At 33.2% G+C, this 67281-nt stretch overlaps 1 protein-coding gene and 1 long non-coding RNA gene across 3 annotated transcripts; one reads left to right on the forward strand and one right to left on the reverse strand.

The window, feature by feature from the left end:
- Nucleotides 1-13713: 13713 nt before the first annotated feature.
- Nucleotides 13714-16390, reverse strand: LOC123669541. Of its 2 annotated transcripts, none has more exons than XM_045603144.1 (2): nucleotides 16261-16390; nucleotides 13714-14282 (listed from the first exon to the last, which is right to left on the reverse strand). In XM_045603144.1, exon 2 carries the CDS (start codon nucleotides 14274-14276, stop codon nucleotides 13782-13784), a length of 495 nt encoding a protein of 164 aa, XP_045459100.1. In that variant the 5' UTR covers nucleotides 14277-14282; nucleotides 16261-16390; the 3' UTR covers nucleotides 13714-13781. The 2 variants fall into 2 exon arrangements, with proteins under 2 accessions (XP_045459100.1, XP_045459099.1); XM_045603143.1 differs by lacking the exon at nucleotides 16261-16390 and adding an exon at nucleotides 15395-15536.
- On the forward strand, nucleotides 14776-21307 carry LOC123669543. Its single transcript, XR_006745769.1, has 2 exons — nucleotides 14776-14808; nucleotides 20885-21307. It is a non-coding gene; the product is annotated as an uncharacterized LOC123669543 (long non-coding RNA).
- The last annotated feature ends 45974 nt before the right edge of the window (nucleotides 21308-67281 follow it).

A 67281-nucleotide genomic window follows, 5' to 3' on the forward strand; every position in this document is an offset into this window, starting at 1 on the left:
CAAAGTCTACCTTATTGATCAATCACAATAAGATAGTTATGATTCTTTGAAAAAAGAAGATAAATAAAAATTAAAAAACCTAATAAAGTTTTGTAATAGTGTCTAACTTTGTTCAGTTTTTTACTAATTAACTATTAAACTCCAGTTTAAATTAATTTTAACTAACTTTCTAAATCAGTCATTATCATTATCATCATCACTTCAGCCTATCGCAGTCCACAGCGGGACATAGGCCTCCACAGGATTGTGCCAAACATTATGGCGCGAACTCATGTGTTTTACCCATAGTCACGATGCTGGGCAGGCGGGTTGGTGACCGCAGGGCTGGCTTTGTCGCACCGAAGACGCTGCTGTCCATCTTCGGCTTGTGTATTTGCAAGCTAGTTGTTGGATGGTTATACCGCCTTCGGTCGGCTTTTTAAATTCAAAGGAGGTAGTCGTGCTGTGTTATCCCTTAGTCGCATCTTACGATACCCACTTGAAACTTTCACAATTTATTATTATATAAAATTCTCAAAAATTTAATTTCATAGTTGGACTATTTTGTATTTAATCAAAAAAAATCCGATTTCTTAGAGTTCGATTTCCGACAAAGTTTCGTCATCATTTTATCTCTCTCACATTGAAATAAAACCTTCCCACAGTTGGAAAAAGCCTTCATCCCCTAAGATTGATAAAAACTGAAGCTTATTCCGCCATGTTGCTTCACTACATGTTGCTGACAATCTCAGATTTTCTTACAAAACATGCAAATTTCCTCATAACGTTTCCCTCAGTGCCGAACATGAGATGAATTTTAAAGACAAAAGGCCCTTGAGAACTTATCGTTTCTAGAGATTTGAACTTACGACCCGCTCTTATCGATCGACGAGCTGAGATGGTGCATTTATATCCATTGTTCTATTTTGCTTTATATAAAGTAAAAAGTACATTCAAAAGTAAATGACTTCCATAGTAACATATAACACGTGTTATATGTTATGTATGAGGTATGAGTCTCCAATTATTGTTAAAATTCTTTCCTTCCTTTTTATTGGGTGCAATGTTTTTGTACGGATAGTCCTTACGGTACGGTGTTCCTAGTAGGTAGGTTTAGATCACGTTCAGCGATGTAATAAAATCAGTCAGTTAGGAAGCATTATTTCATGAGTAACACTATAATTTAGCGCAATTTAAATATTGTTTTTATAGGTACGACCGACTATTGTCTGTAAAAGTTCGGTCAATCTGTTCTATATTTCGCACATAACTAATACTGTCATTGAAACACAAAAATATCAATCAGAGTAAAATAAAACTCATTACTTTTCTTTCGAAGCAGGAAAGCGGGAACTATGGACTTGATAATGAGTATAACTACCACTCTCTTTGAGTCCACTAGGACGCAAATTGCACTCACGGCACAGCTCTGATGTCGCTAACAGCCACTCGAGGACGCTTTAAAGGCAGCATAGCCTTCACAAATATGTACATAGATACGTTTCCTAGCTATGGCTTTGAAATTTCTTCTTGTTTTATTACAATACTTGATGAATGTTATTTAGGACGGTATTTATAACCGGCTTCCAAAATGGAGAAGGTTTTGAATTTGACTGTATGTTTATGTGTGAACATCCCAACAAACATTTTTGTCATATAATCAAACAATTATATGACTTTGAGTCTTATTAAAGTTATATTACAGTATTTTTTTAACTCTACGTCATGTTATGGTGCATTATGTGTCCAAATAGACGTATAGATTTTTTGTCGTATAACATTGTCGTATAGACGTTATTTCGACATTTCTTTACAATCGTCATATAATAGCGTCTATGAAGACATCTATAAAACTTACATATACAACTTTTCGTCGTGTAAACGTTTTCGTAGTGTAAACGTCATAATACTATTAATTTTGTCATATTATCATAGTCATATTACCTTTTAAACATCTGCTAAACGAATAGTAATTGTTTACACGTAGTACTTGTAACCATTATATATAAGTCGAATAAGTGTACTAGTGTAACTTGTATACATCCTAAAGTATTACAAAAATGATAATGACCACGGCCATTTCAAATGTGCGCATATCATTTCGATGAAGTCCATCTTCGATAAAAACTTATCAACATCCACATAAATATGGATCATAATTGTGGGGTATATCTAAAAAAAAAGTATTATTCAGACTTAACTAAGTTATATGTCTCGTAAATTCTTCTGTTCTGAAAATATAAATTATTTGAAATAAGTTAGCTAGGCGTTTATTATTTTATTATTGATCCCTAAATCAACTGTCATGGCGTACACATTTACAATATGTACGCAGTATATACGTCGGGAAGTTATATAGTTGTCGTATAACGCAGTCACTTAATAAATTATTAATAAAAATATACGAAAACATTAAAATTTTAAAAGCGCATGAAAAATTTGTTACAAAGTTACCTCACATTAATCAGTAAATTTGATTGCACAATGGTTTGTAACTGATGAAATGGTTTTATCACCTCAACAAAGTAAAAAATACAATATTTTAACTCAGCTGTCAAAAAAACTGCCATATTCAATTAGTGTGTGTTATGTTTATAATCTGTTACAATTTTTCATTCGTTCAATATAAAAGTATCATCTTTAAATGACAATAATACAACGAATACGTTAGATAAACGTCATATTGTGTGCCATTACTCGACACGAAGTCGAATACACGCCGCGACAGCTATCATTACATGACATGTAGTCAAATCGCCAACGTGTATATGACTCCTATGCGACTATATAGGTATTTATATGACTGTTACACGAAACTCTTAGCGCCTTAAGTTGAATAAAATGGGCCCTAATGCCGTCGAGTAAACGTTCTAATGTCGTTTATACGATTATACTAAATAACATTAAGTTGTCACCAAAACGTCTACTCAACGTCGTAAATGTTTGTTGGGCATACATGTAGAGCTATTCTTTTTTTAATCAAAAGGTGCTGCTTGTCATGTTGTTTAAGTTTTTGTCGAGGTCTGACCAGTACTTTTTGAGTTATATCTAATAATGCATATTTACTGAGGTAACTATTTTACGTTGTATTATACCTCATAACTTTTTACTGGGTGTACCGATTTTGATGATTCATGTTTAATATTTTAATCGAAAATAGATGCTTGTCTTGTGGTTTTATTTAAATTTGACCGAGATCCCTCTTTATACAACTAGTCGACGTAATTGAAGTCAGTTGTTGCGAGCAAACAATTATTTTGAAGTCGATCAATAAAGTTCATTACCAAATAATAAATTTGTCTTTCATATTATTTAAAATTGTGACAGATAGAAAATTCAAGGAAAAAGTTTGTTATAGTTTTGAGAGTTAGAACATACATACATATAATCACGCCTCTTTCCCGGAGGGTAGGCAGAGACAACTTCTTTCCACTTGCTACGATCCTTACATACCTATTTCTTTCACTTCGTCCACTTTCATTATTCCCTTCATACATGCTCTTCGGTTTAGGGTACTCTTGACCTGGAAAGACGTCCCTTATTTGGTCTCGGCACGTCCGTCTAGGTCTACCCCTTCCAACTCTTCCATTCACACTCGCCTTATACACTTTTTTCGTCAATCGTTCTTCACTCATTCTCTCGACATGGCCAAACCATCTGAGCATACCTTTCTCAATTTTTGTTACTACATTTTCTTTCAGACCAAAAAGTTTTCTTATCTCACTATTTCTTATTCTGTCACTCAGTTTAACTCCTATCAGAGTAGTAAAAAGTTAGAAACACTAAAATATAACTAATGTTTTGTTCATGATTTTTTTATTGATTCAGTCTGCAACGTACCACTGCTGGACATAGGCCTCTTTGTAGTGTAGGGTCGGAGCCTAGTCCACTACGCTGCAATACTATGGGTGGGAGTGTATATTTCTCTACTATTAGTAACGATTGCTATCTGGTTTCTACGATAACAACCGAGACCGACAGCTTAACGTGCTCTGTGAGGAACCGTGGGAGACTCACAAGGACAGACCACAAGACCGGACCCATTACTAAAGTTTAGATGAATTTATGCATGAAAGTGGTATTGTTAGTAATTTGGTCAGTAACGGTTCGTTTTAGTGTCTTACGGGTTTGCGAAATATGAGTGAAAAAGCTATGGAATAAAATAGTAAGTCACGTTTTTGGTATTTCCATCAGTTTGACACTTCCGTATTAAATAGCCAAAACATGCATTTAATAATATTGAAATATTTAATATTTATAGTTATTACATAGTTATTAGAAATAAGGTACTTAATGGGGTAAATTAGTTACATTTATTTTTATAAAGTGATTAAAATCTCATTATCATGAAACAACTTTTTCGGATTTTATCGTGGTTTATTAAGTTTTTTTAGATGTTAACGTTTCGGATACTGTTATCGGATACGGATGTTTCCGTAAGACTGCTTTGATGCTAATGACTATAGAATATGATTTACAATTGAAATATCAAATAATGTTAGTTCTAATTAACGGAAAGAACTCGCTACGTGACAAATGTACAATTTCTTAAAGCGTAATAAATGTAAACATTCTTAGTTTTAGACAAACATAAAAAAAAAACACAAACGTAATAAATGTATTAATTTTTAATCGGATTAGTAGTTTATTACGTTATCATTATCAACTCATTTTCATTGAATGCTGAGCATAGTTCTCTCCAATAGACGGCTGTTGCGTTTGATGTAGATTTTCAACTGCTTTTAGTCAATACATATTACCGCCGTTACCGCCACTAAAAAGTACGCCTACGATCACCAACCCATCTGTTTAGTCAAACCCATAATGGGCCAAAATTATATGCAACGGCCCTTGATCTTTGATTTCCTCGATGGTCCTTGTCAAGACGTTAGTCATACAGAAGGCTGGACTAGGGGTTCTAGAATTTATTCTATTAATAGCTGACCGTGCCTATGCTACCGCCGCTGAGCGTCCAACGATTTTATTTATTTATTTTTATTTAATTACTCTTTATTGTATTTATTTTATTTATTAACCAATTTTTATACGTACAAAATTATATACATAATATTTTTGTCATGGAGACACGTATAATGGGTGTGTTTATCCCTATAAGAGTTTTCTTCCAGCACACCCAAAAAGGAACGGTTACAGACAGAAATTAAAGTAGGTAGACGTACAAAAGAAAATATTAAACCATTGAAATATATATACATATATACGCATACACACACATATACAAATATATATATATATATATATATATATATATATATATATATATATATATATATATATACACGCAAACATATACATATATATAATATATACGTATATAAACATATAGCAAAAAAAATAACGCTGACACACAAAATAATCTATAATATAAAAATGAGTCGCTGAATGTGTTGCTAAGCGCAAAACTCGAGAACGGTTGGGCCGATTTCGCTAATTCTTTTTTTAAAATATTCCTTGAAGTACGAGGATGGTTCTTACGGAGAGAAAAATTCTAAAAAAATTTTTAAATTTTCTGAAAAAGTCTAAAAACAACACTTTTCTATACTCCCATACAAAAGATTTGTGATAATACTTAAAAGTCACTTTTAGGCGATACGAAGTTCGCCGGGTCAGCTAGTAATATATAAATACATTATACCCACATAGTTAAAATTATGATAAGGAAAGATAATAATCTTTTTAAGATAATATTTTTTTTTTAAAGTAGTCGTACAAGAGCGAATTGATTACGGCAATGAATTCCAATTGAAGGAATACGCATCAGTAGTTGTACGTTGGATCGGCACGAGGAACCAGGAGGATATAAAAATATAAAACGCTCGCGTAGGTAAAAGGGAAGTAGGTGACAAGGGAATAAATGAAATAATGATTAACTTAGAAACTTAGACAATTATTATTTAGGGAAGCTTATTACTACGTAATTAAAGTATAGCCTACGATCCTCATTAATAATGTAGACTTCTACTGGTAAACGAATTTTAAAAATCAGTTTAAAATATGTAGCTATACCAGTCGGCTGTTACCTATAACACAAGCATTAAGTTGCTTACTTTAGGAATAGACGACCGTGTGTGTATTGTGTAGATATTTATTTACTTTTTTTTATTTATTATTTATTCAAATGAAGACATCATTTATGAAATTCTCGAAATTCTGTTGATTGGTAATTTTATTATCTTCTATATGCAGCTCTATATTCTTTAGCTCTTACAACAAATTGTTTATTAGCAATATTTGTATGTCTATTTTTTTTAAATCTTTATCTTAATCTAGGTTAAAGGTAAATAAAATGATTATAGCAGATAGTATTTTTTATCTATAGGTACGTCATATTTTTTATCTGTATCTAAACAAAGAAATGGTTTCGACAAATAATCTTTGTTGAATTCGCTGTAGTCGTATTTGAGTGTCTCCGAATACATTAAAAATTTAAAAGGTGAAGAGCGATTCGGAGTTATTCATTGTTTATTCAAACTGTTTTCTTCTAATTTCATCGATTAAGGCATTACGATGGTTAAATATACTTTCACATTGAATCAAAATGGCGGAGTCGAGCCCCGTGTTGTTTGGGTTATTTTTCTTAGAAATCTATCGATTAGTACGATACGTATAAGTTTTAATGTAATATGGAATGAAAAATGTCATTAATTTTTTTGACTCATTTTTTGTTAAATATATTTTTTACTGTACTTACAGTTCATAATGTTCTTTTTTTTTAAAAATGATTTTTCGCATTAAAAAATATGATTCGAAGCGCTTTGTACGTATGAAGGGTATATCAATCAGAAAGGGATGGAAGCCTGCGGTACGTCTGAAAGTCCGATGGAAGAAAGGACATGGGGGTATGAGCTCGTGTAGCTCCAGGGCACACTCCCCAAAGTACAAACTGTAAAAGACCGTTAGACTGGCAATTTTTCTTCGGTGAGCCAGAGTGTGAAGAGATCCACCAAACTGGCATTACTGATTAGCCGCTTGGCTCTGCGTTCCACTGAGTCCAGTGTGGCGAGTTGATATTTAGCTGAGCCATCCCACAAGTGACTACAAAATTCCATGCACGATCGGACTTGAGCTTTAGCGTTAGAAGCTGTCTAGGCGTGAAATATCGCTTAACCTTATTTAAGATGCCAAGCTTTCTGGCCGCATTTTGCGCTTTGGACTCAATGTAATTGCCAAAGTTGAGGTTAGAACTCAACTCTATGCCAAGGAGGTCGAGGGTATCGGACACAGGAATAGGTGTACCACGGAAAGTAGGAGTCAAGTTGAAAGGACTTCATTTGGCGGAGAACAAACAAGCCTGCGTTTTGGCGGCGTTGAACGTAACCAGGTTGCAATCACCCCATTGGGATACTTGCCCTGGTATCAAATTCGTTCGCTCTATCATGGCCTCTCTCTGAGAACGTATTACGTCCCTGCTGTCTCTTGCGCTGGACAAAATATCTCGCAACAATCGTACTGTCATCTGTGTATCCAACAATGCCTGGTTGTAGCATGTCGTTAATATGGAGCAGGGAAAGAGTTGCAGAGAGAACAGAACCTTGAGGGACGCCGGCGTTTATATCCATCAGATCAGAGGAGCAGCCATCGACGACCACTCTGTCATCACTACAAAAATCATCAGGGATGCCGTAAGCAGGAAGCTTGCTAAGGAGACTTGCGTGCTAAACCCTGTCAAAGGCCTTCGAGATATCTAGTGATATAGCGAGCGCTTCACCACGTTTCTCAATGGCTTCGCCCCAGCAGTGTGTAACATACACCAGAAGATCTCCAGTAGACCGCCCCTGACGAAAGCCTTATTGGTGGTCACTGAGGAGTTCATTGTCTTCTAGGTAGTTCAGCAACTTGCTGTTAAGCACCTTTTCTATGACTTTGCAAAGCATGGAGGTGATGGCGATTGGTCGGTAGTTGCAGGGATTCACTCGGCTACCCTTTGTGGGCACTGGCTGTACATTAGCCAGCTTCCAAGATTTCGGCACCGTTCTAGTTTGAAGAGAGAGGCGGTACAGGCATGTGAGATCAGGAGACAACTCAGGTGCACAGGCTTTTAGGACACGCGCAGGTATACCGTCAGGTCCACTAGTTTTATTCACGTCAAGATTCAGCAAAACTTTACGGACCTCTTTGTTGTGGAAGTACAAGCAATATCTTTATAAAATTTTCGATTTCACTCATTAATTTTTGCAAGTGTTGCGTCGAGCTTATGAAAAAACCGAATATTTTCTTTAGCATCATAAAAATGCGACAAGTTTCTGTATATGATTTAGCGGCTGCAGTTGCTACCAAATTCAATTAATTTAGAAAAAGACACGTAAACAGCGAAAGATATTGAATTTTGGTATGTAAGCCAATGTATTAGCCAGACATGTTCCAACATTATCATAATTGACTCTCCCGGAAAATCTCAAAAATGTATGCCTAGTATTTCTAGTTTTGAAATTATAGCAGAAAAACTTTTTCAGGTCCCAATTTCACTCTTAACTTAACGATTCAAAAGAAGTTTCTATTCAAAAATTAGTGAAAATTTACCAGCTAGCTAGTTTCGGCCCATCACAGTCTGTTGCTAGACATAGATCTCTCTGAGTTCGCGCAAACGTCTCGGTTGTATCTTCGAGAAGGGTACCGTTGATAGACTTTCGTCTTGTTCAATTCATACCGAGATCAACTAATCGAAATAACTCATTTAGGTCGCTCAGAATTTGACTTAGCTCCTCCAACGTTTCCGCAAAGATAACGATATCGTCGGCGAAATAAAGGTGAGGTGTATTCATCGTTGACGTTCATACCCCATCCCTGCCAATCCAAGGTCTTAAGGACATCCTCTATCGCTTTGTTAAACTTAAGAACATTTACACTTTATTAACAGTATTAGGTAACAATTATTTAATTAAAATTGTAACATTGAAATGCTATTATATTATTCTCAAAATTCAAAATCACATAAGTACTTTTTACTGAGCGTTCAGTAATTTTTTTGTACTCAGACAGTGTAGTGAGTGTACTGTATGGAAAAACTGAAATTTTTGTTAAATTTTCAAGATACATTTTCAGTAAGGCAAAAATTATTTAACCTAAATATCAGCCTACTGGTAAATCCACCCCTAAGTCTCTCATTATCAATCGTTTATAGGTTAAGATACAACAGCCAAGATTTGAAAAATAGATTAATAGAGATTTATTCGTTTCGCTTTACCAAGAAGGGTAATTTTGTATAGTGGACGTCCATTTTCAGATCTATACAAATAAATAAAATTGGAGTATCTGTTTTTAATATTAAAATAACCGCTTTTTACTAAATGCATATGAATGTATACATGGTACATATACCAAAATAACATTTTTTATAATTTTTGGTCGGTCTGTCTGTCTGTTTGTTTCGGCTAATCTCTGAAACGGCTGGACCGATGTTGACGGGACTTTCACTGGCAGATAGCTGATGTAGTAAGGAGTAACTTAGGCTACTTTTATTTTATAAGTTTCTTTATTTTATAACTCTGCGAACTGAATACTTAACTTTACTACTTTTTGTTATATTCCACGCGGACGAAGTCGCGGGCACAGCTAGTACCGTATATACGGACTTTATGAAGAATAACGGTATTAAACCTTTATATTTTGCAATATATCATCCCATGTCCAGCGGAGCGGCTATGCAGCACACTGTGTAAGAGGGCAATAAATTAAACCATATGTAGACATAGTTTCCACAGATTTCTAAATTTCCTTTTAATAAATAGATTATCCTGGAGATAAATTTAAGTGCGCATTACCGCATAAATGTTCCAAAGTAAAGGACCTAAATTTTTTATTTAGCAAGATTAATATGACATATGTTCTAAAAATTCCTTACGCCCTAACAATAAAAGCACTTATGAGGAAAAATAATATCTGACTTATACTGGGATAAACCTGTGTTGCAGAAGCTTTCTGCGAACTGGTTTAATAAAAAAACACTGAATTTTTGTACTATATCGACGACTCAACGATTTTATTTATATATGTCATATAAATCATACTACTAGCTCTCATAATACTAGCTGTGCCCGCGACTTCGTTCGCGTGGAATCTAATAAAAAAGTTATTGTTCAGTTCGCAGATATCGATATAGGTTTCTGTCAGATCAGTTTGCCTATGGAAGTGCGGCTAAAGCCCTTTGGCTGAGACATAGTTATTAATAAGTAGAAATTTACTAAGAATAAATGTTGTTTATATTTAGTAAAGGTCCATTACGAAGGTATTTTGTGACAGGATTAGATTAACGTGGTCTAAGAGCTCTCTTAAATTGATTACATAAGTCTTTAATTTTTTGTGGTACAAATCCTACAAGTTTATAATTTTTTGGAATCCCCTAAATACAGATTCTGAAAAATTGGACTGAAAGGACTGAAGGACTAAGGAAGTGAAATAGACGTTAAAAGTTTGTATGATAAGTTCGTCATTTTTTTTATTAGAAATATGAAACTTATTTTTGGACTACTGATTAAAAATGAATAAATACACATTTCAGCATTTGTGGACCGGACCACCTACCCTAAAGGAGTGAAATAGGGGTGAAAGTTTAAATGTAAAGTTCGTCATTTTTGAAATTGGTAGTATCAAATTTTCATTCTGAACTATACTGATTAAAAATGAGTTAACATGCATTTCAGCTTTCGTGTAAATTTTAACTTTAAATGGGTAAAATGGGGAATGAAATTTGTATGTAAGTCCCTAATTTCTGGAGTTAGAACCTTAAAACTTTTCCTTAGACTTTTGATCACAAATATATAAAAATGTATCTTAGCATTTTTGGAATTAACGGGGAAAAAATCGAATGATAAACAAAGTCATTGTCATTTTGTATCAAAGTGCGATTTGTGTAAAAGTAAAATTGTTATTTTTGCATAAACCTTTATTTTTGGATTGGGTTTGAAATTATAAATAAATTAATAAACGCTTCACAATCAATGGCCGCCAGTAGGATTTTCTCCTATGTCGGGGGTCCGGAAACACACACAATACACGAGCACAGACCACGACAAACATCTATATGACCAATACAAATGTCTGTCGTGAGCGGATATCGAAGCCGCAACCGCATGCGCAACAGCAAGTGCTGTGACCGCTGCGCTAACGTGTCGTCAATCTATACAAATATTTTATACTTTTTGCTATTATTATTATTATTATCACGCTTGTTTCTTTTTCTTTTATGTTATTTGTATTGTTTTTGGTTGTACAATAAAGTATATTTGTATTGTATTGTATTGTACAAATAAATAAAATTAGATTGTCTGTTTGTAATATTAAAATAACCGCTGTTTCCTAAATGCATATGGATGTATATACGAAACATATACCAAAATAACATTTTTTTACAATTTTTGTCTGTCTGTCTGTCTGTTTGTTCCGGCTTGTATCTGAAACGGCTCGATCGATTTTGACGGGACTTTCACTGGCAGAGAGCTGCTATAGTAATTTATTTTAGAAATTAATTTTTTTTTATGACTGCGAATTGAACAATAACTTTATGCTAAAATATTATTTTAACATTTCTTCTTAGACCCAATAACCTGTTGATTAAAATAAATAAATAATTAGTCCAGTGTAAATGTAATTTTTACGCCTCAATATCAGTATAATTCATAAATATGGTATACAAAGATATCCTTAATTGTTATAATATAATTATTATACACTAATTTTGCCCCTCTTTGTAAGTATTATCAATTTCTACTCGAGTGAACCCGCGGGCAACTACTAGTGCTTAAATATATGAATTGGTAACTGTTATAGACTTGTACTTCTACGTATGTATACACTTCACATATGATATAGGAAACACAACTAACCATTAAAATAGATACTGTTATAGATATGATGTGTGCTACTATGTATTGTTTTCTACGTACTTAATTTTATGGTTAGTTGTCGTTCCTATATAGTATATGAGTAAGTGTTTGTGTGTAGGTACGTGTGTTTGTGTATGTTTTATATTTCTATGTGCGAAACATTGTAAATTATTTTGTATTATTCATACAATGTAGAAATGCAGTATAAAACTGATAGCGTAGATAAAATGAACTAAACAAAATCAGCGACTTGGCCTCATTTAAAAGTGTTAGCAGTGCAAAACAGTTTATGAATAATATTTTTTTTTTCATTTAAATTTCGAATAGTTATGCAAACAACCTAATTGTTTTACATCTGTAGGCGTATATATGAAATATAATTGATAATTATTTCAATTACTATTAATTTTGTAGAATCTTTTTTTAATTGTTCGCAGCTGTGCTTTTTATCTATTTATTTTTTGTTTAATTGTTTTCAATGGTGCCAACAGAGTATAGATGATTTGGCGAATGGCACGCAGTAGGTACTCATGCAGTTTGTGTCATTACTTGATTAATAATTCCTTCGCGATAATTTTGAATTTGATGTCCTTTAATTTCGCTCAAAATCATGTGCGTATTAATAATAACATTGTGCATTAAATAGAATAAATAATGGTATAATTCAATGCCGTATTCGCACTTTTTCTGTTCATGATACATCCTCTAAAATCCTTTACATTACCTGGTCTCGTGCTATTATCCATATACCTTTTTATTTACTCGATATGAGTAAATAAGAAGAAAATGAAGCCTTATGGTACTTACTAGCAAACTGGAATTAAATAATACAAAAAATGTGTTTTAATTGTTTATTAAAATTTAACTTATTAAGTACTTAAATATGCAAATTAAATATAAATCTCAAATAATAACGTATTTTGGCATTCGAAAATTCTCACAAACGAATGGTTTACTTTAAAGGATGACTTAAAACAATTTTTTATAGATATTATTTATTAAAACTAGTTTCAAGAGATCAAAACATAAATCAGGTAACAACAATTTTGTAGGTCGTAACTTGAAAGAGACAACGTCTCAGTATTATTAAAATTATAAAAATATCGCTATATTTTTTAAAAATTTTCTTAACAAACGAATTTACTATAACTTTCCCGCTATTATCACCAATCACCATTATCACAATTCTTAGTTATATAACAATGTATTGTATTATTAAAGATCCGATTAACAAAAAATTGCGCAAATATTATGTGTACGCAGTGTACTCGTATATTAAGGTTATTTACTGATAAAATTGTTTTGGATTTCCGCAGATGTTTATATTAAAACGTCTGAAGGTAAACAAAATAGTATATTTTTATTTTTCGATCAACAAAAATTTTCCTTTCAGGTGTACTACAACAATATTACTTTAATTTTTATATCATATGAACATACAAAATGACGAATGCGCCGATTTTCTGAAATATTAAGTAACAGAATTTGGAAGATCTTTCATTCCAAAGACTTCATACATTGCATATATCTTTTCCTTTTGATATGTTCCCTTAGTTACACCTTCTCCATTATCACAGCCCAATAACCGATTAGTATTAAATAACAGAATATAAACTATAAACAAGTGACAACTATAGAATGTTAGATTCCATAAGTACTCAATTATCTTTTACTTTCTAATTAAGTAGTTGGAAAATGGAATATCATCAATAAAAAATCTATTCGCTATAAACATCGTTAGAGCTAGGCTCTTATAATTTAAATATTTTAATAACCTACATATCATTTGTAGAGCGTATTTTGATTAAGTCTTAAAAATTTATCTAAGTTTATTTCGTAATTCCGTTGTTAAGTTATATATTATCCTGAATCATAAGTGAATTTTCTACAATTTTGAGGTTCCATTAGGTGGGCATCACCGTGAACTTTATTAAGACTAAGCAGCCGCAGCGTTTTCAATCATGATTGACACATGAAATGGTAGAACTGATCGAAATTAACTGGTTCGAGCTCATAATCTTTTTCTGACTTATGTAACAGTTCTGGATTTCTCTTTAAGAAGTTCCTTACCCAGTCTTCGCCAGCCATTCGAGTATTGACATCAAACGGGTGGTTGAGATTGTTATCTTCAGCGTATTGGAATGCGAGTTCTCTTATGTCTCTTCTAGAGACGCCCATAAAAAACTTTTCCATACTCTTAATATACCCGACCAAGTCTTTTTCTTGGCTTTCTGTAAAGACGCGTCTGTAGTGTCCCATTAAAGGTTTTGGTTCATCGGGTTGTTGATACCTGACTTTACTAGCTCGCCTTTGGAGAGTTGATCGCGGGATGTGGTAGGTCCTAGCGGCGAGTTTATAACCCATTTTGCCAGACACTACGGCCGCCACGGCTTTAGCCATTTCTTCTTCACTCCAGGATTGGCGACCACTCATTCTTTCGTATTTTCGTACCATGACTATCTGAAAGGAAATACAATTAAGTATATTCATATTGTTTTTAATAAAAAGATAGAGCCACGTCGCCACTCGTTAAGCTTAGGGATGTCTTGCGTAAGAATGTCACAATATTAAATGAGTCCATGGCCAGTGTAAGTAAGTTTACACATGTATTTCTTGAATATGGAACGTATAATGATATATTGAATATTTACAACTACGAAAAAATGATACAATTAATTATTTTACGTTAGTATAAAATAAATTCATGTTATATATTTGTTCGTAATAGTTTAGGGGAAAAGATAAATTAGTTGTATTTAGTTATTACTATTGTAATGTTGTTGTTTATTTATTAATTGATGACTTGATATCTATGCTGTTCGGCGAAGGGTAACCGTGGCCTGGTATTGTAAGATACCTCCAATGTCGGTTCGAGGTGACGTAGTTAGAGCCGCTTTAGAGGCTATTTTCAATGAAACTTCGGAGTATTATTTGTAAATATGTAAATAAGGCTCATTTGTGTTCTGGGTACACGAGTAAATGTTACGTAAGTAATTTATTTCTTAGGAATTAGTAGAAATAAATTATATTTGTTATTATTTATATTTCTTATCATGTAAGTAGTAATTATCGTAGTTAATTGTTGAATTACTTTTGAGGAATAAGTTTCAACGACAAATTAACAATAAATATTTCAATATGTCTAAAAAATTCAATATTTATTTATTTATTTAAATGAAAAATAAATATAAATGTAAAATATATATTATATATGAAATATAAAATATGCACGTAACTTTTCATAGAATTAAATATTATTGGTCTACAAAAATATAAAAAAATAATTGTAATCTGACACAACTGTCAATAGCAAATAAAGAAAAGTTTTTTAAGATTACAATTAAAAATCTAAGAATTGTGGAGTTAATCCATCAACTACATTTAAACAATTTTAAAAAACAAGTAAATCCTAAATTATTTAGTTAAAACACTACACATAAGTAAGTATTCTTCTCATTTAAATAGAATATAACTATTGACGTCGTTTTGGTCAGTTGAAATATTTTGTTTTCGACTATGAACATTACATAGATGCAATAAAGACGTTATTCGGGTAAACAACAATGACTAACCGTGTTGGCGACCGCACACCGCATCGCTCACAACAGCTGATAGTGAACACAGTATACGATAAAATGTGGCGTGTTTTTCCAGTGCGATAACTCGGGAAACGCGGCTTGAGGCCCCTTAACACAGCGCGCATTTAACAACGATATTACTTAGCAAAGTATGTTTGACCCACAAGTTACGTGCTTTAAAGATACATTAGCGTCGGTAATGACTAGTGTCGTTTGCACGTCATTTGTGTTTCACTCTGGTGCCCGTTAAACGGGAAATACCACTCGATACTTGTTGACCGTCCTTGAGTGACCGCGTCTTATTTTTTATCTGTTAAAAACTACGTCGACGGCCGGTCAGCTGTTTGTATTCGCTATATTATACACGTCTCTCAACATATCCCTCCAATCGAGTAAAATTAAGCGTGTTAAAAGAGCGAAGAAATCGCTTACCTAAATTTACATTGCTCAATATAGTTAGACGCTGCGTACTGTTTTGTTCGATTAAAGAGCAATGCATAACGTCCAACGCGATATATTGAGATAAAGATAGTTATTGAGACGTCACTGTAGCGGCACGAGCACGGCGTGAGCCGAGGTTACTGTGACGCGTGACTTGCAAGGTCTCCGCTGCATTGCACGATGCGCCAAGGTTGCCACGCTCTTCACTACCGATACGAGAAATCTAGGTCTCGTGAACGAACAAATAACAATTTATGCGTGAAATGAAAAGGAAGAGAGAACAACGTCGGGTGCGGGCACCTATCGAACGGTTGGTGTGCCAGAAGTGAAACCTGCATCGGACGTTACCGCGGTGCATCGAGTTGAAAGTGGTTATTCGACGAGTAAATAACGTAAGGTTAAGGGGCGCTAGTACTCACAGGTGGAGTTCGGGAGCGGAGGGTGAGTGGTGGCGTTGGAGGCGGCGACAGGCGGCAGGCGTCAGGAGCAGGCGGCGGTGCGGGCGCGGGCAGCGAAACAGCGTGCGGCCAGACTGACGGCGCGCGCGACACTGGCGCGGGGCCCGTCTTGCCCCGCCGCGGCCCTGGCGCGCTGACGTCACCTGGCCCAGGGCCCGGCTGCACGACTATTTTTGTCCACAACTAATTATCGCCTTCCTTTGTCCAATCATATGTTTTGTACTGAAAAGGAAATCTGGTTTTATACATACGTGACCTATAGAGTAGTATTATGTCCTTTAGATTTTACAAGTATAATACGTAATGGCTGTGCAAATTACGTACATATGACTCATAATTACATACAACGTATTGTTTTGTAAACATAACGATTTTTGGTATCATCGTAATTGGTCAGTATTAATATTCACAGTGAACTTGAGGCCCATCAAAACATTAATGATATAGCACATAAATTATAAAGGATACATGTCGAAAACTAAATCTATTAACGTTTTTAAATATTTTTAAGAAATATCAAGTGATTAATGAATTTACTGCTAAAATTGCGTCACTTGTAATAAAGACTTGTAATTAGGCTAAAATATGCTTATTATCCTTATATTTAATTAAAATTGTTATTATTCTCAAGACATTTAATGTTTTATTTATTCATTTTAGGGATGTTTTGCGAATTATGTTTCAAATTCAATCATAATGACCAAAATCATAAAAACAATTTAAGAAGTATTTTTTTTTTCGTAAGTAGGTAGATGATATTTAGATAAAGATTTAGTAAAACTGAATTTTACAATAAATATAATTAATTATTCTACAATAGAAGCATTGAATAAGAGCCAAAAAGTATGACAATAAAGAAATTCCACGATGTGACGTTGGGATGACTCACATCTTCGGGTTTGTCCCTGCCTTTCCTGAATCGTCTAGATAAAGCTTCTTTCCTTTGGATCTTCCGCTTTTTACATAAACAGTTTAGAACGCAAACTCTTGTTTTCCAGGTTTGCATTGTAAGATAAAGTTAACTTTGTAGGGTATCTTATAATTTTAAACTAAAACTTTCTCATTCCGTCCGTATTTTGTATTAATTTAAGTCTTCAACGTATATTTACGAGTACTTACTTCCCGTACATACCCAGTTCCATAGAAGATCGTTATGTAGTTTATTAAAAAAAAGTTAATTTTCCGGCTTAATATTTGGTTTGATAATTCAAATAAATAATAATCATTATTGTTTAGGACTAAACTAAGAAAAATATAATTTTTAATCTTTTAGAGATGTTAAGCGATAAACTACGCTTTCTAACACTAGCAGTGCTTTGTTAGCATTATTGACTTTACACGGTTAATTCTGTTTTATCTTACTTTTGTTTTTAAATATTCTGCTACTTCAAAATATGTACTCAAAATTTGCGCAACCATGGAACATTGTATACTTATACATATCATATCACTTGTACTAATAATTTAATATTTTCAATATCTTTTGTAAATTAGTTTGGTTTTTCATTTAAATAAGAGACAATAATGGAGAGTTATTTTTTAATTCCTTTATTAATATTTGACCAAGCTGAACTTGATCAAAATATTTACATTTACTTTCTATTTTTATAGAGGTTGAGTTAAACGTGGAGAGAAATATGGGTGGTATACAATATAATAAACTGCAAGGTTTTTTTTATGAATGATATAATTTTTCGAAGCCACTCTTTAAAGTATAAATTAATAAAAATAAAACAAAATAGCAGTATTTTATTTTAATCAAATTACTAAACTTGGAAATATTAGTAGATTTACAATACTAGTAGACATATATTTTATCTTTATAAAAGTAGTGGAGCGGATAAAAATTAAAAAAGAAATCTTAGGAACAGTTTCTGGGAAGCCCCTAATTTACCCTGATTAAGTTAGTCCACTATTAGTCATAGTTATAAATATTTTATATTATATATATGCTATGCTCATTGGGCATATGTTATACTTTGAATTTAAAAAGTTGTTTTTACGAGTTAGTCTTTTCTAATATGTTAATATTATTTCAAAACATTTAAAATCAATTCTTACTTAGGTTTAGCATGAGGTAGGTATTATTATTCATTCATCTTCTATACCGCCAAAATTTTGAACACGTATATCACATTTTTTTAAATATAATTTAAATAAATATAATAACACTAATTAAATATTAAACACTTCACGTAGAAATTTATATTTTTTGGTCTTATTAATCCAAAAAAATATAAAAGAAACAAAAAAATCAAAAAACAAAAGTTATATCCATCAATCCGTTGAGTATTGAACATAACTCATTTTTCGTATTGCGTATTTTCTTTGTTGTCAACAAAGTGTTATTATCAGTCGTTTCCTCACAGTTATCAGGGGCGAATCAACTTCGCGTTATCTTTCGTATTGCAAAACATCAAGATAACGTTTGGTGACAAGTAGGTACGAGTATCAATCGCCATTCGATGTTTCTTCTGACCTCCAATTCAGTATTCTCTTACTCGATGATACTACTTATATTCATTCGTTTGGAGTAACTGCTTCCAAGAGAGCCTAAAAATACAGATGACTTCGCCAATGTCACGTCGAATGTAGAAGACACGAAAAATATTATTTAAGCATACATTTGTTCACAATATATTTTTTTTTCTATTCAAGTTGGCTTCAAAAGCATTTTTCAATCGTCATATTACACATAAAAAATGGTATTTTTTATAATTAATTAATTTTCTAATGTGAAAATACCGGCAAACTTGGAGAAACGGAAACTTGGAATAACAGTTGTATCATTTCTACTCTTATATATATTTTGTTTGTAACCATCTAGGTTGAAATAATCTATGTTTCCGAGAATATATATAATGTTATTATAAGTGTACTGTGACGCAGCTGTAAGTACATCTACCTTATTACAGAAATTCCGAAAGGAGACAAGGGCTCCAAGATCATAAATACTTCAAATAGCCTTTTTTTAAGAATAAATACACTCTCGATGTCAGAAGTGTCACCCTATAATATGATAGAGTGTAAGATATGAGACTGGAAATATCTGAAATATATCTGACTGTCTCAACATCAGTTACTTGACAAACTTTCCTAACCGTGAATGTTTCGAAGCTGAGTCGCCTGACTAGGAAGGGAAATATTAATTTCATTGTAGTTTTAGTAGGTTAAATTAAACCCTAAGAATACTGTCGTGTTAATAAAAACAAGATTTTAGATATTGTTTATTTCCTCAAATAACATACTTTTTAAAATTAATATTCTAATTTGTAATATTGTTATTTTAATGTTTTTATATCAATGTAAAAAAATTATTTAGTTCTTAAGTTGTGAATTGCAAATATGTATTATGTTTAAAAACTATTGTTATATTTATAAAAAAAAAAATGTAAAAATATGTACATTGTTAGTATGTAGTAGTAATTAGGTATGTCAAAGCAGTAAATTGTTAGGTAATATACATCTGTATGGTACTGATAATTTGATTGTTCCATATAGTTGAACAGTGTAAAAGTGTACATTACGTAAATATATAGTTTTCGACTTAATGTAACAGTTAATGTTAATATTTCACTATATCGACGTTTTTTGGGGCTAATAAAAATAGTATTAGACGGTTATGCAAAACTACGTTGTCAGAGTAGCTCGTATATTAAGACATAGTAAAATTTGAAAAAGCGCTAGGATTTTTTTTTAATGCGGAACGTGATCTATTAAACCCACAGAAGCCTCCATTTGAAGAAACGTAGTTAGGAGTCGGACACCTTATATATAGGAGAAAATAATTTGTGTACACAAATACAAATCCATATTAATGCTTAGGTTTACCTTGATCAACTGGACCTTAAATTTTTCGTGTCCGAGTCTGTTCATTAAAAAATATAAAATTTTGACTCACCGGAATAGTTGAAATAGACATCATCATTTCGTTTAACGTTTAATTAGTGTTTAATTGTAGATCACAAATTTAATAATTTTGCGATAAAATGCAGTAATTTGCGGAAACCATACACATAAAAAGAAAAACAAAATGTATAATACTTTTTAGATACAATGCAATAAACAGTTTAACCGAACTCCTTGCACTTTGTTATCTTTGAGGTTAAAGTGAAATAGGACATAAAAGACTAATACATATGTAGCGGTAGAATTAGTGATTAATACATTAATTTAAATAAATAATATTAATATAAAAATCTGCCTGCCCAGCGTGGTGACTATGGGCAACACATATGAGTTCACGCCATATTTGGCGCGAACTTGTGGACTTTGTGGACTTCGTGGACGCCTATGTCCAGCAGTGGACTGCAATAGGCTGAAATGATGATGATGATGATGAATATAAAAATGTATTTTAACATAAAATGGTGTTAAAGTTTCTTAACCATAAAAAAGGAAGAAGAAAAAATGATATTTTTTCCCCTTTAATAAAACAGTTATACAAATAATAAATGAGGTAGGGCACAGCAGGATATATCCTACTAAAAACTGGAGCTGCCGACTGACTGGGGAAGTACCTCGTCGTTACAAAAGATCACATCTAAAATAGAGCACCGCTTTCAAGTATTGTAATGTTTTTTAGGTGATTAAGGTGACCAGAGCTCCTGGAATGGGCCGACAACGCGCTGCAATGCTTCTGACGTTGCAGGCGTCTAAACGATATGCATAACCGCTGACCGTCAGGTGAGCTGCACGCTTGTTTACTGACTAGTCGTATAAAATATAACAAATAGTGCTAGTTACCTAAATTTCGAACAGCATGGTAGATTGAGCTCTAGTGTTTCTTATTAATAGTGGTTTAATTATGGAATACTTTACTACTTTTATACTTACAGTTGTTAAATCCCATTAAATATTCTTAGTATTATGTTCCAAAACTGCTTAAAGAAAGAAAAAGTAACGACATTTAAAAAAATAATTTTCACTTTTCAATTTTGAGCTATCTTGCAAACCCGTATTCCTGGAACAACTTTTAAAAACAATTGTTATTAAAAACTTTCAGAAATTTGAGTTTCTTTGTTTTATCCCTAATAAGTACAAAACAAATAATTACTAATAATGACTTATAATATATATTTTGATAGTATGATAATGGTTAAGTCTACATTAAAGCATAACTTTTTCATACAAACTTTCTCTATCACCTTAAGTACATCTCATATTAAAAGGAAAGCGACAACACGCGATACTTAAGTACGTATATAAATTTTTTTTATGAAACAAGTGAAAATATATTTACCTTAACTTTAATTTCTAAGAGTAATATTATATTTTTCGGATATAAGCAGCTTATATAAAGGACTGCAACTGGTGCATGACAACTATTAATGTTCTCAAAACATAGGATATAAAAGAGAACTTATTACTTAGTTGGCAGTGGGCTGATCATCTGTGTCGCAGGACCGATGGCCGTTGGAGCAGACTAGCCACTAGGCACGTTGGACTAGACTTTGGACAGCCTAGAGTGGAGACCGTGTTTTGGCAAACGCAGTGTGGGACGTCCTCTGGCCCGTTGGACCGACGATCTACGTAAGATCGCCGGTGTAGGCTGAATGAGGATTGCGGAAAACCGGAATATCTGGCACGAACTCAGGGAGGCCTATGTCCAGCAGTGGATTGCAATAGGCTGAGCTGATAATGATGATGATTACTTAGTTATAGGAACTAAGATGGGTTTGGAATTTTTCTTACTTGTCATCAACATGAACAATATTTAATTATAATTTACTATAAGTTTTATATCTGAATAAGGAATCCGACTATAGGTCATGGAATACGATGTAAAATATTGAAGAACGTAGATATTAGCCTGGATCGGCCTGTAAGCGTCCCACTGCTGGGAAAAGTTTTCTTCTTTGTATAGAACAAGCATTTGAGCCTAATTCATCAAGCCCATCTAGCTCCATCAGCCTATGTTTTCAATAATTATTCTACTAAATAGTAAAATATAAGAAGCTACGAAAACAATTTTTTTAGCTACGAAATTATGGTTCTTTCGTATTTTGACAACCAGTGTGTTTTTAAAGTTTACAAACATATAATAATATTTGCAGGTAATCAAATATGTAGATATGTCATTAATTTGAAAAAGATTTGTTAAATAAGGACGACGAAGAGACAACAGAGTTCTTCTCAGATTACTTTGTTCCTTTATAAATTCGATAAAGTAAATTAAAGTTATTTTGGTGTTGTCATTTAAACAAAGGTTTACAAGGTTTGGAAAATTAAACCATTTTTTAATTGTAATTCATTTATTTCTTTTAATGTTACCAACATTTTCAAATTTGCAACCATTTTGCCAATTTATTGGATTGCTTGCTCGTCCTCTTCTTTGGCTCGTACTGGAATATCTTGTAACCTGAGTAATTAATAATACGATGTATAAGATGTAAACATGCTAACATTTCTTAATCATCATCTTTTTGAAACCAAAACCACCTAAACAGACAAACAGACAAAATAGTTAGAAAATAGTTTTGAATATTTGACATTTTTATTAAACTACTAGCTGACCTGGCGAACTTCGTATCACCTTATTTTTTTCTGAAATATAATAATAACATAAATAAAATATAGCCTATCTTTTAAGTTGGATCAAACTGCACACGGTGTGCAAATTTGACTAAAATCGGTTAAGTAATTTAGGAGTCCATTGAGGACAAACATTGTGACACGAGATTTATATATATTAAGATGACTATTGTTGCATTGGTGATAATATTAATTTTAATGAACAGCAATGACATATTACTGCTAATATTTAACGATTATCGTTTATATCCACGATTTATATGTTTATAGATGTCTGTATAATAATGACCTCATTTAGAAGTTTTCTCTAGAAAGCTAATGTAGCAAAAACGCATATAGCATATGTTTATATGAGATAACATAACATAACAATACACTTTATTGTACACCAATACAGAAATAATACATATCAGATTGATTTTAAAAGAGTATCATAAGGTACAAAGGGCGGCCTTATTACTGAAGAGCGATCTCTTCCAGACAACCTAGGGGCAAAGGAGATGGTATCGTGTCGGTGATGGTGTACAAATTGAGACATAAACGTTTGAATATATTTACTTAAACACATATACATATAGGTACATATATACATATATACACACAAACATACATACATGAATAAATACACGCATACATATATAAATACATACATACATACATAAATATATACAAACATACATATATAAAAATATATAATTTTATTCACGTTGAATATAAAAAAAATGCTTTCTGACAGCTTTTTTAAAAATAGAAAGCGATTGTACACGTCTAATATGCAAGGGTAAAGAATTCCAAACTCGAGAAGCTTGAACAGTGAAAGATTTAGTATAAAAGGAAGAGGAGTGAGAGGGAATTTCAAGAAGTAAGCTATCCTCAGAACGAAGACTGCGTTCATGGAAATCACTAAGAAATTTAAATCGTTGCTTTAGATAAGCGGGTGCAACAGGGTTAAATAGAATAGAGTAAAGTAAGTTGAGAATATGCGTATTCCTGCGAAAGCGAAATGCGAGCCACTTAAGTTTTTAGAGATAATGATATTTATCTACTACATGTTTATGTAATAATATTTTTTAAGAAGTTTTTCATTTTTTTATCTAACTATGCCTAGCCTAGTAATTAGTTTACCATAGCTCAGACACGGATATTTTGTCTAAGTGGGAACACACGTGCACGTGAACACTACGTGCGTACGGTGAGTGAAGGACCCGGAACTTTTTTGTTCTAATCTTTTAGACAGCAACACATTTGTAGCAGTACATAGTGATTAATGGAGCTTATGGTGAAGTGTCAGCTCTGTGTCAGCTGTCGCTCAAAGGATCCGGTTATTGTCATAGAAGTTATTTCTAAATTGTTAACATCGCTATGTAAATTTGCTTTCGGGTACAACAAAAGAGTATTTAAAAAGTAAAAAATAAAACAATTATATAAATAACAGGCTGACCCAGCGTACTTTGTACCGCCAATTTTTTGGTGAATATGTCTTTTTTTTTTAAATTTTCGTTTATAGAAACCTTGTTCTGACATTTCGAGCAACTTTAACTTAACATAGTGGCACATTAGTCGCCGCTACTTCCATGACCAATAAGAATAAAGAGCAAATTCCAGATATCCGTTTGGTGGCATTGTAAAATTTTATCCATAGATTAGTCTTTCTGATAAAAACAGTATCTTACTCGTTTTCCTTGCGCAAGTTGACAGGCTACGGATATGAGGGAATCCTTGAGGGTTGGCCATCCAGGAAAACCAGTTAAGCCAAAAACTCCTCGAAACAAGGGTGATGGGTATTGATTCCACCTGGGCCAGCCTCAAGTCCGCTGGACCATGCTGAAAACACAGTTTTTGAATTCCTGGCCTTAATAAAACCTAATCGAGAAGTCAACTTGACAACCTGCAAAACAATTCTGCAAATCTACCAGCGAGGTAGCGAAAAGCCACTTATGGTGTATCTTGATGAGGTGGAGGAGGCCATAACGAAACGTCCCAGATTATCAAAGGACATATGTCGAGAAAATATACGGCAGCATCATAGTTGTGTTGGCACAGTTGAGGCTATAGTGGTGATTTTCAAAAGCATGAGGGTAAAGCTGGATAACAGGATACTCGAGATGGCAAAATCCATTTTAGGAGATCTTAATATCAACGCGGGTTCCGTGGGCTGGCAGTTGTCAAAGCTGACGTGGGAATGGGGTACCTGGGTGAGGAAAGCGACACACATAGTCGGGTACTCCAATGAGAATGTAGAAATAGTAGTCACCATGACAGACGAAGCTGCCAAAGATCTTGAAAAGAAACTAGTCCGCCGCTTTGGGGACAAAACGAGGTCTAGGGTGCGCACTATGGCTTCCATTTTTGTAAATGAGCTTTAAGAGGAGACGTAATATAACAGCTTAAAGGTGGAATAAGTCCTCATGAACCATTTTGGAGCCATAGTGATGGCGACAAGGCTTTCAGCCAAACGAAGTTGTTCTTATTGGAGATGTTGACCAATAGACAGGGAAAATCTGTTCCAGTTTTTACCTGAAAACCAACATCTCACATGAGCTGTCCTGCTCATACTGGAGCTCCATGGATGTTGTATATGCCATCTGCGAGGTTTACATAAACATGTACTTGTCCAACCCTACCATCCACTCTCTAAGAATGGATACGCTGACGCGGAAATGCCAAATTTTAAAATTTTAACACGTAGGAGGAGAAATTAATTCCTATTAGATCGAGGATAAGGGATCTGCGAAGAATTGTGTGTCATAAAACACAAGGACAAACCTATGGCGAGGTCGTCATCATTCAGACAAAAACCGAGAGGCTCAAAATTCACGACAGTGTGCTTCATGTGGTAGTGGCGGTGACAAGACACACTAACACCTGTGTCTACTACGTGGACGATGATGACAATGCAATTGGTAGGTTCGTTAGCCGAGCGGTGGGTGCCTTGACGGAGATCATGGAACATTTTCTCAATGGTGCGGTGTCCAGGCATGTGAAGTATAGTGGATGAAACAATGAAATAGAATGTGTGATATACATAGGAAGAACACTGAAATGTAAGTATAATAATCAAAATATGTCTATAAATATATAGAAATAAATAATTATATATTATATAAATGTATATGTGTAAGTGTATATATGTGTACATATCTGTGCACATGTATAAGTGTGGGTGGAAGCTTCTGTTTGTGTATAAAGATAATTGTGTTTGCTGGCAAACGAAAAATTATAATGCATGGTTTTTAATAAAAGACATGGGTATTTTAGAGCCCTCCACGGGCTTGTTTACTGTTTACTTCAAATAAAAAAACCTTGTCTTGACAATAATTAACCCAAAAAAGATCTATTGAATTTGGTGCAGTCCCTCGAAAGTTATGTTTGTACAAACATTTCGGCGATTATTTTTTTATACGTATAGACGTGACGCATCCAATAAACAAACATTTATTGAGTTCGTTACTATGAGTTTGAACTTCATGCAATGACGTTCCTTTTGCTGGGGAATGATGGCCGTTGTTCATTTATTTTGAAGAACATAATAATAATAATAATAATATATTCTTTATTGTACACCAAAATATGAACAAACAGTAGTAATTACAAAAAAAAAGATGTACAAAGGCGATCTTATCGCTGAAGAGCGATTTCTTCCAGATAACCTTTGGGCACAGGACATGATATAGTAGTGACGGATAGGAAGTGTACAATATTCTTAAGGATGAATAAAAATAGTGTATGATAGATTCATTAATTCATACAAATACACATATAAGTACAAATATCCATACATAAATAATCAAAATAGTATTAATATACGTGTATAAATGTAAAATATATATTGATAATATAAAATAGAGAACATACATTTATTGAATCGTGGTTTCCGCTGTGACCTTGTGGTGTTTGCCACCTAACGGGTTACAGATATTTATCATCATCATCGTCATCATTTCAGCCTATCGCAGTCCACTTCCCACTAGTACATAGGCCTCCATAAGTTTGTGCCAAAACTGGCATGAACTCATGTGTTTTGTCCATAGTCACCACGCGGGGCAGGCGGGTTGGTACCAGATATTTACGAGTAGTTGCTTAATTATTATTATTTTTAATTCATCACGACTTCTAGCTTTGGGATTCTGTATCTTGTGTAACGATGTCATGTGTTTAAAAATAGTTATGAATACATTTCCCTAATTTTATTAATCTTAAAATATACTCATGAAATCAATTTAATTTCTATGGCACGTACTGCAGATACAAGATAAACTCATTGGACCTTGGTCACGGACGCTACGTGACTTCCTATATATAGTACATGCATGCAACTATTATCTCAAGTGCATTTATAAAATCTTCCTATAACTTGCATGCAAATAAATACGACCATAGAAAAATTAATTGAAAGTGAAATTTTAGTTTTATCGATATTTTTACTTTCACTTTAAAACATTAACTACGTATACATTATACGTGGTGATGACCTGGGTGACCGAGCTCAGCTTGGTATTTTTAGTAAATCGTGTTTTTTTGGGAAACATATTTAAATATGATTTACATATTGATAAAATATGAATAATATTTTCCGATTTTACCGACAAAATAGTAAAAAAATATGAACTGGTTTTTTAAATAAAAAATCATGAGTGCAATTAGAAAAAAAAAAGAAAAAATAATCGATCTGGAGACATGGGAATTTGAACCGTGGTCTTCTCGGTCGATCCCGACCGGCCGATTTCTCACCTGAGCAAGTTTATTGACAATTGCTAAATTTACCTTCGTATTCTAACGATATTGTAGCCATTTTTTTCATTGCCTAAAAACAGGGATAAAACGATATTTTCTAAAAATGAATCATAGCTATATCGATTTATCACCCATGAAATCACCTGCAAACTAAATTTCCGAAATTCAGAATTTATATGTATATACGAGAATTGCTCGTTTGATAGTATTAGATTAACATGAATACATGTACAAAAAATAGAAAACAAAAAGAAAATTAAAGGAGATTAGAAATATGAACGGACTACATGTCTCCCAAAAATCGCCTCATGGTTAGATCATTGATCAGCGCTGATCGTATAATATACGCAGTATGATATTATGCGTACACATTTAGCACATAGTACATATACATGTATATGCGAATACACATCCGAAATAGTTTGAAGTAATTTGAATGGGAACGATTCTAACAAAATACTTCAGACAAAAATTTATATCCATTTGGAAAAAAATAAATATCTATAACATATTAAATAAGAAACGGTCGTCTTTTAAAAAAGTAAGCAACTTACTGCTCGTTTTATAGCTAACAACCCATTAATATAGATATGTATTTTTTTCGATTAAAATATATACCTAATACATATCTAAATCAATACGATATATACATCCAGACTTGGGGCTGGAATCGAACCCACAACTCCCAGAGTAAAAAGCAGGATTACTATAATCCGAGCTAACGGGCTAGTTCAATTGAAAACGATAAAGATATATCATTCGCAGATTAAACTCACGCTATGACGTATGCATCTCTGTGAGAACGGAGAACAACAATAATTAAAAGCTATGTGCCTCATATTAAAGCGTAAAGGTGCGTAGTGTATTAATATGAATATTAATAATCCGTGACATTAAAACATACAAGATTACCCGAACCTCACTCATCCAATATAATTACAATTTTGTTCGCTACGTATATTAGTAGGTACATATGAACTGTAAATAATAAAATATTTTAACATAGAATATTTTCTTTTGTGATATAAATGATTAAGTATCGTTTTATAGCGAAATACACATATTACAAATTAATTTGATTATGTCTAGTTGTTTGCTTGCTAAAATGTATTTAAATTAATAATACCTACTAGTATTTTATTGGTTCACTTTTATGGACATAAAATTTCATTTTAATGTTCACACGGGGATTAGATGTTTCTTCATCCACCCTCTACCCTGACAGCGGAGTCGTGACATCGCTGGATCAGTCTGCCTGCGACCACGGCTGGTGTAACCTGGCCGAAACGTCAGGCCTCAAGGTAATATATTTTACCTTAAAAAAATTTGTTCGCGTTAATCCCCGTGTGAACATTAAAATATAATAATGCAACCCGAAAGTTTAAAAGTTGTCATAAAATTTCAATAAGAAAGAGAATTCCATTGCGACCAAGACAATATTAAATCCAGTAGTAATTATTCTTAATCTATATATAATACGTGAAGCAAAAACTTTGTACCTCTTTTTACGAAAATTTCGCAGATGGAGGAGTGTGACATTTTGCACAACTTATAGTTTATATAGAGAAGGAGTGCAGAATGCTAATATTTTTTTAAAGTTATGCGTAAAAAATACATATAATCAATAAAAAAACATTACACACACTACCATATATTTATCACACAGACATATATGTTCAAACTTATAATTTAAATTAATTATGGTAAAGTTTCGACCAATGTGTGAACACTAGTAGGTATATGTAAACTAATAAAAAGTACTATACGTACAAAATATGACTAGCCCGTTGGCGCAGTTTGTAGTAACCCTGCTTTCTGCTCCGAGGGTTGTGGGTTCGATTCCCACCCCGAGTCTGGGTGTAATATAAATATTTATTTATATATTTATATATGTATTATTTATAAGTATGTTTATCGAAAAAAAAATATGTAGCTATATACCAGTCGACTGTAACCTATAACACAAGCATTAAGTTGCTTACTTTAGGAACAGACGACCGTGTGTGTATTGTGTAAAAAAAAAAAAAAAATAGTACTACTTAAACGTATAAAAAGTACTAAACGCAGTTAGGAGTCGAACCTTCTATATCAGCCATATCTATGTGTGTACCTACGTCAATTTACGAAAGAAGTTACTACAAACAATGATAAAAAAAAAATCTAGTAAAGAATAAAAAAATTAAACATTATTGCTACATTACATATTATACCAAAAAGTTCTGTTTATTTTCTAAGAAGAATGAGTGCGTAGATATATTTCATAGTACTTGTTCGAGTCAGTATCGCAATAATTGATACTGATAAATCGATAACACACTCCTACGCACCGTACATTGACTGAGATATTTATATATGTAATGTATGTAATTGTTTACTTTCAGAGATGCATACATACGTTTTTCAAGTAAAATGTCTCAATTTTAATGCACATGAACAAAGAAGCTATGATTTTACGTAGGTATTTTCAATCAGTTGGTTTCTGTATTTTATTTATTGTGTCACTAAACTTTTTATATATATTTGTAATAGTATATAACTGTACTTATGTACAAATTGGACTACGATGCAAAATTCAAAAATGAGTAGTCAGTAAAGTAATTGGGCCAAGTTGTATTTTTATGTCTTTTGTATGCTCATTTAAATTAACTTCGATATGTAGCGCATTAAATAATTTATCTAGGTCTAAATCTTGGAGGGATAAAATCAAAATAAAAAACAGCTTTATTCAAATAGATCTGAGAATCGGCCAACATATATTTTTAATACCCCTAAGTTATAAAAGGGGGGATTCAAAGGGTTAATAACATACATGGCAAACAGCGTTTGCGGGATTAGCTAGTATTGTTATAAATATATTGCGACGCTAATATATCTACCTTTTGAAAAACATTTCGTAGGGAGACTCGAGCTCCAAGATCATAAATGCTGCGAATAGACCTTTTTTGCAAGATAAATACACTCTCAATATCTGTAGCATTACCCCATAGTAACAGGGCGTAAGACGTAACACTGGAAATAGCTGAAATATATTAAACTTGTAGTTACAAAGTCGGTCAGTTGTCGTACTTTTCTAACTGTGAATGCTGCGGAGCTGAGTCTACCATTCAAGGATGACAAATGGGAATTCCACTGAAGTTTTGAGTCCAAATGTATCCCTAAGAAAACTATAGTATCATTGGCAATAATGCTGTGTGGCTACGGCACCAAAGAATATAGCCACCCCCTCTCTTCCCGTGGGTGTCGTAAGAGGCGACTAAGGGATAACAAGGTTCCACTACCACCTTGGAACTTAAGAAGCCGACCGATGGCGGGATAATCATCTAACCGCTGGCTTTGAAACACACAGGCCGAAGACGGGCAGCAGCGTCTTAGGTGCGACAAAGCCAGCCCTGCGGTCATCAACCCGCCTGCCCAGCGTGGTGACTATGGGCAACACACATGAGTTCACGCATTTTTGGCGAGAAGTTGTGGAGGCCTATGCACAACAGTGGACTGCAATAGGCTGGAATGATGATGATGATGATGATGATTGGCAATAAGCGTCTCGTTTTTTATTATAAAATTATAATTTGGATGCTTAACATTAGGTAACGAAAACGCAACGCTTGGTTTTTTTTGGGGTTCAAAACTAATTTGTTTACTTTAAACCAATCTTAAATTCGCGACAAAGAAGTGTTCACGTCATCATAATTTACTTTTTTCCTGTCAACATTAAATATAAGAGAAGTGTCATCTGCAAATAGCACTATATCACAAATATACTTAACATAAAATGGTAGATCATTAATATATATTAAAAAAAGAAACGGACATAGAATCGACCCCTACGGAACGCTCATTTTTAGCTCAGATCCAGAAGACATCGTTCCGTTTATTGATACGTGTTGAATTCTACTAGATAGATATGAAGCAATTAGATTAAGAGTTTTACCTAACACCGTGATACTCAAGTTTACTTAATAAGATCCCGTGGTCAACGCAATCAAATGCCTTTGATAAGTCACAAAATACACCAATAAGATTGTGTAACCTCTCCCAAAGCAGCAGATATATATGTTTGAGAAGTGCCACAACAGCATCCCATTCCATCATCCATATATTAACCCAAGTATGTATATAATTATAAAGTCGTCAGCGAATCTGTAATTGACGTCAGTCGTAAAAACTTACAAGTGTATACATATCTATAATATAAAAATGAGTCGCTGAATGTGTTGCTAAGCGCAAAACTCGAGAACGGTTGGACCGATTTCGCTAATTCTTTTTTTTAAATATTCCTTGAAGTACGAGGATGGTTCTTACGGAGAGAAAAATTCTAAAAAATAAATAAATTAAATTTCCTGAAAAAGTCTAAAAACAACACTTTTCTATACTCCCATACAAAAGATTTGTGATAATACTTAAAAGTCAATTTGAACTTTAATACCATACGATAAAGTTTGTGTTAGGCGATACGAAGTTCGCCGGGTCAGCTAGTGTATATATTTAAAATATGGGTGTTTATTCGATTTTTCGTCACTTTGTCAGTTTGTTTATCTATAAGTAGTTATCTTCAATCACTCCGCAACTTTGAAATTCTTTTTTTGTTTGAAAGCTAATTATCGGGAAATAAGATAGACTATTTGTCACAATACGTTTTTTACAATAGATGCAGGTTATACAATGTTTAACAAATTTGCAAAAGCGTGATCACATCGTAAAAAATCTAAAATATTTTATAAATGTGTTTCTTTCAACAGATAAACATTGCAACATTTTAAACATATTTTATGTGTAACAAATATTATTATAATAATAATTTGATGATTGATGATTTGATCTTCTCTTCTTCTTCTGTTTTTCTAATTATTAGATTCGAAATGTTTCTCGTAATTTTAGACACAATTGTAACATGTGTTTGCTCGCATAAAAAAACTGATTTCAATTACATCAACTAGTAATACAACTTAAGTAGACGGAAAAATAGTCAAGAAAATGAGCGTTATCAAAGATTACTCAAAAAGTAGTCATCAGATCCCAACAAATTTTAATGAGACTACAAAACAAACACCAGTTAAAATAAAAATCACCAAAATCAATCTACCCAGTCAAAACTTCTGGGGTAACAAACATAAAAAAAGAAATACAATCGAATTGAGAACCTCTTCCTTTTTAGAAGTCAGCTTAAAATATTTTGTATAAAAAGTGATATTAAAAATTCTTTAGTAAAAGCAACGAAAACTTTAAATCCTTCATAGACAACATAATTTGCTAAAACTAAACATTTTGCTTAATAAAATATATAAATATAGTTATGCATTACCTCTACACTTAAAAAATGCCATTATGTGCTTAATCGCGTAACCGATGTATCTTTTCTTTAATTAAAATCTTTAAATTTTATGACATATGAAAAGTATTGATATCTGCAATTTTACTATCTTTTTACTTTTCTGATTTCATCTACAAAAAAAAATCGACATACAGCTGACATAGCTTTAGCGTCGATCCGATACTGCTGTCACGAATGGTACAAACGTTGCATATTTCATTTGCAAATTCGGTTCTTTTATTTGGAACAAGGTAATTGACCGACTTTATATTGTATACAATGTAACTCACACACGCGTAGCTTACACGCTTGTAGTGACGTACCGTAGGTACGTAACATAATTCTCACAACGAATTAAAAGAACAGAAAAAATTAACAATGTATTTAACTTACTCTTATCTTAACATATACTATGAAACTTCTGTATTTTTTCTTTTGTATAAAAATATATTGAAATGGAAAAATCCACAATGGTGGTTTTAAAACTAGGTACCTTATAAATCCTTTCACTTTGTGCGATTTTGAAGGCTTAAAGCATTTTTAGCGACATTAAATACGCGATGACCTTAAATGCCTCCTCATAATAATTTTGGTTTTATATAATTAAATTTAAGAGAACTGTTCGAAATGTCTCGTTTAGTATTACTTTTAAAATATTCTGCAATCATTAAAATTATTTTTAAAAATAATCGCTATCGTTTTATAATAACTCAAGTATATTTAAGACTATTACTACTAATTAACTGTTATTACTTATTAAATACTGTTTACAGAGGTAAGGAGACGAATATTAACTAATTTATGTATTCATGTGAGATCTATCTACAATTTTTAATTATCTATATATTAATACGTGAAGCAAAAACTTTGTATCCCTTTTTACGAAAATTGCGTGGACGGAGGAGTATGAAATTTGCACACTTATAGTTCATACAGAGAAGCAGTGCAGAATGCTATTATTTATTTAAAATTATGCATAAAAATATATTAAATCAATAAAAAAAATATTACACACACTATCATGTATTTGACACACACACGCATATTATACTCTTTTGTTGATTGTCAAAGTCTGTAGTCAAATTGTTCAATTTAAAAAAAGGTTCTTTAATTTCATAATTTTTTGCTTTTCTTTAATTAGAAATTTTAATGATGGTCGGATTTCGACCTCTGGGCGACCACTAGTTTAAAGTAAAAAATTATATGAGTATTATAAAGTATAATACGTTAAGTTACACAAGACACAATAACCTGTTGGTCAAATTAATACATTCATTCAGACGAATTAAGATGACTGATTTTTAGAAAAGTCAGTTTAGACTAGCTCGTTGGCGCAGTTTGTAGTGACCCTGCTTTCTGCACCGAGGGTTGTGGGTTCGATTCCCACCCCGAGTCTGGGTGTAATATAAATATTTATATATATATTTATATATGTATTATTTATAAGTATGTTTATCGAAAAAAAAATGTAGCTATATACCAGTCAGCTGTTACTTATAACACAAGCATTAATTTGCTTACTTTAGGAACAGACGACCGTGTGTGTATTGTGAAGATATTTATTTTAAAAAAATATTAATATAACTGTAGTAGTATAAAAACCTGTTGCCACGGTTCAAGATAAACTTAATGCTGACTATAAGTTATGAATAGACCTTATCAGCCTACAACTTTTGGATTTAACATTACAAATAGAAATATACTATAAATAAATTGAAATTTCGTGGGGAAAAACAATAATGCGTTATAAACTTTTAGCGGTTGGACACATATTGCTTTAAAGGCAACCGCTGAAACAGCCCACAAAGAAAAATAAATAACAGTTACAAAACCGAAGACCACAAGCATTAAGTCAGTTGTTTTACGTGAGATTCCTTCATCATACAGATTCTTCTTGTAGTATGTACCCGAAGTACGATGCAGTCTTCAGTCACAAATCGGCGCATGAGTCCGCTCTTGGCATTCACCGCGTGCCTTATGAAGGACAAGGACACATAATGGCGACGCAGTGAACGCGAGGAGGTGGACTGTTTTCTTTATAACGATGGTTGTTTGATGCTTTTGTTTCTTCTTCTTCTTCATATAAATATTTTCTTCTTTAGGTAGATTCGATAAAACTATGCATAGTAAAATTATCTACATACGATAAAAGAATTTTACATAATCTGTATTATGCTATACATTAAAAGTACAAATAAATAATGGAATTAATTCTTAGCTATACCTGATTGCAACGGGTTCAAATTTTGTCCTTAATTAGTCTTTAAAATTCGCTAAGTTTCAGCCTGTAATATCCCACTACTGGTCATAGGCCTTTTTTCCCATGTAGGAGAAGGATCAGAGATTAATCCACCAAGCTGCTCCAATGTGGGTTGGCGGATTGTTCCCTACTATGAGTAACGATCGCTATCAATCGTACATGATAACAACCGAGACCGACGGCTTAACGTGCTTTCCGAGGCATGGTAGGGAGACCCACAAGAACTGCACAAACACCCGGAGCACGGCAAACACCTGTATGGCCAATACAAATGTTTGTCATGTGCGGGGATCGAACCCGCAACCGCCAGCACAACAGGTACAATCTATGGCTGTAACCGTTGCGCCAACGCGGCGTCAAAAATGCTTTAAAATTCATTACGTGTTAATTACTGGAGAAAAGTATTCGGAAGAAATCCTTAAACGTACATAATAACATAACGCCAATGTAAATTAAAGTAAGACTTATATAGATGCTAGATTGCTCTTGTAAATGCAACAGGCGAATGTTAAAAATATTTTGTAAATTTATATTAACTAGTGGTCGCCCAGTGGTCGAAATTCGATCATAATTAATTTAAATTATAAGTTTGAACATTATTAAGATTCTGTTGTCAAATACTATACTACTATAATGATAAACAAAAGAATATATAATATGCGCATATAAAAAATATTACATAGTGTAATATTTTTTATTCGTTTAACTAGCTGACCCAGCAAACGTTGTTTTCCCATATATATTATGAAAATTTAGGGTTGTATGTATTTTTTGATGCTAAATCATAATCAAATGAAAATAAAATAAATTATCAAAAAATATTTAAAAAAATTAGGGGTGAACTACCTTTAACATTTAGGGGGATAAAAATAGATGTTGTTCGATTCTCAGATCTACCCAATAGGCACACAAAATTTCATGACAATCGGTCAAGCCGTTTCGGAGGAGTTTAACTACAAACACCACGACACGAGAATTTTATATATTAGATGTATTTTTATTGGTTTGGTGTATTTTTATGCATAATTTAAAAAATATATATTAGCATTCTACATTTCTTTTCTATATGTGCTGAAATATTATACTCTTCCGTCCACGCAATTTTCGTAAAAAGGGATACCAAGCTTATGCTTTACGTGTTAATATATAGATTACATAACATATTAATTTGTGTAATAATTAAAACTCATTTTTAAATTTATTAAATAAATTTGATAACAATTATATTTCAGTGAAGTTGATTTAAAACTAGCGAAATATATAGCAGAAAAATTAAATAAATTTTTGTACGCTAACAATACGATTACATTCGCTCCAGCCTGTAATATCCCACTGCTGGACATATGTCTCTTTCCCCATGTAGCAGAAGGATCAGAGTTTAATCCACCACGCTGCTCTAATGCGGGTTGGCGGATATATTCCCTACTATGAGTAACAATCTATCAGGTGTACACGATAACAACCGGGACCGACAGCTTAACGTGCTCTCCGAGGCATGGTAAAAGTTGAAAAATATTTTTGCGTTATATTTTAGTAACCTCTAAGAGACTTTTTTTTAATATAAAAATAAGTCAACTCGGGTGAAATTACCTAGACCTAAGCAACATAAATATATGAATTTACTTATAGAGTTGTTTCACTACGATATTAGAATATCGGCGGTGACAGACTATCGACCATGGCGTTACCAGTTGCTACCACGTACAGTGCCCACAGTGGTAAAAAAAACATGACTGCAAAATCGGTGTTGCTCTAAAAAATTAACGACAAGATTCTTTGTCAAGTTGTTATCGCCGTATCAAAAAACGCCGTGAAATATGTATTAGAACGAACGAAAATGTTATAATATCTAACAGTGAGCATTTTCAACTGAGTCTATACTCCAGGATAATTGTAATCAAGCGTAGCATACATTATGCCATAGATTAGGGGCTCAGGGGTGCATTGTTAAGAACAATAGGTGCAAGATGCAGCTGGCGTATTGTCACAAGTTCACAGGGTAGATTAGAGGGGTCTGTTTTACCGAATTACAGTTCTAGTTCGATTTACTCTCTACGATTTCAGCTTTCATTTTTAATGTAAAATTTTAACAACAGTTCTTTTTTTCCGAAAATTATTAATGTTTTCATACTAAGTTTATATATGGGATAAATAACTGATATTGAAACCAGTTTAATAGACTTTTAAAATCAACTGTTTTTGCGTTATACAATGTTCGTTTATAATGGTGTGTGGTAAAACCACTTTTGTTACATTTTTTGACACAAACCTTTTTTTAAATATTGTAGTAAATATAAGAACTATTTTAAACATATTTGTTTGTCAACAGTATTTGACTGATATTTACGTTCGTTTATTGAATATACAATTAAGTAAAGCTTTTAAAAGAAAGAAAGAAATTTTTCGTTTTTATGATAACATTTTAAGGTTTCGAAGTGTTAAAAAATCAAATGTATTTAAATTTTTGGTGCTATATAAAAATACGATCTAGACATAGTCACTCTATGTTGTAATTGTATAAAACAAATTTAGACGTGTAACATTGTTATATTTGCATTATTATAAGAATTTTACAAATTTTAATAAGAATATAAAGTGTTAAATAATAATAATAATACTTTATTTCAGAATAATTTTCAGTCCATATTGGATTAGTACAACAAAGCAAAATTAAAAAATCATTAAATAAGTTTAGGTGTCATGTATCAAGTTTAGTAACTATGATTTGTAGTTTGAGTAACAAATATAATATGATATTTATATAGTTTGTATATTTATAAAGGTGAAAAATATTTGAAAATAATCCAGTAATAAATAAATCGCTTTTACTATATCCGTGTAAAATGATAGTTCAAAACTTAAGTGTTAGCTAATACAAGCAGCGATCAAACTAACAATAAGTCATGCTTACGGCCGTGCATTCTCCATGGTGAAAGAATGTAAACATTTGGGCAATTAGCGTCCGCGAGTGAGGGGGCGGACTTACTACTTACTCGTACTAATGGTGTAGGGTGGCCGATCGTGTAGTAACTATTTAATTTTGTTATATTTTCGTTCTTAATGAATATAGTTCACTTTGTAACGTATTAAATAAGTGATGAGATAATGTTTCTGATTATGTGAAATTGTTTTTTTAGTTTGTTTAGAAGTTAGACATCTGCCATTTTATGACATATATGATTATTACTTTTTCAAATGAATGAGAAATACGTTTCAATATTTATTATTTTTGAGTAATTTGGCCCTATATCGAAAAAAAAAAACTTAAATAATTATAAAAATATGTTGAGTTCTTTCATACATTGTCGTTACTATTTAAATAGTTTCTCATCCCTAATCTATACAATTAAATCAAATTGGAGTGTCGGTTTGTAATAATAAAATAACCGCTTTTTACTAAATGCATATGGACGTATTTCCGATACTTTTACCAAAATAACATTTTTTACAATTTTTGTCTGTCTATCTGTCTGTTTGTTAATCTCTGAAGCGGCTGCAACGTTTTTGACGGGAATTTCACTGGCAGATAGCTGATGCGAAATGAACAGTAATTTTTTAATATAATAAATGTGACTGAAAGTTTGTTTGTTATGGTTTCACGCAAAAACTACTTAACCGATCATCATGAAATTTTGTACACTTATTTTTGGAGGTATAAGAAGTAGCATAGGATACTTTTTATTAAAAAAAAAAACAATACGAGCGAAGCTGCGGGTAAAAGCTAGTTATACTATAAAACTTGTTAGGCTTAGTGGACGATTTGCATACGTAGCGCTTATGGAAATATCCATTAGGCGCACCGTAGAGTTTAATCCTAAAACTCCCAAAGAAATAGCTTTCAATGTTAAAATATTTAGTAGTAATTTAAAACCGGATATTGATATAAACGCTTTTAAGCCGATATAAGTTCTACAACTTTATAACCTAAGTATACATTCATGCCAGAGCTCATTATAATTATAAGCTTAAAAAGCTTCGGTTTTTATAACAGCATTTGAAGAAAAATTCTGTTTTTTTTCAGTATGACATTAATATTAAAAAGAGATATAACGAAAAGGTAGATTAATTAATCAAATGGTCTACGATTGAGCAGTACACAGTAAACGAGGGTGAAGAGCGCGAAGCCTCTCAACTCTTATGACATCACACAAGTGCGTCTACGATCATGTATCCGATCATTGTATCTGACTACTTATTGAGCGGTATTACGACATTGTTTATCAACACTTCAATCGATTAACTTTAGTTTTCTTATACGTATATGTGTATCTTTACATCCATAGACAATATTTGTGGCTTCAGCTTACGCGATAGGTATCAGTTCTTTTCATACGCTCCGTCTACGCGCATAATTAATATGACGTGATTTAACGATTTTTTTTAATACACTTAATTGATTGCTAATTTGTAGTTGCTTGGATATTTCACTTGTAATTATTATTTGTTGTTTGAATGTTTGTTAATGTTTGTGTTTAGTGCCTTTTGTGCGTTTTTGTGTAAATATATAGAAATTAACAAAATTAAGTTGTAGGTATACTTGTGAACGTCCTGTTTTTCTTTTCCTAGTGTGTATAATAAAAATATTAGATGTACTTTTAAAATTATTGTCTGTTGTTTCAGGTTGTGGTTTAACAACAAAAGCCTGACTATTTTTTTTCTGTCTGTAATAATCAATGTAGCTTACAATCTCAACCACACTGATCATTCTTCTTCGTGTCTTTTCTATCCCACGTAACATTGGCGAAATCGACAATGCCCCCTGGAACAACTGAAAGCCATTAAGCCCAAAAATAATAATAATTATTTGTTGTTTCATATTTCTAGTTTTTTTGTTTGTTTTGTAATATTTTCGATACACCTGATCCAAATATTAGTAAAGATAACTAACTCCAAATGGTTTTTTTTTTAATATCAAAATGTTCTTGAAATGTTAAGCACATAAAAACGACGACAATCAAAAGTACATCGAACTTTTATGTAAAAAAAGTGATTATAAGCGGGAACGACCTTAGCACACTTATTTTTTTACGATCGCAATTTAATGTAAAGGGTTGATTTTTAGGGGATGGATAGTCACGTGGCACTAGGGGTAGTACGTTGACCTGCTTGGATTGTGTAGCAAACACGCACACAGATGTTGTGTTTAATATCTACATCTTTGGTATATAACTGTTATATAAGCATGAGATCTAAATTGTTCATGAGTCATGAAATTATTCATAAAAAAATATGGAAAAATAATTTTAACCCCATGTCTGTAGTGTTTATTTTACGTTTTTTTTTCGATTTCTTGTTAAGCTGATAATAGTTAACTCACAGTTAATCAATGTATAATAAGAAATAAAAAAACTTACCTAATAAGAAAACTTTATAGAAATACAAAAAAAAAAAAATTATAATGGACAGCGACTGAACTGGTTTTTCTAAGCTATCAATTTTATAGAATTTTATGTTGACGGATTGGTGTGACAACGTTGTAAAGGCCGGCGCGGACCGTGGGAGATGGAACCCTGTCACAACTTCCACCGTTGCGCGGTTGCACCCTACACAGCTGTCGCGATAATGTACTGAGTGTTCGATGAATCGATTGTTTGATTCACGACCGTCTTTTGTTCCTGTCAATTGTTTGCCCGGCTCTTTGTCGCGACCTCATCGGGTCCCGTATCTGTTATTATTATAAATGAAATTTTTACTACCAGCGTTTATCGTGATTTACCACAGTTCATATTTTGTTATTAATTTAAAATTTTATTTGCTAGTTTTTCATTAGCCCTAAATATTAATAATATGTTGAGCTCGACAATATAAACCGATTGCTAATGCGCGTTTATTAGAATATTAATATACAAAAACTAATGATTGTCTTGTAATTTCGTATGGTTCGAAAAAATTTTAAGCTAATTATTCAGATTGTTACTAACAATCATCCTGTCAGATCTTTGAAGATATTTAACACACAAGTTTTTCTATTAAAATGTAATAATACTTTGTTTATAGCAACTATTTTTGTGTTTTTGATAGGTATATTAATAAAATGTAACATTTGACCAGTAAGTTTGTTAAAATTACCCCTAGCACATACATAATTCTATTAGCGAGGGAACCGGTTCCTACAGGCGTCTCTCTATGTAACTTGCATTATGCATTTCATGCATACTATTATATATGCAGATAGATTGCGCGTGCAATAATGTCCAAATGGAATGCATGTTCCTAGACAATGCGGATTGAATTAATAACCAAAATATGGGGTGAGTTTTTTGAGCGTACAGTTGAATTGTCTAACTCTAGGGTCGTTGTACGCAGCTGCGCGGGCGCGGGCGAATCGAATTGATACGCATATGTCGCGGGACTGACGTCACGCGATAAAGCGAAGCCCGTCGCATGCCGCTTGTCAAATGTTATTTATTTTTGCATTTAAAAACACGTTTTTATATCGACTATTTTTAGAACATAAAGTAGCTTTTCAAAGGTTCAATCGAAATTAGGTATAGCTGTATATTATGTTTGTTTGTGTTTTGCTTTTTTAGTGAAAACCTTACTACTGAAAACAGGAAAATTAAATATTTTGACCGAATTTATCTTTTTATAATTCTGTATGTTTTGATTATAAGATATTACATGTAAAATGTGCGTATTTTTATTTATGAATCGTTTTGATTTATTTTAAACATTGTAGCATCGAAATTTTTTTGTACTTTTTTCTTAATATCATTTAATTGATATTTTGATTTCAAACGATTTATTCGAAATATTAAAGTAAAATATATAAAACACCAAAGCACACTAACAGGCTACTACAGTAACGGGTTGCTTTAGCTGCTTTTAATATTCAAATAGGGTAATTTCCATTGCAAATGAATTAGTGACCACGATATTTATCCTTCCCTTACCACACAAGTATGTGTACGTCTGTTGGATTATATCAATCAAATCAAATTGATCAAAAAGTACTGTTAAGTACGTAGGTACTTAACAGTACTTTTTGATTAAGCTAATTTTTATTATTAACTAGCTGCCCGGACAGAATTCGTTCTGTCAAAAGTTAATTATAAAAAATATTTTTTTTAGTAATAAGACCTTAAGGAACATACAAAAAATAAATTAGCCGAATTGGTCGAGTCATTCTCTAGTTATGTGCTTAGCAACATTCATTTTTATTTATATATACATTTTCCCGCGATGTACATCATCTGTGTATATATAGAACAGATATGTATATATATATAGATATGTTTATATATAGAACAGATGTACCCACCCTATAAAAATTATCGCTTATTAATTGTATATCTTATAAGTTTTACATATCAATAGGTTTTTAATTTTTTAAAGGTTTTGTCTAAATTCAATTGTTTATTAGAATCTGGAAGTAGTTTCATTAACACATTAGTTCAAAAATTATTTTTGGATAAAGTAAAATTTTAATAAAATTAATAATAAAGAGATATTTAAGACAGAGTATATTTATGATGGTCTACGCGTATTACGCGCTGTGGCGTTTTATTGTCGTTCTTGAAATACTAAGCGCGTATTCATAAAACTTTATTGTTTATCGATGAAATTATTCAGTTTTGTATTTTCATGTTGTCATTAATACTATATATTAATACTAGCTATGCCCGCGACTTCGTCCGCGTGGTATTTAAGGAAAAGTTATTTTTCAGTTCGAGGAGTTATAAAATAAATAAATTTCTGAAATAAAAGTAGCCTAAGTTACTCCTTATTACACCAGTTATCTGACAGTGACAGTTCCGTCAAAATCGGTCCCGCCTTTTCAGAGATTAGCCGGAACAAACAGCCAGACAGACAAAGAGACAGACAGACAGATAAAAATTGTAAAAAATGTTATTTTGGTAACAGTACCTACCGTGTATACATCCATATGCATTTAGTAAAAAGCAGTTTTTTTATTATTACAAACAGACACTCCAATTTTATTTATTCGTATAGATGTATAGATTGTATATCATACTAGTTGTACCCGCGACTTCGTCCGCGTGGAATTTAACAAAAATTTATTGTTCAGTTCGCAGAGTTATAAAATAAATTTCTAAAATAAAAGTAGGCTATGTTACTTCTTACTACATCTGCTATCTGCCAGTAAACGTATCGTCAAAATCGGTCCAGCCGTTTCAGAGATTAGCAAGAATAAACAGACAGACAGACAGACAAAGAGACAAACAAAAAATTTAAAAAATGTATGCATTAAGTAAAAAACGTTTATTTTAATATGTATTACAAACAGACACTTCAATTTTATTTATTTGTATAGACATAGATTAAGACAAAGTAAGATTTTAAAAAAGTCAGGATTTTTTTTCACGTAGAATGTAATAAATAACACCTACAGCACCGCCCATGTGAAGGAACGTAGTTAGGAGTCGAACACTCAATATAAATCATGTCCCGCATAGAATTTTGGTAATAACGCTGGTAATATTTCTTCGTTGAATTGTAATTCCGGTTTCCCAGCCATAATTTAATCACTTCTATGGCTAGAAGCTATGTGTCGTTTAATTCAATAGATTAGAAATGTTATTATTGATTAGTTTATTACTAATATATCGAGGTAGTCCAAAGTTATAAAACAACTAGATAAATACAAAACATAAGTTAAAACAGCCGCATTTTATGGATCGTGTATTAGTTTATTTTTTTATCGTATAAACCATTGATTTCCAGATAAATGTCCTTATCTTTGAGTGACCTAAGATTATGTTTGCTTATTAATATTTTAACGCAGAATTATAACACTTTTAAGCGTTTTTCATAATACATTTTATAATAACGAATAAAATGAATATCATTTTAATATTATTATCTTCATTAAATAAAATAAATAAATATACGATATATTTATTTTTGAAAATTATAAGTATGATTAATTAAATTAAAATCTTAAGAAAATAAACTTAAATTTGGTTTTACCAACATTCAATAAGAGATGCCATTATCTTACCAAGGTTAAACTTCTGTCATTCCAAAAATCACCGGAAAGTTTTTATATTAGTTATTCAAATAGTACATTTTATTATACATTAATAGCGTCACTGTATAATAAATTTATTGTATATTTTACAATGCGATGTGAGATACAAAACGTGCCTTAAAACTTTGCAATCGCGTTTAAACAGAACGATGTTTTAACCACGGCGGTTTCGTAGCGACTGCTACGCGCTACGCTGAGTTATATCTTTCAAGATAATAGACTACGATTAAATGATTCATACGTACTAACGTGTTTAATTGTCTATATATTAAACACAATTTATGTAACTTTAACTACCTAGTAATTACTTATATTCTTTAAAAAGTGCAAATTTTTGAATTTTAATTTGAGAATGTTTGCTACTTTATTTTTTATTTCCGGTTTATACATAGTATATGGACTATTATTATGCCTCTAATTAATATATTGAGACAATAAATGTTTAATTGGTAACAGGAAAATATTCAGATATAGAATACTTTTTAAACAAGTCTCCTTTATATCTGAAACGTTATAAAAAATTATATCCTTAATAGATTATACAGTTGGAAAATATATAATACTACAAATAAAACATCGATCAGCCATAACATGGACACAACACAGACAGATATACGACATAGAAGCAACATAAAGTTATGCGATGTGTTCTGAAGGCTCTACTGGCAGCGTGCCAGCCGGCACGGTGAAACAGCGGCGCCAGTGAAAGTCGTCCCTCCTCATCCTACATGCTCTAAAATTATCTTATCTCTCAATTTGAATTTTTTTTTTAAATTGCGTAGCACTTAATTGTACCTCTATGCAAAAATGAATGCTTGGCCGTTTGACTAGAGCCAGTCAAACGTACATATATTTTTTTACAATTTTCTATATTTAGACTGTCTCTCATATTTGTCTTACTGTTAATGTAATTTAAAATAAAATTCTTTGCATCCTTTACTTTTGAATATTTATAAAAAGTTATAATAAAACGCTTGCATGTTTATTACCAAATAAAGACAGTTTACTTACCTTGGGGTTTTTCTTGCAACCGATGTTCGAAGGTGTTCGAAACAAAGAAAGCTTAGACAGATCATGCAAAACAGAAAGCGAACATTGTGTAACTCGAATTTAATTTTGATGAAACAGCAGTTTCGGATAAAGAACTCATCTTTTTCCTAAGACTTAATTAAGTATCATAATGATTTAAGAAATACGAATAGAACTAACGACGCTTAATTTTAAAATTACGCGAAACACATACCACTTTTTATTATTTGCTATTCTCCCAATATTTTATGAAATTTTATTTTTGTATGAAATTCGTATCGCGCGATCACAGAGCCGACACTATTGTTAAAAAAGAATATTGTAAGTCACGATCGTTAGACTCGGGGTAGTTTGTCAACGGACACATTTGAAATGAACGTAGAACAGTATGGTGCGACACTGACGGTGCATGCGTACGTACCTCGCCGGCTCACGGTTCACTCACAGTACTGACACTCGCGGAGCGCGCGGACTACGGTACACTTCGGGCAAACACCAAAAGCAAAATGGACATACCTGAGGGTGGCGGCTGGCACGGGGCGCGCTCGCTACTTGAATGAGCTCCCCGGGCAAAGCGGCGCGCGCAGGGGGCGCGGCTAGCCCGCGTGGCTCCGGCTGCCATCCACCCTCGCCCCGCGCCGCACACCCAGCCCGCCACCCTCTGCCAGCCCCTGCCCGCCTGCACCGCTCAGCTGAGCCCTGATTAGCCCCGGCCGGGCTATTCAATTAGAGGTTGCTCGGTGCATTTCGTAAGGTAGCTCGGCAGCTGAGCCGCTGGACCACCCGCCGACCCTGATGCCCACTCTGCTTCTTAAAGTACTCCTTATAACAACCTCTTTATAACTGATCACATTATTTAAATTTGTCCCGGTCCAGCCCACTTCACACACTCACAGACTTCCTATAAGCTTATTTTGTAAAAAAAATGTATTTTAAATACTACGAGAGACTAGAATTAAATATTCGATTTTAACTAGTAATTATAAGTTGTTTTTATACAAACTATGTTAGGTGAAGATAAATGCGATAAGTTTACAAAATATATTTAGGTATATGGGTGTAAACGGAAATTAACTGACTGGTTACAGAAGTTGAACTATGATGACACAGAAGCGATTCTTTCTGCCCTAACTTAGAGTACTTCTAACATACACGCACCCGCGCCCACACAATACACACACACATACACACAAACACACACACACACACACACACACCACCTAATCCATATCGTACCATGAATAACATAAAATACTAACCTTAGATATACAAAGTTACTATCTCAAATTATATTGTTTATAAAAAAATTGTTAGTGCCCATATGATGATAATTGAAATGTACTTTATTAAGGGGTGGAAACCTGGTGTCCTAAAACACAGGCCTCGAGCCTAGCTTATGCATCAGTCTCCCACAATATTAGTGCTCATGTGTGTACCTATCTAATGTCCTGTTAGCAATATTGTGGTGAGAAAATAAATAAATCTTATTATTATTATTATACTTAAAGAAATATTTTTAAACCAAATATGAGCTACACCTAATTAATTTAATTATGATACCTATACTTTTCCACGTACGCTAAGACAGTAAAGTAACAGAACGTAAAGCCTTATCAGCTCCGCCTGTGTGACGTTATTGTTGACGCAAATTGCTACTATCACGACGGAGAGTGGCCCGTCTTATTTGAATTGAAAATTAAGTGGAGACGTCGTTGCGAGTGGTCCCCGGGCGAACGCTCGTTACCAACTACGAGACTTGCCAACAACGATGTTACTCTATTATTTAATTCTATATTCAAGTAATTGGGTTCAGTCATAAAGTATAGCCTTTCCTCTCAAGAGAGAAATATTGTTATGATGCTGTCTTGTAAAATGATTATGTCATTAACTAAAGCAATTGTTTAATTTTTCTATTCAATATTTATATTAGATGTTTTGTGTTACTCTCTTATGTGAGCTGCTCTCTTGTATGAGTCTTTATACTTATGGTATTTAATTGTTGTAATTCGGTAACCCATACTTTTACACGCATATTTGTAAGTATTTATTAAAAAATTAATATCCCTTGGGCTTTACAACAATACAAGTTTTATTAGTATTAATGACATGAGAAATTGTAAATTAGATCACGTTCTGTAACAGTTGTAACGATACTTAAATTAATAAAAAATAGAATGCTGCTTTCATCTTGGGAAATACATATTTTCCAAATTCACAATGCATTCGATTCTATTTATCATTCTACCTTAAAATTTTGCTTTCCAATGTTACTTGTTTGTCACCTTTTTCACCACCTTTAACTGAGGTAGGGCACAGCAGGAATTTCCTGCTCAAAATATGGAGCAGCCCGACTGGGGTAGTACCTCGACCTTACAGAAGATCACAGCAAAATAATACTGTTTTCAAGCAGTATTGTGTTCCTGTTGATGAGTAAGGTGACCAGAGCTCCTGCGGGGATTGGGGATTGGGTCGGCAACGCGCTTGCGATGCTTCTGGTGTTGCAGGCGTCTATAAACTACGGTAATCGCTTACCATCAGGTGAGCCGTACGCTTGTTTGCCGACCTAGTGACATAAAAAAAAAACCTTTCTTCTCCACTCTCGCAAAATGTTTATCATAGAAGTTCTTCAAGCATGTCTCCTATCATTAATTATTTTAATATCTTTCCAACATGTCGCGATAATCATCAACTATTACGGCCTCATCGCTGTACATTTCACTCTAACCCTTCTTTTTTTGGGGCATTTACAATCTAGTATAGAAATATTCCAGTTTAGATTAAGTACTAAAGTAAGTATGTAGACTCAAGTTATGTGAAAATAAGTAATAAAAAGAAGTAATAAGGGCGAATGAAAATATTTTTGTAACAGTATAAATCTCTTTGTGTTTGTCTATTAAATTATAATGTACTTACAATTTAAAAGAAATGTCTCCGTAACGGACAGATGTAAGGAATCTTAGAGCCCTGCTGGCACTCTTTAGCTATGAAACCCTTAAATCATTGATGGCATAAATTAAATAAACTTAAGCAGTTCAATTATAAGAACAAACAGTTAAGTCGTCTTACATATATAATTATTCATTATAATGAAACTTGCACTTGAAGGTTAGTACAGCGACTAAAGTGCTGAGAGCAAAGCGAGATATTGCAAGAGACACGAGGGAATTTTTAATTACAGCGGATAAAAGCCGATGTTAATGAACGCTATCTAGCAGCGCAAGAAAAGAACGATAACTCTTCGGTGCATTTTAATCATTGTAGAATTAGTTATAACCTCATTATTGTACGAGAAAAATAAATAAAGAAAATGTTGAGTTCTTTTTTGTACTCATGTTGAAATTAAAACATGTAAAATTTAAAATAAAAAACTACAAAAACGTATTTTTAACCGACTTCCAAAAAAGGAGGAGGTTCTCAATTCGACTGTATTTTTTTATGTATGTTACTTCAGAACTTTTGACTGGGTGGATCGATTTCGACAATAAATTTTTAATCGAAAGGTGGTGTGTGTCATTTGGTCCCTTTTAAATTTATTTGAGATCTAACAACTACTTTTCGAGTTATATCTAATAATGCGTTTTTACTTGACGCTTTTTTTCGTCGACCTATTTTGTATTATACCGCATAGCTTTCTACTGGATGTACCGATTTTGATACTTCTTTTTTTGTTGGAAAGGAGATATTTCTAGTTTAGTACCATGATAAGGAAACCAGGATCTGATGATGGTATCCAAGAGAAATCGAGGGAAACTCTCGAAAATACGCAATAACTTTTTACTGGGTGTACCGATTTTAATAATTTTTAATTTAATCGAAAGCTAATGTTTATCTTGTGGTCACATATAAATTTTATCGAGATCTAATAACTAATTTTTGTGTAATCTTTGATAACGCGTACTTGACTATGTTATCGTCGATCTACGTTGTATTACTCGTCGATGTAATTGAAATCGGTTTTTTTTTTCGTTTGCGAGCAAACACAATTATAAAATACACAGAGGGTTGAGGAAGTTAAAAATAAAATTCTAGTTAGTTTAGTTTATAATAAAATTAAAATGAACTTTTCTCCAGTATACCGTAACGTTAATAACTTGATTATCATCCAACAGTAACTGATACTTGTTTAAATCGCATGAAAATCTATACATATAATAAAATGGTAGGAAAGTCAAAACTGTAGATTGAATATTTTTTTAAAAGAATATTTGGGGTGTGATTTACAATCGATACAGAAGCCAAAAATATAGTTTTTAGAATTTTTGTCTGTTTGTCTGTATGTATGTCCGGGATAAACTCAAAAAGTACCGCATGGTTTTACTTCAAATTTGGCACGAATATTATTAAGAAGTCGGGTAAACATAGGCTGCATATTATCATGCTATTACTTACTGGGAATGAGCAGTGAACCTTTATTTCCTCAACGCATTCTGTAACAACGTGTAATCTTACGACGCATATTTGAATGCTGTTATTGTTATGTTAATAACCATGCTATATAAGCTAGCTTCACACTATAAAAATTACGCAAAATAAGTAATTAAGCCGATAAACATAATTAAGCATTAGCATTAGCTTAGAGCAGCGCGATGTCGCGGGCAACAGCTGGTATAAAATAAATTCGATCGCACTTAAAATTCTGCTGGCACTCAACCGACGTATCGAAATTTTTGGATTTATTTTCAAAGTTTAGTTACCATTATACATTAATAAAAAAATTAAAAATATATAAATTATAATAGATGGAACTAAATCTTTTTAAGCTAAAGTTTTTGCAATCTAATAGCCCCGGATAAGACTTTAAAGCTCCTTCGTTGTGCCGTAAGCATCATCTTAAAGTATTTGAACTTAAATTTAAATAACGACACAAAAATACTGCTTTAGTTATCTATAGGATTTCTGTAAAAAAAAATTACAAAGTATTGTGCGACGCATGTCATCCAGATTTAGAATTGGCCTTAGGGTTTTTTTTTTGTCTTATACAATGACTGATGATGTGTTTTATTAATGAAACATTTAAAAAATATTTAGGTATTTGTCTTTTAACATTTTTTTTTACTTAGGATATTTTCTACATGTTAATAGTTCGTTTCCTCTTGTTAAACTCTTTAATCTCTTTAATCTCTTTTATTAAACAAACTTCTTCTGTCAAAGATATTTTAAACTGAAAACGAGCTTTTGCTGCACCGTATATATTAGTTATTTTGTTCTTATATTGTCCCTACATTTGTACACAAAGAAATGATTGACTTTTTAATGTAGTTAGAAAAATAATCAAGTGAGGTATATACTGTTTAATTTTACGGGCAAGTTATTAAATTACATTTGGAATGTAATTAGACGAAAAATGGAGAAAACAATTCCCAGGTGCAAAGGGGGAAGGAATTTAAAATGTATTACGAAATCGACGAGAAGTACATAAACTTATCAATTTAGGAAAAATATAAACAACAATTCACCGATCATGCACTACGTAAACTGTAACAAATATATATTGTACCTTATGCGTGAGTAAGATTAGTAACAGCTAGGTCATAGGGAGTAAATAATATGAACTATATATTTGTATCAACTTGTATCTAATGATGTCTTTAATCCTACTACTTCTGGTTGTTGGAGTTGGAGACATAGAATAACAAATAGGCAGCTTTTTATCTCGGCATTGTGACCAAAAATGTAATGACGTTTTATATGGGATAGCGTCGTCTTCACTTCGAAGATTCCGCAATGCTTGAAGACAAAAGTCTTCGAGCAATGCGTCCTGCCTGTGTTAACATACGGAGCCGAGACGTGGACATTGACGAAAGGACTGGTCTACAAGCTTAAAGTCGCTCAACTTGCAATGGAACGGGCTATGCTTGGGGTTTCTCTCAAAGATAGGATTAGAAATCAGACTTTCTGCGAGAGAACAAAAGTATCCGACATAGCCCACAGAATAATATAAAATGACCGACGCTCTACGTAAAATTGCCGGTGTGGACTGGATGAGGATTGCGGAAAACCGGAATGTCTGGCACGAACTTGGGGAGGCCTATGTACAGCTGTGGACTGCAATAGGCTGAAGTAACTGACTGAGTGACGAATAGGATAACGCTTGTTTCATTAAAGTCTGTGGAACTCCTTACGGTTTCATATAACTAAACTAGTCTAACGATTACAACCATGAGCACCTAATAATTAAAGTCCAAATTAATAATTTCTTTAATTCAAGAAGGCTTCAAGAGTACTTTAAATTGTCTTTTTACTAAGTACGTATTAGTACGTTTCAGCCTGTAATATCCCACTGCTGGTCATAGGCTTCTTTCCCCATGTAGAAGAAGGATCGGAGCTTAATCGACTACGCTGCTCTAATGCGGGTTGGCGGATATATTCCCTACTATGAGTAACGATCGCTATCAGGTGTACATGATAACAGCCGGGACCGACGTATTAGTATTTCATCATTAATTAACTATAGTTAATTTGAAAGTAACTACCATTAAGATTGTAGATTCTGTTAAACAAGGGCAAGAGGTTTAAGAGTGTCTAGACGAACAAGTTAAGTTGAACAATATACCATTGTGAATTCAGTCATATGTCCTGCATGAAAGTCAGCATTACTAAACTTACACCATTACTCAATTATCTGTCAACCCGCAATGTAGCGGCGCGTTAAGCTTTCCTTCACCTTTACAAGGACAGTCTTTTCCTTATTACAATTGTACTAACCTGTTCTTAGTGGTAAGAAAAGTTCTAATTACATTCCTTATAACTGCATCTAATGTTAGATGTTTTGATAAGCAACTAAGTAAATAAAATCCAACTAACGAGCAATAATGTTAAATATACGTTTACTGATATAGTAGTTTATGCAACTGTCATATAATGAAGGGTATTAAAACAAGAGTGTGAGTTTATGAAACGAGCGCAGCGAGTTTCATAATAGTAACGAGTGTTTTAATACCCGTGTTATATGCAGTTGCATACACTACTTTATCTTCACTAATGCAATTAATCAAACAACAAGAGTAAAAGCTGACAATAGTTTATTTATAATAATTGTTCAAATTTTGGATGGTACAATTTTGAAAGTTAATGTTAATTATTGATCCAGCAGCTGTAGCGGTCGCGGGGCAAGCAGTAGAGCTCGTAGACGGAGTCGGAATAAGTTATTATATTCTTTTTCATATAATTTTCTAGATTTTTCTGGCAAAAGATTGTGAGTTAATTTTGTTGCCAATTCTAGAATATCCGGAGGCGTACAAATATCATCGTCACTATCCATTTTTAACTTTTAATTTATTAAATTAAATTCACGCGTACGTGTATTGTCACAGTGATTTTGCCGCCATTAAAATCTAACCAATGAGAGCGCAGCTGCGCGCATGCGCGCGATGTTATAATGAGATTTTACGATATCGATGTGGATATTATACCATCATGTGAAATTGCTTAAATTGAGTGTTTTGTTGTCTGCGCTATAACAGTAGTAATTATAAGTCAAGTATTGGAAACATAAGTAGAATGTTACAACATTAGTGTAGATAAAAATATTTAAGACGGTACCGTATATTTTACTCATTAAACTTGTAAAATATGTATTGTGCAAAGAATGGAAGTAATCCTTCAGCTAAACGTAATAAAAAGGTCAAAAAAATTAAAAACAGTTCTCCAATAGGCATATTTGTCGGTATTCCTTGTAAAATATTTGAAAGGAAATTCTTTCATTTTGCTTAACATTAAAGTATTCTTAATAGGCTTACAAAAAAGATCGAAATTTTTCACAATTTTTTTTTACTTAAATTCCGGCATTATACAATATTACTAGGTGGTGCCTGCGGCTACGTTCGTGTAAAAAATTATGTTATACCGTAAGTGATATTATGTTATTCTGAGCATTGTTTACCGCAGAACAATATTTGATAATGAAAATAGTAAATTTCCTCACTCTTATCCTGCTCGTATATTTGCATTGTACATACATATGTATGTATATATGCAGATGCGATGAATATTGTTACGCCGTCAAAAGGGTAAAGTAAAAATCTTAAACGCGTGCTATTTTATTAATTAAATAGAAGAGCACTAATACTAAATTTCCAGTATATTTGATGATAAACAATTTATTTTTCATACAAACTTTAACAACAATGTCCTTTTAAGGGCTGTAATTCAAAAAAGTCCCTAAGGACGTGATACACTTCTTTCATTACAAATTAAAAATCATAGAGCTATATACAAAATGTTCATCACCTATTCTATTCCTTTAAGACTAGGGGAAGAATTTCAAAAGCCCCTTTCTTAAATGACGCTTACGGTATAATTTCTATATTTTCTCAAATTTCAAATTTGTTTTTGAAAAACTTAAAAAAAAGTGGTTTAAGCTGGACATCGACGACGTCAGTCGGGGTTATAAATATCTGAATACCGATATTAGAGAGAAAGGGAAGAAAAAGGAACTTAGAAATGTTCACAAAAAATTACAGATATACAAGTCTTACAAGAGACAACTATCAGATAATAACAAATAAACAAAACAGTGATAATGATGTGATGATGATATGATAATGATAATAATGATGAGTGAAACAGTGATATTATGTACTTTACTATTATTACAACAATGATTGTCTATTTCAATTTATTCTTTTTCAATATAATATCAAATAGAAATACAATATGTAAAATAAGTATATATATCTTAACGAAAAAAAATTGATAAATTGAAATAAGTAACAAAGTGGAACATCGCCAAAAGTAAAATATGTCGAATTTAGCTTTTCACGGCCACATGCATTCATACGGTATGACACAAAGAGAAGCTTTCCACAAACCAGCACAAGGAATTTCCGCTCACTACACAAGACGCGGTGAATCGTAAAGTCATTCGAATTGAATTTGCACGTAGCAAGCGCGGAGTGGAGTAGGAAACTAGCAGCAAACGAAATGGCAAAAACGGGCTAAAATTCCATGGCCAAGGGCTGGAGCAATCTCTAAGGTGACTGCTTCGCTTCCGATGCAGTTACTTTACAGTCGGTTGCAGCCGGATTTAACGAGCATATCCAGGACCGGTGCCCGGGCCACGGTCGGAGCTCGCCGCCGCCGGATGAAACCTAGCGCTCGTTATAAATAGGACTCTTGCGATACGTAATAGGGTTCGATGTTACGCGGTGCGTCTGTATGCAGGAGGTTGAGTAGTAAGTGCATAATGGCGTGTAATGTGTGTGTGTAGGTGGCGAGTGGAGGGCGGCCCGGCGGCGGCGGGCGGGCGGCAGGTGCGCGTGCCTGTGTGCGTGAAGACAGGTGAATTAGTGACGCGTACTAGCTCCCGGGGCGGCGCAGCCCGGGCGAGCTCGTCGCTATAGCGACACTCGGAATCTAATATACGAATAGATGGAAGCAAATAGGCTAAAAATATATTATACAATATTCACAGTGAGCTGAATATCTCGATAAAAGAGGCTTTATATAGTTGGCAAAATTCAGCAAAAACAATAATAATACCAGAATCTAAATGGAAATTCTCGGCAGGGTATTATGGGTCGGGTGCTATGCACCTGTGTAAGAATATTCTGTTTAGGTGACAAGTTAATTATATTTATCTAATTTTATTAATTGTTTCTATGATATAAAAAAAACAATAACGTAAACTAATGTATAAAATTATATTTCATATGTTTATTGTATTCTCGAACATAAAATGTCGATAAACATTTAATTATATATCACAAATTAAGCGATACACAAAGTTTTTCATTATCTCTGTTTAATTTTACAACGACAATGAAAAATAGGTAAGAAAACAGTAAATATAATGAAATCTAAAAAAATTAAAAAAGTATAACGAAAAGGCTTTGTTATTAGAATGCTATTTTTCAAAGAATAAATTGAAACAGTAAATTAAATTCATTATAACTACAATGACGTAACATAGAACACCAATAACTAAACATACTGTAGTAACATAATAAAAAGACTTGATGGTGATGGTTATAAAATATATGGAAGATATAAAAAAGTACCTAGAAGAAAAAAATAAATAGCAAGACTACGGACAAACACCTGTACTATCTTTACAAAAATCCAGTATGGACGGGAATCGTGCCTGAGACCGCTAGCAGAGCAGTACCTAAATCATTATGTCGTTAAAAGTAATCGTTTCATATATGCTTAGTTCTTATTCGAGATAAAAAAACGACATTTTTCTTCCTTCCACTACTTTTTTGGCTCGTGCATCATTTATTTACTCCACCATATCTCGAAGACAAAACACCCACTTTTCGGGGAGAAAATCAAACGTTCAACGGTGATGTGGTGAAAATAACTTTATAGTAACAATTTTTATTTTAACCTAACAATAATTATTTATTTTACATCAAAAAAAGATTTAGTAAGTACAATAGTAACTCGTAAGATGGAAACTTAATAACACAGAAAATATAGGTTTGAGCTTTAACACATATAAAAAGTTCTACGACTGCAAAATATCGGGTCAAGTAATTACTAACGTTACGTTGGTGAGTAATATTTAATGCACGTGTGTGTGTGTTTGTCTATGTGGGGAGGTGTCGCCTGCAGCGGTGCGGTTTTTGTATGATACATCATGTAATATTACACATAACGAGATTCACTCAAAAGCAAAATTAAATGGACTCGTCTGTCTCGAATTTTTGTATAAACGCTTTCAAAGAGGGAGGATATAAGCCGATTATTGCCAGACGGCGGCTTTGTCTTGCTGGAGAGATGAGATTTTATAAATGAGGAGCACTGGGATGTTTTCAGTGAAAAGATTTTAATTTCATTTCTATTTTTAAGTTGTGTTGACATCCAAACAGAGTAAATAAGATAGCAATTTATTTAAAAACAATCATTATAATAAATATATGCCATTATAATATGCATATCTACTATTATAACGTTCACCCTTATAATCGAATTCAACATCTTATATATGAAATTCTCGTGTCACAGTGTTAGTTCCCATACTCCTCCGAAACGGCTGGACCGATTTTTATGAAATTTTGTGTACATATTGCATAGGTTTGAGAATCGGCCAACATCTATGTTTCATACCTCGAAGTTAAGGGGAGGGGGGATTAAGGGGGTTAATTGTGACTAGCCCGTTGGCGCAGTTTGTAGTGACCCTGCTTTCTGCTCCGAGGGTTGTGGGTTCGATTCCCACCCCGAGTCTGGGTGTAATATAAATATTTATATATATATTTATATATATATTTATATATATATTTATATATATATTTATATATGTATTATTTATAAGTATGTTTATCGAAAAAAAATGTAGCTATATACCAGTCGGCTGTTACTTATAACACAAGCATTAATTTGCTTACTTTAGGAACAGACGACCGTGTGTGTATTGAGTAAATATTTATTTATTTATTTAATTGTTACTAAACAACTTTTACTAGCAGGTAGCTGATGTAATAAAGAGTAACTTAGGCTACTTTTACTAACCGACTTCAAAAAAAGGAGGAGGTTACTCAATTCGACCCTATATATATATTTTTTTTTATGTATGTTCGGGGATAAATCCGTCGTTTATGAACCGATTTTGATAATTCTTTTCGTGTTGGAAAGGAGATATCCCTAGTTTGGTACCATGAAAAAGAAACCAAGATCTGATGATGGGATCCCAGAGAAATCGAGGGAAACTCTCGAAAATCCGCATAGCTTTTTACTGGGTGTACCGATTTTAATGATTTTTAATTTAATCGAAAGCCGATGTTTATTATGTGGTCACATTTAAATTTCATCGAGATCTGATTACAAATTTTGGAGTAATCTTTGATAATACGTATTTACTTGACTATTTTTTCGTCTACCTACGTTGTATTACTTGTCGATATAATTGAAGTCGGTCTTTCTTCGTTTGCCTGCAAACATAATTATTTTAGAAATTTATTTATTTTGTAACTCTGGGAACTGAACAATTTTTTTTAATTCCACGCGGACGAATTCGTGGACACTGCTAGTTATAATATATAGTAAACGATAAGGGATTAAAGAGAAGTTTTGTATAGTAAAAAAATTAACACATTATGTTCATTATGTGCAAGTTTTTTGTTTTTTAATTTAAAAGAAAGTGTTTAAATTTTTTTTGCCTTCTTATATACAGCTTGTTCGACTCCTAGCTACGTTCCTTCAAATGGGGGTTTTGAAGTATAACAAATCACGTTCCGCGTGAAAAAAAATCCTAGCACATTTTTAAATTTGACTTTTTTTTTAAATAGACGAGTTACTTCTATAGACTAATTCCGCATGATACCTTTCATGACTGCGTAAGCGCGGCTATAATTTACAACGAAAAACATTTTACAAGAAAAGAATTCTCTTCTATATGCAATTATTTAGTGTATGCGGCAGTTAGTATTCATATTTCACTTTATCGACGTTTTTTAGAACTAAGAAAAATAACTACTCATAAGGAAAATGGCTACGGCATTAAAGAATAGGGGGGAGGGGCGACAAGAGAGGGGGTGGCTATCCACCTCCTCTCTTCTCGTGGCTGTCGTAAGAGGTGATTAAGAGATAACAGTTTCACTAACACCTTGGAATGATGATGATGAAGGAAAATGATATTGGACGGTTATCCAGAAGTACACAAAAAGTAAAATTAAAAAAATATTTTACGTGAAACGTGATCTATGTCTCTAACGTGAGGGTTATGTGGGTGTTCCACATAACCCTCCATTTGAAGGAACGTAGTTAGGAGTCGAACGTACGTAACGTACATACGTACTTTACGAACGTAGTTAGGATATATTTCAAATCGTTTGGTCATTGAATCATCACGAAATTTCTAAAACTGCTGGAATAGATGAAATTTGGCAGGGAGGGTTCATCATTTCAGCCTATTACAGTTCACTGCTGGACATAGGCCTTCACATGTTATTTCACAAAAATACACCAATCTACCTCAAAGACAAATTTGAATTTCTTGGAACTCACAATAAAAGTCTTCGTTCAGCAGAGAACCTCATAGTGAGGGTTCCTGTGCACAATACTAAATTTTATTATAAAAAATTTCTGTACAGGCAGTCCAATTATGGAATGCGTTGCCACTCAACATCAAAAAAGCACAATCACTTATCTCCTTTAAAAATTTAGTTAAAACGTACTATCTCTCTATGATTATTTAGTTTTTTCCAATAATACAGGAGTTAAGAAGGGCAAAAGAAAAGTACAGGAAGCAAGCATTAAGACTGAAATATAAAAACACGCTACATACAAAACCAAAACAAAATCACGATAAAGAAAACGAACCAAAGTATTTACATAATAATAATATAGAGACTAATGTAGAGAAAATCAAACAAGACGTCCAAATTTTGTTGGAGCAAGATGAGAACAGTCGCATTTGTCCTGTCATCATCATCATCATTTCAGCCGATCACAGTCCACTGCTGAACATATGTCTTCACAAGTTCGCACCAAAAATGGAGTGAACTCATGTGTTTTGCCCATAGTCACCACGCTGGGCAGGTGGGTTGGTGATCGCAGGGCTGGCTTTGTCGCACCGAAGACGCTACTGCCCATCTTCAACCTGTATATTTCAAAGCCAGCAGTTGAATGGTTATCCCGCCATCGGTCGGCTTTTAAAGTTCCAAGGTAGTAGTGGAACTGTGTTATCCCGGCAGGGAGGGTTAGCAGGAGTTTATAGTGAGTAAACGTCCGCTGGGAATAGATTTTTCGATAGGGCCGGATCTAAAAGGGTTCTCGGCGAGGTCTAAGGGTTCTTATAACTTTGTTTGAAAGTTCTGCATTTTTTATAATACAAGCTTGAAATTTGACTGAAAGATAGTTCAAACTTAGTTGAGGTCTTATAAGTTTCTCGCGACTAAGGCCGCAATAATATGATCTAAGGGCTGTCAAAATTTTTCATAAAAGTCCTTTCTTTTTTTAAGCTACAAAGTAATTAAATTGTTTGTAAAAAAAAAGCAAAATTGGTTTAACTTTTTATGTTTTAATATTTTATATTTATCTAAATATACCAACCACATCTCGTACAAATTTTTAATCCCCATTCCATCTCCTTTAAGGAATGAATTTTGATAAATCTATCAATATTATCTCAAAGTTTGAAACTTTTATCATTAGTGGTTTAGGCAGGGCGTTGAAATGTCAGCCGGGACATTGCCACTGCTTCAAGAAATAATTCTACTGATACTCGTATTAGAAATACGAAAATTTGTAAGGATGGATGGATGTTTGTAGCTCGTTTACGCAAAAACTGCTTTTGGTATACCTAAAACTAGTAGATGGTTACCGTAGCTGAGACATCTGCAACACCAGAAGCGTGCGTGTACGCAAGCGTGTTGCCGTCCCTACCCCTAATAACCCCAAGGGCTTTGGTCACCTTACTCACCACAGAAACGCAACACTACTTGAAATGAGTATTATTTTACTTCGATCTTCTGTAAAGTCGAGGTACTTCCCCAGTCGGGCTGTATCAGATTTTGACCAGAATATTTCCTGCTGTGCCTACTTAACTACGTCAGTTAAAATGATTGTAATAAAATCTGGTGCGTAAATAGCTGGAGAAAAAAAAAATAACCTACACTCTACTTTTTCTTCACACATTTTACATTTGCAAAAATCAACTAGTTACACTCTTTCTCATTGTCAAACTCCAGACTTTCCTCCGTTTACTTTTAATCATATCACTGAATGTGATGTTAAGAAGAGCATTTTGTCTATTGCCTCTAATGGCGTCGGTACTGATAACATTAGCCGTGCTATGATTGTTCCTATAATCGTTCCTATAAACCATTCCATTTTTAATTGTGAATTTCCTGACGTATGGAAGCAAGCACAAATTATCCCGCTGCCTAAAAAACCTAATGCTTCCATGTATACTGACTTTCGACCTATATCCATTTTACCGTTCCTTTCAAAAGTTTGAGAAAAAATAGTGCATAACTAGCTTAGTCTCTTCCTAAATAAATTCAATATCCTTAACCCTCTACAATCCGGTTTCCGTTCCGGTCATAGTACAATCTCAGTTCATCAGGTGAAGGTAACCGATGACATACGATAGGTATGGACAATAAGCGCCTAACAGACAACAGTACTCACTTTACTTGACTTCAGTAATGCGTTTAATACCGTTAACTTTGACTTACTGTTAGGTTTGCTACGCTTTCTTTACATATCTCCAACAGATTGGTTGTGATGTAACGGCCAGTATACCCCAGGGTGGTGTATTGTCTCCTTTACTTTTTTCATTGTATATTAATTCAATAACTTCCAACATAACTTCTCTCTCTCACATGTACGCAGACGATGTACAAATTTATCTTCAGTCTTCTCTTGAGGGGCTACCTACTGCTGTCTCTGTTATTAATTATTATTTGGAAATTATTTGTAACTGGAGCAAGATCTACGGCCTGACAGTAAGTCTTGCTAAGTCTCAGGCTATTGTTGTTGGCAGCCAGAATCTGATTTCTAGAATCGATTGGGTGGAATCACCGAAGCTAAAATTCAACGGAACCGTCATACCATATAGCAAGAATGTAAAATACCTTGGTTTATACATAGACTCAACGTTATCATGGACCAATCACATTAAAAAATTAAGCCGAAAAACTATAACATCCCTAAAATCTCTTCAGAGGTTGCGTTATTTTCTGCCAATTACTACCAAAGTTATGCTAGCCCAATCCCTAATCCTACTCGTTCTCGAGTATACCGATGCAAACTATCTCAATTTAACCGAAGCACAAATGAATAAACTTGAGCGTCTCCAAAACATCGCTATACGTTTCATATTTGGTTTGCGCAAATATGACCATGTCTCTGAATTTCGTTCAAGGCTCAAATGGTTACCTATCCGCTTTCGCCAGAATCTGCATGTTCTCTCGCTATTGTATTGTATGTTATTCCACAAAAATACACCAATCTACCTCAAAGACAAATTTGAATTTCTTGGAACTCACGATAAAAGTCTTCGTTCAGCAGATAACCTCACACTGAGGGTTCCTGTGCACAACACTAAATTTTATAAAATATTTTTTTCTGTACAGGCAGTCCAATTATGGAATGCGTTGCCACTGAACATCAAAAAAGTACAATCACTTATCTCCTTTAAAAAGTTAGTTAAAGCGTACTATCTCTATATGATGAATTAGTTTAGTTTTTTCCAATTTGCATCACTATAACTTATTTTATCTTCTATTTCTTATTAACTTTGTTAAATTGTGACGACATGTATGTATGTATGTATGTGAATATATGTATATGTGTATGTATGAAGTATGTTTTTTTTTTATTTTTGAGTAGGGAACGTAAATGTATCACGTTTGCATGCATAATGTTTTATTTACAAATTATACTGATAAATGCGCTGCTGCACCTACCTTTTCAATGCATATTTTCCTATTTCTAAAGGTTGTCTGGAAGAAATCGCTACAAAGCGATAAGACCGCCTTTGTACATTACTATCTCTATGTGTAAATAACTGTTTAATATGAAAAAAAATTACGAGTGGTGTGCAATAAAGTATATTCTATTATATTCTATTTGATGACAGTTACGCGGTAGAAACCACGAGTCGTAGCGGCGCCGGCGGTTAAAATATACTTACACTATAGAATTCCATTACTTCCATTTTATACTACCATAGGCGAATCGTGTGTAGGCTAATGTTTATCGGCTATTCAACATTACGCTACAAATTATTATTTTGTAGCGAGATATACCTATTACAATATTTTTTTTATTATTTTCTCTACGTTTCGGCCTGTAATATCCCACTACTGGGCACAGGCCTCTTTCCCCATGTAGGAGAAGGATCAGAGCTTAATCCACCACGCTGCTTCAATGTGGGTTGGCGGATATATTCCCTACTATGAGTAACTATCAGGTTTACATGATAGCAACCGGGACCGACGGCTGCCGTGCTCTCCGAGGCACGGTGAGGAGACCCACAAGTACTGCACAAACACCCAGACCACGGCAAACACCAATACAAATGCCAATACAAATGTTTGTAATGTGCGGGGATCGAACCCGCAACCGTTAGCGCAACAGGTACAATCCATGGCTGTGACCGTTGCGCCTACGCGGCGTCTATTTTCTCTAATAATTATAAAATCTTTTACATAAATGTATCGTATGTTGTATCTCTATATTCTATTTTTAATATGTTTCTACACAATATTAGCTACTAATTGACTGCTGTCGAATCGGAGCTTGTATCGACTGAAGTACGTTCAATTTGATATCCTCGCAATATTGGAACGAGTACAAATATTGGCGGAAGAGGCGTAATTATGCCTAAATATGAGAGTGCCGCCCCGGGCCGGGAGCTACTCGCAGGACGTAGCTCATCAGTAGTTGTCTCTTTGTTCGCCAAATCTTTGCGTATTCATGAGTTTGTATTGCAGAAAATTGTATAAATTTTACTTTGAGCATACAAAAACTTCACGAGTCTTTTGAATTTTAGAGACGGGTTTTAATAAATGCTACTACACCATTAATTAAAAGAGCTACATTTTTGTAAAACGAACTGGGTTATTGTTAATTAGCTTTCTAGATCTAGAAGCATATTTATGCATGTTTAAACATACTTAGGATAAAAAATTCCCAAATTAGGTAATTATTGCATAGATGTGTATTATAAAACGTTCATATCGTCACGTATCATGTTATAGCAATTTTCATTTCAAGTTTTCGAAAAAATTACGTTTATTGCTATAATTTTGTAATGTGAGTTTCTTATTTTTGTCACCTTTGTTACAAACCTTAGCAAATGTTAAAAGAAGATCAAACGAAATAAATATGTTTTTCTTTTGTATGAAATAGTGTTATTTATCTATTCGTAGTTATTTCGAAAACGTAGCATACTTATAATAAACGATGCGTACCCACCTAGTGAGGTACTGCAGTAGAGATCGTTAGGCGAACACGAAAGTTGTAGAAGACTGGGTGTCAGGTGGCACGTAGCGGGAAGCTAATACAAAACGTGCTGAGTTGCCGCGGGCTGTAACTCTAAACTCCACTACTAAAATCATCGCAAAGGGAGCACAACTTTTGAGACGACTCTTCCAAATCCGTGTAGGGGCGCTAAAGCTCGTAAATCATGACGTGTCGCATTGCAAGAGCCCTTGGTATTGTTTACAACTTCAGTGCAAGGTATATTGCAAATAGTAATAGCATATGCTTCTCGAATTAAGAAAGATCGCTTCAAATGATTTTAATATTTGGTCTAAATATTATTAATTTTTAAGTACTTACTTAGGTACTTTTTTCACAATAAAAAAGGACAACCAAAAAATTAGTTATTTTGAAATTGGTTTACGTCCACCCGAAGCGATGGGAGGTTATATGGGTGATATCAAACAGCCGGCGGCGAGCGGCGGTCGTATACAAAAGTTGACGGACGTCCGGCTTGATTGAGTGGATCCCTCCCGATACAGGCTCCGATGGTGCGGTGACATGGGGTGCGGGTGGGAGGGTGACATCATTGAAGTTTTGCGTAAGGCTCTCGCTGAGTTCGTCGGTAAACACCCAGGGACCATAGAACCGCAACGATGGCGTTTAGGTACTATAAATCTAATTTACTTTTGCTACCTAATTACCATTTGAATTGGGAATTATACACATTTTTATTTTGGAGAAAAGAATAGGTTTTTACAGGGTTTAGTTAGTCCTTAGTTGTTTTTGTGTTGTATAAATAGTATTTAAATTTAGATGGAGTCGCTAAGCTATAAATGGTAACAGAACAGTACCTTTCCATAATATGATTTTGGACACTCAAAATAATAATATGTAGGTAGTCTTAACAAAAGTGATTAAGTTATTCTCTCTAGTTACTGCCGTTGATTTTGTAGTTTCCATATATACACCAATTTCATAATAAAATTGTCGCTTAAGAAAAAATTACAATGATCGGTGCAGTAGTCATTTTCATTAATTATTGTTATTGTATTGTTACATATATATATACTCAGGTGGGAAATCGCGATCGAAAAGACCATGGTTCAAATCCTCGGTCGATTATTATTTTTTCTTTTTTTTTCTAATTGCATTCGTTGTTTTTTATTTAATATTGTATGTAAAATTGAAAAATATTATTCATATTTAATCATTATTATTTTTTTATTATTTTTTTGATATTTTATATTTATTTATATTTTTTATCATTGTCGGTAAAAAAAAATATTATTCATATTTTATAAATAATGATTTCCAAGAAACACGATTTACTAAAAATACCGAGCTAAGCTCGGTCACCCAGGTACTTTGTATTTAACCGCTATTATGTTAGCATTTTTGCAGCACTCTTGTATACTAATAGGTACATATGTTAGTAGCCTTTGAGTGTTTTAACAACTGTTCCACAAACAATCTACCTTGATACGTCATTATGTGTATAAAATGTGTAAAGTAGGTATTTATACAAACTGATTTCATAAAAATATAAGATAAAAGTGTAAATATAAACACAATTTTGTTGTGAGACACAAATCTAAGACAAAACGATATTTGCATAGAGTCATACAATATAAAACGTTCATACGTTTAGAAGTAAACCCGAAGCGCACGATGTATAAGAGGCACGAGCAGAGCGAGCTGACAGCGGTCACCGCTCGCCGCGTTTCAGCTCAAAGGAAATCTCATTTTGCGGCCTCCCTCGCCACCCCTTGTCCGCCCACACGCCTTCCCACTGAGGACTTCTATTAAAATTATTTGAGAAAACTCGACACTTTGCCAGACTCGACGTCCGTCACCCCTGTTTACGACATTTTTTATTTTGAACTCCCTTTGTTGGATGTGAGCGTTAATTAGATATCGCCTTTGAATAACATTATTTTTTATAAAGTAGGTACGTACTTATTAATATTTAGAAAGGCGAGCGAGCATACTACGTTCTAATATTACTAAAATTTTTAGTAGAAGTTGCCTCGAAAAAAAGGTTGTACGAGTATATAGAGTCATTTCTGTTTATTTATTTTACTGAAGTAAATAAATTTTTATTTCCTATACGCTGTAAACATACCTATAGGCTATACGCGTATAAAGTTCAGCGAAATTGGAAAGACAATAGTTGGCCCAGTCCCTTCCGCGGTGAAAGTTGGCAAGCTATAACAACTGTAGTAAAACTTTATGTAGAGCCTTTACAGTATCTAAAACTTACAAACAATACCAATCAATTTTAGAATGTAAATAAATATCCTAGCCTTTATTCCCTTTTGGTTATTTACGACGCAATATTTAATATGTGCAAGTATAAGTAATTATTTCTCATTTAGGAATTAAATGTGTAAAAAGCTATTGAAAAATTGTAGTTTGTTATAATTATAATATAGTTAGTAGTCGGGAATTTAAAATATATGAAAGATATTTAAGAACATTTTCACACAAGTGTGTTATCTGTTTAGTCGTTGACCTCATTCTTTGTTGCAACAAACGAAATTTGTAATTGTTTATTTTATGATATTTGTTCTAATAATTCTTCCATTTCAAAATTGATTTCTTTTATATTGTTCAGAATTGAATGGTTACACTCTTAGGTGGCTTATAGGTTTATTACGTTACTTAAAATCTTTGTAATACTTAAGTAAAAGATTAATACTAGCGAAACATGAAAAATTTTGTATTCCTCGCTTGGCAGATTTCAAATTACGAGGCGTGTTGGGGTGTATTACGTCTTGCGCTTCGGGGCATCTTGATAAAGGAGCGCCGAGCTCCGAGCGCCGAAATATTTGCATAGTATGGCGCTTGCCTCAGACATTCCCTACACACATTCTACACGTGATGATGTGTTAGCCTTAAGTGAAGCCGCTTATTCAATCTTACGAATTAAGTTTTCTGTACGTTCCAGAGTTTCCACAAGATGATTTTCTTCCAAAATGTACTTTGTATGTTTCATTTCTAGAATGGATTTAAAATAAGGTCAAATGAATAACACAAAGCTTAGTCATTACTTAAATACATACTGAGTTGAAATTCAACCTTCAATAAAGTTGTTTATTATCAACTTCATTTTCGTGAATCATCAACTATCTAGGGAATAGGGCACAGGTCGATGGGAATATTCGTCAAAGATAAGGACGATTTATCATATTCTCATTATTTGACAGGGCCATTATTCGAGACTGTAAAACAAATGATTACAAATGAATCGAGTGGTGTGAGCGGGGAGCGCGTTTCCATGACGACGCGAGACGATCGATCCGCCCCGCCTGTGCACTGTGAGCTTCCAATTAAATAATGATTCACACGTTAGCAATGATGAATATGAGTTATATTAAAACCTATTTTAATAATGAATACATTGCGATCAGCTCAGATATTGCAAATAATGATACCAGGGAAGTACTAAATACGAGAAACATGTAGAAGAAAAACGAACTAGAACACTGACTAACCTTATAAATATATTCGGAGCAGGGAAAGACTTTGCCAGAATAGTAGGTATATTATTTTCTACAAATGGATAAAAATATATTTACAGCCATAAAGTTATAAACGCCGCATTCTCAACGCTTATTATATAAGAAATTTTATAATGCAGTCTAAATATTTAATCATTCAATTTCATTTGATGCTTTTGTAACGAAAGTTATATTAGTATGGGCGTACAAATCAGGACGGCTTCGCTTAAGTCATTCATTGTTCATTGTAAGAGTTTCGTTTTTTGGTTAATGAAATACTAATATTACCTATACAAGTATACATAGTACATACTTAATTATTATTTCTATCTCATCTAAAATTCTTCTCTTGGATTAGATGTTTGAAATGTTGAATAAATTTATATAATAATACTTTTTATATTGATGGAATACTCCATATAATAATAACAATACCCGCAAAAAAATGTATATAAGATTAGTGATATCACTTTATACTTTATGTATGTCCGCAAATCCCTTGCTAATGCATTTTATGTCATATTTTATATTTATTAGTAAACATTATTGAAGTGAAACTTTTTTAGGCGCATGAGGGTAAAATTTTCACGGATGAAACGGCAACGTTTTTGTCAGATCTAAAAATTAGTTTGCCAAAGAAATTTCACTTCTGACATATGTACTATGTACGCACGCCCTTTTTTTATTATACCTAATTTTTACAAAAGCACATACAGCTAAGGCATTTAAAATAATAGCAAAAACATAT

Source organism: Melitaea cinxia, chromosome 3 (assembly GCF_905220565.1).
Source record: "Melitaea cinxia chromosome 3, ilMelCinx1.1, whole genome shotgun sequence".
NCBI lineage: Eukaryota > Metazoa > Arthropoda > Insecta > Lepidoptera > Nymphalidae > Melitaea > Melitaea cinxia.

Coding starts and splice junctions, on each gene's coding strand:
- LOC123669541 (XM_045603143.1), bottom strand. CDS start 15,418: ATGCGGTGTGCGGTCGCCAACACG. Junction 14,283..15,394: donor GGTGTGCGGTCGCCAACACG/GTTAGTCATTGT, acceptor ATTTCCTTTCAG/ATAGTCATGGTACGAAAATA.